The 72,089-nt window shown below is 40.1% G+C and overlaps 3 protein-coding genes across 4 annotated transcripts in view; 1 reads left to right on the plus strand and 2 right to left on the minus strand.

Annotated features, from left to right (window-relative positions):
* Positions 1–4,881: 4,881 nt before the first annotated feature.
* On the minus strand, positions 4,882–16,135 carry LOC126457053 (60S ribosomal protein L34-like). Its single transcript, XM_050093042.1, has 4 exons — positions 16,069–16,135; positions 15,867–15,940; positions 5,397–5,594; positions 4,882–5,034 (listed from the first exon to the last, which is right to left on the minus strand). The coding sequence occupies exons 2-4, from the start codon at positions 15,929–15,931 to the stop codon at positions 4,938–4,940; spliced, it is 360 nt and encodes a 119-aa protein (XP_049948999.1). The 5' UTR covers positions 15,932–15,940; positions 16,069–16,135; the 3' UTR covers positions 4,882–4,937.
* A 231-nt stretch (positions 16,136–16,366) lies between these two features.
* On the plus strand, positions 16,367–59,326 carry LOC126457054 (vesicle transport through interaction with t-SNAREs homolog 1A). The gene is made up of 5 exons (XM_050093043.1): positions 16,367–16,837; positions 16,959–17,017; positions 37,496–37,637; positions 58,487–58,698; positions 58,781–59,326. Exons 1-5 carry the CDS (start codon positions 16,750–16,752, stop codon positions 58,940–58,942), a joined length of 663 nt encoding a protein of 220 aa, XP_049949000.1. The 5' UTR covers positions 16,367–16,749; the 3' UTR covers positions 58,943–59,326.
* Positions 59,327–71,993: 12,667 nt separating this feature from the next.
* LOC126457055 (long-chain-fatty-acid--CoA ligase 1) overlaps positions 71,994–72,089 on the minus strand; it is a 632,391-nt gene continuing 632,295 nt past the window's right edge. For both annotated transcript variants that reach the window (XM_050093045.1, XM_050093046.1), the window contains one exon: positions 71,994–72,089. This exon is cut by the window's right edge and continues 1,019 nt beyond it. The gene's annotated coding sequence lies outside the window, so the exon portion shown is untranslated.

Below are 72,089 nucleotides of genomic sequence, written 5' to 3' on the forward strand. Positions count from 1 at the left end.
CTCCATCTGGCACGACAAAGAGACAAACACACAACCATTTACACGGAGTCAGTGTCACCGCTATTTCGGGGATGTCATTGGAATTATTTTATTAGCAGTGACTTCAAGTGGTCTCTGCAGCCCGAGGACTAACGACCACACTTTGTCCCTTGCCTGGCATGTTTAGTGGGCTAGAATTTTGTCTAGATATTGTGAATTCCAATAACTTCTGTATACACAGTGTGTTCCATGTAGCTTCAAGAGAATGGACAAATCAATCTCAATGCAGAGGCCTTTTCTGTAGTGTTAATTCTTTAGTTCTACCTGCTGCCACTGTCTCTTTTATGCTTTTAATGTTTATTAATAAATGAGTAGCTAAAACAAACTAGTCTCCACACACATTTCTACTACAGTGGTGAGTGGTGGCTTTGTCTACCTAACTTATAATAATGCGGCCATAGTTGATCGACATTCCTATTGGTTACTGGATCCATTTGTACATTATTTGCATGGAATCTGTTGATCACAACAAAATATCTTCAGCTGTTTCTATGGATGATCATAGCACATTTCCATCATTCAGACTACTAGATTCTAACTATCAATCAGCTTGATCAAGAAGGTCCCAACCGCATCAGTGGTTGCACAACCCAAAGTTGTATGTGAGTATCAAGAGCACGGATAATGAAAGGAAACCATAACCTGCCAATAAATTGTTGTATTAATAGTGATTTTCTCGTGTGGATACATGTGGACAAAAGGAATAGTAAAATTACCTGAGGTTTAATTACTTCAATTGCTACTGCTTGACAGGAATCACTAGAGTTCAGTAATATTTTATTAAAGCCAACTGTTCCTTGTATTAATATTGTTACACAACTCTTCCTTCAGATGTCATCACTAATGGCATGAAATCCTTTTAAAACTACATTTATCTGAGATTCAAGCCACATTTCGCAAAGTGCTACTACCGTATTTACTCGAATCTAAGCCGCACCTGAAAAATGAGACTCGGGAAAAAAAAAAAAAAAAAAAAAAAAAAAAAAAAAAAAAAAAAAAAAAAAAAAAAAAGAAAAATCCTGAATCTAAGGCGCACGTGAAATTTGAGACTCGAAATTCAAGGGGAGAGAAAAGTTTTAGGCCTCACGTCCAAATCGAAACAAAGTTGGTCCATTGTAATATGAGACACAATTAGGTAGAATGAATGACGATACAGCTACAGTAGTTTGGTTCGAGTCGTAAGCTTAACAGTCAAGCTTTACCAGGTAGCCATTGCTAAGCGTCAGGCGCTCCGTCCGTATTTATATGGGTACCCTTCCTTGTTTACGTGCTGTCTGGTTTCAATCGATTGCTTATTTTGCTTTGATCTGATACGTGCCGTTCTCTTTGTTATAGGTGTTTACGTCACTGTAAGCTGAAAATGCGTTACTGTACTGTGTCATGCATTGTTTGTTTCATTCTGATAGTGCGTGTTTACGGCCTGTCGCCGCTCGCGGCATGGCTTGCTTTTGTGCGCGCTACCGCCGCTTTTTTTTTTTAAAGGAGTGGAATCGTCTCATTAGCGAAACAATGGCAAGAGACTGCTATTTGTTGTTACTTACACTGCTGCTTTCTTTGATACTGATCAACAAGAACCAAATAATAGACTGCGTATGATAGATGTTCTGAACGAGAGTTAGGCGAAAATTTTTCTCTGTTTGAAAATCTTTGCGGCCGCTTCTTTAGTAGATCAAATTCTGCACAGAAATTAGAGTCATCTTAGATTTAAAAATCTAGTCAGTTGCCGTGCTTCATTTCTGACTATCACTATTAGGCATAAGAATAATACGAATATAAACACGACACGATATGTATATTCTCCCGCGTTTGCTGTTGCCTCACTCTCGTTTTGTAGTTTATTAGGCAGACAGGATTTAAATGAGATAGCAGCAAATACGAAACAATACATCGCATAATGTTTATCTTCGTATTATTCTTATGGTGAAGAGAATACTGCATGTGATTCACGATTCATAAAAGTTCCTATTAGCAACCATCTCTTCTCACAGGTAGGAAAAAATTCAGAACTTAGAGTTGGCCGTATTGACAAACACCCCAAACAGTCTTGCCAGTCGGATTTTGGTAGTACATTGAAATTCTGCTACATTCGAAGATGAACAATACGGAATTTGTATTTACTTCGTTGGATAATGTATGAAAATGCAGTGGTCAAAACTCGGGGCGGAGAAAAAAAAAGCTCGTTTTCCACCTCTTTTTTTTAAAAATTTATTTACTGATGCAGAGGTTTTGGCGCCAGTGCTTTGTGCCTACAAAGCATGCCTGTGCAGCGCTACATATATTCGACGGCAGAATTTAGTTGTGGCGGCACCTACCAACATTTTTCAGAACTTCCGCTTACTTTGCACTATTCTAAGCCGCAGGCGGTTTTTTGGATTACAAAACCGGAAAAAAGTGCGGCTTAGATTCGAGTAAATATTGTACTCAAATTTGACCAGAAGTAATTATTTCCTTAAGTTTCTCTATATTTGAAACAGCTGAGTGTCCATTTTTTTTATACTCGTTGGCACCCTTTCATCAGCTGAGTTTATATTTCTCTGGAAACAAATCAAGCTTGTTTGTCAAATTCACTGTTTCCTATCAACAAGTTGGTCCGACAAGCAAGCGTAGCAATAAAATTAGTCACGATGGAGTACCTTGATGCAAGTGGGAATAGCTACCAATGCAAAGAATTTAATTTCTTGCACTGACTTTAGCATTTTGTATAAAGAAAGAAAACAAGACATGACACGTGTCCAGGAAATGGCTGAAATTGATATATAAACATACCCAACAAAATCTAATGAATGCCCATTTAAATATCACTATGTGGTAACATATACCTAGTTCATTTATTTTATCACACTCCCTCTTATGCAGAAAATTTATTTTCTGCTTATCTCCCTGTGAAATATATGGCAGGGAAGGATCCAACAGCTCAACCATTTTGGTAATAGCCAGTGCTCTATCATAGTTAGCACAGTTGTGGAAACTCACCATACAATGGAACAAAACACCTCACTAAACACCCACAGAAGATCAACAAAAACACTCGACATCTTGTCAAATTGGCCATCAATCAAGATATCTTGAACACACAATATGTTTGACAAGCATATCAAACAAAGCTGCACTCTGTCACATAATCTGAGAACCAAGAGAAGTGTGACTTTACAGTGGCTTTATGATTACTAATTATTGTGGGTTTCAAATAAGTTATTCTCATAATGAGCCATGTTACTTTTTGGGTAGTATAATGGAAACTTATTGCATACTTCTACAAGGTCCACATTTTTTACTGGAAACGGATTGATGTGCTGTATTTAATATATAAGTTTGTCAGTCAGTGATGTGTTCTTGTCTTCTCTTGTAGTACTCCAACTTTGTTAGCCACTTATTTCAGCCTGATAAGTTTGAAATAAATGTGAGGTTTAGGTACAGAGGAACTCACCACAACAGCACTAGTTAACTAATGTATCCTCGGAAATAGGGGAGAAAGAGGCAGGGAAGACTTTGTAGTTGTAGACAGAGAAAGTTTTCATTACACAAATTCACAATTGCAATCAGTCTTGTTTTTAATCCAGTTTAATCCCATTGTGGTCTTCTGCATAACTTGGGCACTCTGTGTCTTCCTCTGCTTCCTTACATCAAATATTGACGGTCGCTGTTTTGTAACTTGGCGCTGTTCGAGGTAATCTCAACAGGATTTGTTCCTTTCATTATCTTTGGTGTCAAACACGGTGGTATTCATAAGTGCATCTACCTCACCCTCCCTCGAATCTTTAAATGTCAAACCTCTACTTATATATCCTAAATTAAAAACCAATAGAATTTGAAAATACGTGTTTACAGTTCTCCTGATTTTCACTACTTTTAAATAAATTCTTTATAACCACAACAATATTTCCATACCAGAAAAAAAGGAGACATAAGAGTTATAATTACAACAGTCATCATAACTGCAGTTGTGCAAGGAATGTCATAATGCCAACATCAACCCTATTTCTTCGATGGAATCTAAAGCCTAGCGAGTAAAAATGGAATCTATAGAAGTATGTCAACTAGTAGCAGTTACTTTGTCAATAACATGATTTATTCACAGAACGTACACTAACCCGTTAAACTGCCATGTCACTCATTGTCAATAAGCATACTCAGATCTATCTAGTAAGCCCTGAGATCATCACACCAGTTATATTGTAATACCAATACTTCCCTACTAGGCCACAAACAGATGCAGATGACCCCTTCGTTTTATAGGAAGCATGGTAGTCACATCATGCTGACTCCAAGTGCTATTTCACTGTGCAGGACATAGCTGTGATGTCTCCTAAAGTGTCAAACTAAGAGGCCTCTGTCTGTCAGGCACAACAGAAGAACATTATGTTAGTACTGTAAAAACCATCTACCATGTGTACCTCATGTAACATACTAATAAATATGTTTCTTACAATGAAAGACTTATCTTCAGAAGGACAAGAGAACTGCAGACTTTCCAACATCCTATGCACTTTTCATCACAAAAGGCAGACCTTAAAACTGAAGTTACAGCCTACACTCAACCTCATTGATGGCAAGAAAGTATTTCCATGTTATGCTTTCCCTTTAAAAAAAAAAAAAAAAAAGTGTGAAGGCAGCATTCTCGCCCAATCTTTAAAGATATAACAAACATCCAAACTAACAAGAGAAAACCTCAAAAATAAAAGAAAGCTTTTGTGTGCAAAATGTCATTCCTGAATAACCTTTCACCCTTCTCATATTTAAGACAAAATTCACTATTGCCACTAAGTTGAAGGAGCTATTCTGATCAATGAGCAGATCAACTCTCCACGCAAAATTGTAAGTCACGAAAGAATACAGGTATCATTACAAAAAAATCAGTTTAATAACTTTTATAGTTTATTAAATATGTCCATTGATAATTATTTATCAGCTTTCTTTGCATCTCCAGATGACTGACGAGCCTTCAGCACCTCAACGACGATCTTCTGTTCTTCAATGAGGAATGCACGAATAATTCTGGAAGGAAAAAAAGGTGCGTTCATTAAACTGACACAACATAAGAAGCAAATATCAGATACTGTGATTCAAATACAATTTGCACCACAAAAATAACCTCACTGCATTTTATAATACTGGCTTGAAAACAAAAATCATTACCAGACATTTAAATGCACAAATATGTCAAATGATGACTACATGTTACCTCTATGAAATTTATCTGTGCCAAAACCAATACTATTCCACCAAACAAAAACTTTTTAGAAAGATTCTGTTGAACAAGGCAACATAACTTGAGCATACTATGCAAAACAATGTTGACATATCTTCTCGCTGTTCAATGTACAATAAATTCCTAGTTAACAAAAAGCAATACTAACCTTTCCTTTACACATTTATGACACAAGACTCCACCATATGCCCTTTTCACAGTCTTTTTCCTGCGGCACATTCTTGATCTTTCCATTGGCCTAGCTGGAATTATGCCCCTCAGCTTGTCCTTGCATTGTCCACACCTTGGGATCTTCTTAGGTTTTTTCAAATATTGGTATACCAGCTTTCCACCAGGAGTACGGACACTGCAACAAGCAAGATATTTTATTTTACCAACTGCCCATTCATATCTAAATGAAAACAAATAATTCAACAAAGTTTACTGCGAGAGATTTTTTTTAATCAGTCCATTCCCTTCTCAAATATGATGGGAGAACTGCAGAATTGTCTAAGAACTTCATTGCATTCCACAAACAGAATAATAAATAGCAAATATTTTGTGTAGGCAGTGTTTGCCAATTGCCAGTAATGTTAGGAACTGACCATATAACACAGAACTGTAGCTACTTATTTTATTCTGACTATGCATTTCAGTCATATTCATCTGTGGGTCATCCCTGTCAAGGCGACCAGGAGGTCCCCATTTGACCACCTCCAAATCTAATGAAATTTTGTGTGGAAGTTATATATAGTGTTTGATGGTTATATACCAACTTTTAGTCCAGTATCTTTAGTGGTTGAATTTTTAGGGGCTTTTAAAGAGAGGCCACTCCTCTCCACATCACATATGAAGGTGTAAATGTGCCAAGTTTTCTAGGCTTCTGTAAAAGTTCTAGCATACATTTGGTCATTTGGTTTAATATACACAGATAACTTTTTTATGCTGAATCACACCACGGAAAAAATTGGGAATTTAGTCATACATAAATATAGATACAAGCCTGGAAAGTGGATCAAAAATTTGTCACACTATTCTGATAGCCAATGTTTGACCGACAACTGCTACTTCTCATATGAACCAATCACACCACAACTTCAGAAGGTTATTCCTACCTATGATATCTACATATGGAAAAAATTAACAATGGATGCCTAGATGAAAATATATGCATGCATCTGCAAAGTTGGCCAAAATTTTCTATATGCAAATTGTTCCAAAAAATTCCATTTGGCAGTGATGCCAAAATCCTTTTCATGCAGACATGAATTGATGGAATTTTTGAAATTCTTATACAAAGCAGCTGCAGCTGAACCATCACAAAAATAATAAACATTCTTAGTGTTTTCAATCTTTGTCTTTAAATATGCTATTAACTTTATCTGAAACACATGGACAGCAATGGTATCATGACGAAGCAGTAGCTGAGCGCACAAATGCTACCAAAATAGACAACAAATATATGTGATGTGTCCTGAATATTAACTCAATGAAATCCTTGCACAACTCCTTGAACAACAAATAAATAATTCTCAGCAAAATCCATCAATATAATTATTTTCTGCAAGATTTCTTTTTAGCTGTTTAATGTATAGTCTTTAGTGTGTTCACAAAATGTGAAGGCTTCTTAAACCAGTAATTTTCAAAATCAATGTCTCCATGAAATCTTGAACAGTTCTCTGACATGTTTCCAATGCATCTCTGTCACTATGAACCCACTGTTTGTATTCCATTGTTTTTTTCTGGGTCATAGTCTTTAAAAGTGTCTTCAAGAAAAACCTATAATTGCATTTTTCCTGGACATTACTCTCAAATGTTGCAGCATATAATATTTTGATTCCAACCTGCACATTTTGGTGCCCGCGACACACACACACACACACACACACACACACACACACACACACACACACACTGAATGTGATTCCAGAAACACCAACTATAGAATAAAATTTCGGCCTGAGCTCAGTTGATTTCCTTATTGCTTACAATAAGCAATGAACATTTCTTTCCAGTCACAAAGGAGTAGGTGTTTCTGCTTATGAATCTCTTCGCCATTTATTCTTACGCAACACAATCCTTTTTGCCTCGGCATAAACAAGAGAACTCATATTTTTAAAAAAGTGCGGACATAGCCTTCTTCGCCATTTCAGTTGAAACAGCAAATTCTTTAACAGCTTTTTCAATAGTCCAATTCCACAGGGCCAGAGTCCAAATTCGAACTTTACTGCGATTGCTTGAAGTCTGAAGCTTAAGATTAAGTTTTAGCAGCTCTGGCAAATACGTTAGTAATGCTACCTTTGGCTTACAGAACTTTGTGCTTTATGTACCCTACTGAATCCTTTTTGCTGATCTGCTGAAACTTTAATGGTGGGTCTCTGAGTGATGATAATTAAATATTAGCAACAGCACAAGCATCAACAACATCCATGTCTTCAGTGGATGGTGATTCTTGCTTATGCTGATGATTCTTTTCGGGCCATTTCATTTCAAAGTCTACACCTGGTAGAAATTTTGTGACCAGGTTTAAAAACTTCGCTAGTCACAAACTTCAGCCCATCAGACATTGGAATGGTTGCTTCTTGGTTACATGTTTTTCCTTACCAAATGGGTTGCAGCGTGTCTTCTGCAGGAATTGAAGTTTTGTCATCAACAAGACATTATGGTAAGAAACTTGGGCATCTTCAGTAAAATCAAGCCCAGGCCTATTTTGTACAAACTCTTAGTCCTTGTCACATTTCCTTAACTGATTGTAGTCGACATCTGCCATAATAGAATGGTGATGACTTATGACAATCTTCTCCATCAGATCCCCCACAGTAGCGGGTGCAATGGTCTCTTGGTTCATTTTGTACTATAGTTTATTAACTTATAGTAAGCAATTTTGAAAGGTCATGAATATCCTGATTCAGTCATTGTTTTATGTAAAAAATACAAATGAGCCTACCAAATCATATTGCTTTAGTGCTTCAATTCAGCTACAACAATGGCTATTGATTATTCAAAAACTCAGCACTCAACACTAAGATTGCACACAGTCCACAACACTTCCACTTGTGCCGCGATTTAGTTGCAGTGAGTCTGGGCGATCGCTGCGCGCTGTGTTTGTTTTGTATCAGTTTAGGCGTTACTGAATTGTTTCTGTGACAGTTATTTGTTGTGTCTTATTTAATATGTCAGAAGAAAGTACATAAAAAATTAGGAAAGTTTGATGTCATTCTAGTGGACAGGGGATTGCTGCATGAGGAAAGTGTAGAGAAATGGTTTGTCTGTTAAGAGATTACTTTGAGAGTGAAAAACTTGATGGTGGCCCACTACTCTCCGTTAGCAAGGTAGTAAATAGAAAGGCATCAGCTCTGAATATCAACAGAGACACAGTCGTAAAAATTGGGAAGGAACTGTTTGAGACAGAAAAGGAAGTTGGAGAACCATTCAAACCTGGTACTCCCAGGAAGAAACGTTCTATGGATAGGCGTGTTACGAATTTAGATTCATTCGCAGAGGATGCAATTCGTCGTTATGTTCACGATTATCATCACAGAAAGGAACATCCCACACTCTCAAAGTTATTGGTTATACTTAAAGAATCAGGGCTTTTTCAGGGTAGTCAAACATAGTTATTCACAGTTTTGCACAATGTAGGATTTGACTACGGACAATTTTGTGGTCGTACGCTATTGATGGAAAGGGAAGATATTGCTGCATGGCGATGCCGAGCTTTAAGACAAATGTTTAGCATAAGAAGTGGTTTGGCTCGATGAAACGTGCTAATTCTGATCACGTAGTTAATCAGGGGCGGACAGACAACACGATTAAAGGAGCAACGCAGATGCCGTCTGGTAAGGGGAGCTGACTGATTCTACTGCATGCAGGCACCTCACAAGGTTTTGTACCAAACTGTCTCCTTCTCTTTAAATCAAAGAAGACAGGAGATTATCATGAAGATATGAACCACATTACATTCACAAAGTGGTTCGTAGAAGCTCTTGCCCCATCTACATAAACCATCAACAATTGTTTTAGACAATGCTCCATATCATTCGGTTGTTGTTGATAAAGCACCTACCATGGCGAAGCGGAAGGAGGAAATGATTAATCAGCTTGAGCGTCTTAACATAAATATATCTCATGACCTTAAGAAGGTCGAGCTTGTGGAAAAAATAAATTTCCATAAACCGCAATTTCCAAAATATGAAATCGACGAACTGTCAAAAAAAATATGGGCATACAATCGTCAGGCTGCCACCATACCACTGCTACTTCAACCCTATAGAGTTCATATGTGCCCAAATTAAAAGGTTCCGTTGCCAGGAACAACCAAAAATTTACACTCTCTGCAGTAGAAGCACGCACTACAGAAGCTATTACTCATGTTACCACTGAAGATTGGAAGAAAGCCGTCAAACATACACACAACATTATGGAAAAAGCAGGAAAGATGAAGGTGCTTTGGAGACTTCAGTGGAAGAGATGATTATCTCTTTAAATGACAATAATGACAGTGAAACTTCAAGTGTCTGTAACAGTGACGAGAGTGATGTCAGTGGAGTTTTATCATTATCCACATAAAGATGCAGCACAAACGGATCCAGCTACACATTTGGAGTGCGTAGTTTGCACTATTAAGTACTGGTATAACAAAATCAATCCACACTAAGTTTTGAAATTTGGTGTGATTCAGCATAAAAAGTTGCCTATGTATATTAAAGACAATGACAAAACATTTGCTAGAACTATTAAAAATGTCTAGCAAACTTGGCACATTTGCACCTTCTTATGTTATGAGAAGGTGAGTAGCCTCTCTTTAAAAGCCCCTAAAAATTCAACCACTGAAGATACCGGACTGAAAGTTGGTATATAACCATCAAAGACCACACAAAACTTTCACATCAAATTTCATTACATTTGCAGATGGTTGAGGGGAGGGGGCACTTTTAAATATTGGGCCCTTTGATGTGGAATGACCCTGTATCACATAACAATTCATGAAGTGCAGTCTCATTACTATACTTTCACTGGGACTTATGACGAATCTAATGTTAAGTACACGGTCAACTGACCTTTTTGACAACCTGGATTTGTTACAGGTAGCTTCTATCAACATGCAAGCATTGTAGGTACTCTTCCTGAGCTCAAATAGGAATTTAAAAATAAATAAATAAATTGCAAATGGCCAGCATGTAGCCATATTTATATATGAATGTGAATGCAAAATAACATGTTCCACCCAACTAACACCTGGAGGGAAGATATTCTTTTATGTAAACAATACTGCAAAAATTTAGAGAAGCAATATTTGCAATAGACTGCAGAAGGATTCTACTGCCACCAACATATAATTCACATAATAATCGCGAAAACAAGTCCGGGGAAATTAGGCCATGTATGGAAGCAAACAGACAAATCATTTTTCCCCTAACTTCATTTGTGAGCGGTACAGGAAATATAATGACTAATAGTACCATAAGGTACACTCCACTATGACCAACAGGGTGGCTTGCAGAGTACGAATGTGGATGTAGATAAATAAATTACAGTATTCTTACAACATTTGATGCTCAAATTTATGAACATACTGCGAGAAATCACAACAATACCACAGCAATCAGTGTATTCTGCTGTCTGAAATGGCAGCTGACATGCCTGAACTATGCTGCTATCACATTATTAAGCAATACACAGTCGACGTGATAAAGTCCATTATAATATTAAAACTACTTCACGTTCTCTAAGAAGTGCAGTATACAACATTCTCCATTCCACGTATCACAGAAACTAATCTTTTTGTTGCTAATGAGAATAAGTGCTCTGCATATCTGTTTATCCTTGGAACACAGTATGCACTGCCTTTCATGATAAAAAATAGTGATATATGGCCTACAGCTGCCAAAATCTACAGATGGTTGCACTACAAAATTGTTGGTGCATATTTCTGGATTACATACAAGCATTTATTTACGTTCAAACTCCAAAACCCATTTAAGGTAAATGGTAACTTCCAACCGATTATCTGTATTATTTGCCCCAAAGGAAAGATTATCAGAAGTCCTCTGTATCCACCAAACACTTATCTGGCACAATCCAAATGAAGCAGCAGAACTTGGCATTGAAATGCTCTTCTGACACCAACAGCCCACCACAAGTTGAAAATAAAGTGCAAGTGACAAACAATACAAAGCGACCTTGAAACATTAGATAGTCAACATATGACACTTGACTAGCACAGAACAAAAATAATACAAAAAATGCCAACTTTTAGTTCCTATTAGGCCTCTATCAGTTATCTTGGCAATCAAAGCTGCCTCACCTATATTGCATTGTGAAAATGTAAGCAGGCAATTTGTGGAGAAACACATTTACAACATCATCCTCAGCCTCAAAAGATTCCACTAGAATACACAACAGAAAACATTCTGCAAAGAGTTGAAGCAAATTCGTAGAAGTTAAAATGTTGCTGGAAAGATTAACATCCCATAAATTATGAGGTAATGTGGATGGTGCATACTTTTGGATTGGAGAAGGAGATTTACCCTGCCATTATCAAAGAAAACTATCATAGCACTTGCCTTAAGGGATTTAAGGAAACCATTAAAACCTTACACCTATAAGGGCAGGCAATGATTTCAGGTATTGTCCTTGGCAGTGAGAATCCAGCTTCTGAACCACTTTGTACACTGCTGGGTCAACCAAGCATGAATAATATGCTACAAACCAACCAGTGGCTGCCAAATCTGTGGTAAGAACATATTTATGCAAATGCCTCCTTGCGTTTACATGTTACTCCATGCATAAGTAGCCTACTATGCATCCCCTTCTTTTCTCAGGAGCTGGTGCTGCATTTACTGTGACAAAATGCAACATAAAAAGAATAGAGGAACAGAAAAAAGTGGCAACTATTTGTTTGCAAATTTCAGGTCACAGCAAGATTTTAGATCTAGATTTTCAGCGTGGGTAACTGCAGTGATAAGGCTGACAACTTTTGTTAGCTGGCAATGAGTGAATTATATACCTGTTGATTTATTTCACACTTCAAAACAAAACATTTCAGTGACTATACTTAAGTGAGGTTCTTAACCATTGTGCGAAAGTAAATTGACTTTCAACATGCCAAATGTGCTGTATTTTATATATATACATAAAGGCTATGTAGACTAATGATGGGCTATATAAAGAATAATAACCCTGGACTCAAATTTGAGGATGTTGCAAACCCCAGAATCCACCGCAACAGATTTCATTCTCAAGTTTAGTATTTTATGCATCACCAATGTCCATTTCAATTTCTAGTCATTTGTTGAGGATCTACACATAGGCTACCTCTTCTTTTGTTCATATGTCAGGCTCTTCAACTGTTGTGCTATTAAGTTGCCACAGCATGAATACTTGTTCATAGTTTTCATTCACACACTTCATAAATTTGTAGACTACGACTCCTCCATTATCCTATTTTGAGACTTATCTTATTCTCTACAGTTATATGAACAGAGATTTTTTACCAATTACTTGAGGCTTAGGGCACCAAATCAAGACATTATTCCAATAATCTTCAGAAGCAGAGTTCCACGTGACTTCTGTGTTTGTTATCACTATAAATTTCAGCATGCTTTCTTTGGAGTCTATGTACACTGTTGCAGATAAATTGCCATAAGACATAAAATGAAACACATGTGGTCCTCAGCTACCTGTCATCTGCTTAAGAGCAGAAGAGATTGCCATCTAACCTGGGTAGCAACACACACACACACACACACACACACACACACAAATGCGTGTTTGCACTGTCGGAAAAGGCATGTGCAAAGCTGAACAGAAAAATAAGCACTTTGTTCATGCAACAGTAATACTTTTTGTGGTGGGAAGGCTGAGTTATTTGCAATATTTAATGTTTATTAATATATATATATAACTATTTTACATAGCAATCTTTCACACAGTTACCAATTGTGACACACCAATATGAAAATGTCTGTGCACCTATATTGGACACAATCTACCTGCTTGAATAAAGCTACTAAACTTTCCACTACACATGTTTATGTAGTTGAAATCACATTAGATATAAAGACTGCCATTGTGTATCACTGTAAGCCTTACATCATTGGCTCAAAATAATACGCTATCAAGGGGGATGTCAGTATTTTAGTGCTTTACTGCACACACCCAGCCAAGTTTGTTTGCTTTTTTTTCCAAGGTATATTTACAGGGTACCAAGGAAAAAAACTTTTCAATGCCGAACATTTTTTCTTTGTACTTAAAGACAGAAAAAAAATCAGCTGAAGAGTATGTGTAAAATGCCACAGAAAAGTTGGTTCAGGATCTTGATTGATCAGCATTCAAAACTAGTGATCCTGGAGAGACACCACAAATTAGTGTCCTGAAATTCAGTACATTTTTTAGAGTGAAACAGACAGAAAACAACTTAGGAAATTGAATAGTAAAACATTCAACGAGTGGACAGTATGACACTATGAATGGAATCATGGTGTAAAACCAATAGATGATAAGATAAAACAGAAGATTGCAATGTGTACAACCATCAGCTCATCCCAGAAACGAGGGAAAACTATTTTTATTTCTTTCAATATCATTGTGTAGCACACAGGATATCTGACAGTGATATTAATGATTGGCTTTGACAATGACACAGGAAATGAGTGACAAATGTTGTAAAACATATGGTAACCATAGTGTCTTATCAGTGGCAACAGGTTGTGCTACAGATCAGCTACCACATCCGAGGTTTTTGTTTCCACAAATTACCATTCAACTGCGAAATACATACCAGAAGATGACATGATAGCAATCATTTACATTACATCACTGGTCGAAGATGAGGTATCGAACATTCCTCTTGACCCGTGCAAACTATATGCAATAGTATACTCCTGGATAATGAGTGACAAACAATACAAGTGATTACGACAGCAACACCAACGAAGACTAACATTTTATTCGTAGGTGACAAATCAATACACATCTTGTTCTGAGGTGACATATATACGCAACTCTTAATTGGCAGATAAATGACCGTATGTTGCAATTACAGGGAAAAGGTAAACTATTTAGAGCACTGAAGGTCAAAAGCTTCATTCAACTTTCATGACCATCACAGTTCGGGAAAAAAATTTGGAATCAGCAGGAAACCAAATAAAATGCGGTACTAGATACTAGTTACGCAGAAAGTATGATGTAGGTATCATAAGGTATCACAATTATGTTGTGCTGTTATTAACATAGCCATCTACAAAATTGCAAACAAAATATTTACTAATAGAAGCATGTTTCAAAGCCAACAGAGAATAGCAAATTGGCATTTAAGAAAGAGCAAGTTGTTGCACTGTAGGTGATTTACAAAGGAAGGAAGTATTAATTATCACAATAGCTGAATTTAATCCACATGAAGGTGTATGGAGTTGTTCCTATGAACAGACCTGGTTATCCTCAATAGCATAGAACCTTAGGGCAATTTAAAGTCCACACAAATTTGTAACATCAAATGAACCAAATAAAATGCTGAATAGTATAGCCTGAAAGATGTAGACTGAAGAATAGCGACCTAACCCAGAGGACAAAAATGGACTTAAAACTTCAGGATTTATTGTTAACAGCAAAAGAATTTAAGAGCTAAAATGTACCAGTAACATATTTATCCAAGTATCAATTACAATGATATAGGACCCATCAGCCTAATATGAGGAAAATTTAAATAATATAAACAAACATATGAATAAACAATTGAGGAAAAACACAGTCAACCTAAATCACTGAATGAAATACCTAAGCTAGTTTTTAACAATAACGAACCTTTCACAGAACAATTTGGGCTTGTGTTACAAGGACTTCCAGTAGCACATAATGTTCTGATCATTAACAGTTATAAAAAATTACCGAACACCACTTGTATTTTGGCAAACAAATTTATAAACTATGTCTTGCAAATACTTCCACACAGAATCATAAGTTATCCATTCAGCAAAGGAAAAATGGTGATGTTACTGTATTAAGTAGTATGAAAAGCAGTTATCTGTACACGGAGATTCAAGATCCTTTCAAAACTAAGAATGTATTCCTACTTAATTATACAGCAGTATAAGACAACGAAACATCTCGTCCAGATTTTAATGGAACCTATGATTACATCATAAACGTAAGCAGTTCGAATACATTTTGAAAATCATTTGGCACCGTAATTGCTTCTTCCACAAACAATGTTTTGGGGCATTTCACTTTTACGAGGTATCCAGCAACGCAACAAAGAAAGTTTATCACCTAACATTCTATATCACCCGGTACAGCAGCATGGAGTGCCTTATCGTGTATCCTCAGGTCAGAATTCATCTATTTCCCAGTATTTTATGTATCGTGTTTTTTCACTAACAGTACAATGAAAGTAGTAGTATTCTTCGCCCATCGCCTAAATAACGGACACTGCAGTCTATAATCAGAATAAAATGATCTGACCACACGCGATTCTACTAAGTATGCTAGCAGGCATTTACGATCGCGGAAGATCCGTATAAACTACAAATGCTTTAATTAGAACTGATTTTCACATCTTGGGCAAATCTGTTTCACAACCACGTATCGGGCAAATATTCACTCTCTCTACGATATTCTAATGAAAGCGTAAGGTACTTACACACGCCTCCTGTTGCTTTTCGTGTTGTACGACAGGCGTCGCCGATACACCAGACGCTGAACCATTTTTATCACCTATGACAAAAACTAACAGTGAAGTAACAAGATTTGGTCGACTTACATACAACTAACACCAAACACTCAAAAATAAAAAGCTCGCCGTAAGGATTGTATCAGATACTCGTGACAAATTGCACACATACCCCCTAGACCTCCACCGGAAGAAGAACTGATCAAAGAGTAATCTCTAATACAGTCACCAGGGGTACCAACAGTGACTTGTGTTCGAAAAGAAAGATCCAGTCTGAAATCTTTCAAATAAGTGTACCTGAAGAAACATGTAAATTTCGGATAGCCAGGATTTAGACTTTTTTTAATGTATCAAAGGAAATTACAAGACAAAATTCGATGGACTCGAAGAACATATTAAAAATTTATTTTGGACTGTCTTTTTATGGATGATACATGTACAGGATCAGCAAATCAAATATGGGCACTCGCTGTATTTACAATATTATGTGAACTTGTCACAGATAAGAAAGAAGTTTCTGTTCAGTATCCAATTACTTGAAACAGCTGTTGAATGACAGTTCAGAACTCCAGCGCAAATGAAAATCGTTGGTATTTCGTGGAAAAGAATGCATACAAAAGTTACAAACTGATAGGCGTGTCTGTTGTAGTGTGAAGTGTTTGTAGGGAAGGTTCAATTTCTTATTTAATTATGTACAAAAAAATAGGGGTACGAATGTGGTAGTGTAGATACTGTTACGTCGGTTTAATTACGTGGCAGGACAATCGGGTTTGTGAAATGTTATAGACAAAATAGATTTGTATGGTTGTGCTATACAAATGAGACAAGTTTTGCGAAGAAAAACCTCGGGGGAATGGCGTCACTAATAGAAAGCCACGCGCAACAATATGCTGTTTTGACAGCAGATATCACAGCCAAAATAGGAAAGCTGGCAACTCATGGTGGGCTGTAGTTTCTAATTCAGTCGGGTTTCCATTTGAAATATGAATATGGAATGAACTGTGTCGAAGTGATGTAAAATTACAGCTGCACATTTAATTTTATTTCTGTTGAATGTTATAGCGGATAAAAAGAGTATTAGTCAGGAGATCGAAAGACATGTCGAAGAGGCTCAAGAGCTGGTACGTTTATTTTAATATTTAAGTGTGTACAATATCGTATTCCGCAGTATTTTTCTGGTGTGTCACGATTTGGTTCAGCCATATGTTTGATTGCATGCTTGCCCTACAATCGCCACTTTTCATCTTTTCACTTGGATTAGAAACTTTCCTGCGCATAATACTTAAGGTTGCTGTTTTATTGGCCCAACAGACAATGCGTATCACATGTTATGTAGTAGGCATATATGTCATCCAATACATAGTTTTGTTTACCGTACACATACTCCAAATTACTTGATACTGAGATGTTCATCCAATAACCATGAGGAAAACACTTGTTTCGAAATTTTGAAGAAAGCATCCCTAACTTTAATCATTTTGAATACTAAATGTACTTCCTATTCTTTCTTTGTAGTATACAGGGTGCCCGAGAAAGAATGATCAGTGGTCTGGGATATGACGCGAACAGTCATTCAAAGCAAAAAGTCTAATAAACATGGGCTCTATAATGCATACATTAAGAGCTATGAACATTTGTTCACCTTTTCTGCCGTGAAACACATCTCTTTTACTGAACAAGCACTCGTAACTGTTAAGATATGCAACTTGGGAGCTCTTGTTTGCTAGGCCTTTCGGCTTTGAATGATCATTCCAGTAGTATCCCTGAGTAGTGACCCTTATTCTTGGGACATCATGTCTTGTTTTATGGTTACAATTACAATACAAAGTAGTGTCTTTGTTGTTGATGATTGAAATATAGCAACAAAAATAGTTCTGTTTCTCTTGTTCAAAGGGCAACTAACAACAATGGTTCAAGGCAGATTGTCGAGTTTTTGCAAGACTTTGTTTACATTTATCTTTTTTTTTCATAGAGCCTATTCGATTTGAATAATGAAATGCAAGAAACTATTTCATTAGTGACTTCAGAAATACGGAAGCGTCCGATCCCGCCCGTCTGCTTTGACCCATGACGTCACAATATGGCGGAAACAACCATAAACAACGATTCCAATATGGCGCATATAAAGTCGGTACGTACACATTAGGACGAAAATACATCGAAAAACAAACACACACACTTTCCACAAAAAGCCTAATGACACTAACGGGACAAGGTCGGGAAATGGGGTGTTTTTGGGTGGGGGCAAACTAAATATAAACAAATTTAGACACCCACCCCCATACAAAACCACACGAAACGATGAAAAAAACCTACATCACAAAACTACCCAAATACCACTAAACGCAATATCTAATCGGACGCTTCCCTTGACCTATATAGCTCAACAGCAGCTCCTGATCCCATAAATTAAAATCAAACACTTCCCTTCGCCTATATAGCTCAAAAAATCTCCCAATTCCAATATCAACATACACAGCCACACATTGGGATCGAACACTTCCCTTGACCTGCGCACTGTTAATTTTATCCGTCATCAATTCCTGAACAAAAACAACCGATTAATTTTACCAAAATTACCACACGATGTACAGCGAACAACACTAAATTAACCTTCACACAAAATCGTTAACTCACAGAAACGAATTCCACTACAAACACAGCCGACACTAACAGTTCTGGATAATGAGCAAAAGCAAACTGAGCTCATTACACTACACAAACGAAAACCCTGAACATACCACCAGAGAGCACAACAAACCACAACACGACATCTACAAACACGCCACACTCACAAACCAAACTCCGCGCCATCATGACGTCACACACGACAACACCTTTACGTCACGGGTCAAAGCCGACGTGTGGGATCGGACGCTTCTGTCGACCCGTGACTTCAACTATTTTCTGTATAGCAATATTGGGGAGCAACTTTAGGAAAACGGAAGCGTCCGATTCCACCCGTCTGCTTTGACCCATGACGTCACAAATATGGCGGAAACTATCATACACTACGACTCCAGTATGGCGCCTATGACGTCATTTCGTAAACATGACAACACGAAAATCATTGAAAAACCAACACACACACATTCCACAAATAACCTAATCAAACTAACGGGACAAGTGTGTGAAATTGGGAGTTTTTGGGTTGGGCCAAAAATAAGTATAATCAAATTGACACAAACCACCATACCAAACCACACAAAACTCCCCAAATTCCACTAAACACATACTTTGGAATCGGACACTTCCCTTGACCTACATAGCTCAACAGTAACTCCTGGTACCGGAACACCCACAGCCACAACCACCCATTAGAATCGAACAGTTCCCTTCACTCCTATAGGTCAACAGCGACACCCAATGCCAAAAAAACCCACAGATACGACCACAAATTGGAATCTAAAAGTTCCCTTCAACTACATACCTGCAAACCAACACACAATACCAAATCACCAATACAACAAACCACACAACTCAGAACCACCCCACCAGCCACAACAACACACAACAAATACACTAAAATAAATAAAAACTTACCACAACGAAGTTCCGGCGCCGCAACCTAGGTCATCCACCGCAATCTCTCTCTAATCCAATAATAAAATACCTAAAAAAAAAATTACATCATCATCATCTTGGACAGTTTCCAGCCACTGGCTGGGTCTGTCGGGAACACAAGCCTCTCCATCGTGTTCTGTCTTTCCACCATTCCCCCTCTTCCACCTTCGTCCAGTTCTCTCCTCTTCTCGTCACACATTCCTTCACTCCCTTCACCCATCTATCTCTTGGTCTTCCCCTGGACCTCTTCCCCTCCAGTTGCAGATCAAACATCCTCTTTGGAATTCTTCCCTCATCCATTCTCTTCATGTGTCCATACCACTGCAGTCTTGATTTTTCTATCCTGTCCTGTACTGGTTCCTCCTTTAGTCTTTCCCTCACATACACATTTCGCAATCTGTCTCTTCTTGTTACACTCAACCTGCTCCTCTGGAACTTCATTTCACTAGCTTGTATTCTACTTTTGTCGCTTTTGTGCATTACCCACATCTCACTTCGGTATGCCAATATGGGGACAAAGTAGGTTCGGTATATAATTCCCTTGGATTTCTGCGGCACCTCCTTGCTCCAAATAAGCCTCCTAATGCATTTGAAGAACTGCCCTACTTTTCTGCACCTTTCATTTATTTCCATTGCGTTTTCCCCCTTACTTTCAATCATGCTTCCCAGGTACTTGAAGTTCTCTACCACTTGTAGTTTTTCCCCTCCACAAGTTATATCCACATTTGGCCTATTCTTCTTCCTTGTTGTGACAATTATTTCACTTTTCTTTGCAGAGAAATGCATTGCATATTGTGCTGCCGTTGCCTCCCATACATCTAACTGCTCTTGCACCTCCTTCTCGCAATTTCCCCATAACATCAGGTCATCGGCAAAAAGCACTGCTTTTATTTTATGATCTCCAATTGCATCTGATACTTGCTGTAGGATTTCACCAATAACAAAAATAAACAATAAGGGCGAAAGTGCACTTCCCTGTCGCAGCCCATTTTCCAGCTTGAACCATGCAGTACGTTCCCTCCCCACTTTCACACAACTCTCACTTCCCTCATACATTTTTCTGACTTTTTGTGTTATCTCTTCATCTATCCCTTTTGTGTTCAGCACATCCCAGAGCTTGTCCCTATAGATACTGTCATACGCCTTCTCAATATCTAAAAAGGCCATGATTAAGTCCTTCCCGTACTCATAGTGCCTTTCCTGCAGTTGCCTTACCGCAAATATGAGGTCCGTTGTTGATCTTCCTGGTCTGAAACCATACTGCTCCTCTTGCAGTCTACTTTCAATACTGCTTCTTATTCTCTTCTCCAGGATCTTTTCATAGATTTTTCCACAGTGGCATAGCAGGGTGATTCCTCTGTAGTTCTCACATCTCCTTTTATCCCCTTTCTTGAAGATCGGGACTATAATTCCTTTCTTCCAATCCTCAGGAATTCTGTTCTCCTTCCACACCACCCTCAGCACTCTGTATAGCCACTGGGTTCCTACTTCTCCTGCTGCTTGTATCATATCCACTGTTACTTCATCCCAACCTGGTGCCTTGCCCCCTTTCATCCTCTTTATGGCTTCTTCCACTTCATTCCAAGTTAGATCATCAATTTCCCCACTATTATAATCGTCTGCTGCCTTTGGCTCTCCATCGCTGTTAGTTACCCGCTTGACGGCATTCAACAGATCTTCAAAGTACTCCTTCCAAATCTTTTTGAGCTCATGCATTTCCTCCACAACTCTTCCATTATTATCCATGATCCTCAGGCACTCGCTTCTGTAGTTCCTCTTATTTCTTACCATGGTGTAAAGTACTTTTTTGTTCCCTTCACTGTCCTCTTCTAACATTCTTGTCCATTTTTCCATCCACTTCTTCTTCTCCGCCCTTACTATGGTCTGTGCCGCTTTCTTGCTTCCCTTATATTTTACCCTAGCTTCCTCTGTTCGGGTCTGGAACCATTCTCTGAAGGCTTTGTTCTTTCGAAGTACTGCCTCTTTACATATGTTGTTCCACCATGGGGTTTCCTTACTTCTCCTCTTTGTGCTAGTTCTTCCGCACACAGTCTCAGCTGCCTCAACTAGAGCCGTCTTAAAATCTCCCCATTCTTCTTCCACTGTTCTCTGATCTTCCTTTGGCAGCTTCTTTCTGATCAGTGTCTGGTACTGGGTCCTCCATTCATCCTCTTTCACCATCCATGTCTTCAACCTTTTCTCCTGTATGTCTGTTGCCCTCCTATCTTTTTTCTCTCTCAGGGTGGCTACCAACAGCCGATGGTCACTGTCTAAGGCCTCAGATGGAATGACCTTAACATCTGTGAGGCTGCTCATCATCTGCCTATCCACTAGTACATAGTCTACTGCTGAAGTTTGGGACCAGTCTCCACTGTACCAAATTATTTTGTGGCTACTTCTCTTCTTGTACCAGGAATTTGCGATCACCAGCCCATTCTTCTTGCAGAATTCCAGCAACAATTTTCCTTCTCTATTTCGGTTCCCCCAGCCCTCTGGTCCCATTATCTCCTCGAATCCTTTCCTGTCTGTGCCAACATGTGCATTGAGGTCCCCTATTATAATCTGATTACCACCATTTAGCTGCTTTTGCATGTCATCTTCAAATTCCTCCTTCTCCTTTTTTGTACACCCCACCTGTGGGGCATATGCTTGGATGATTTCAATGCTTTTTCCTTTCACTCGTACTTCGATCATTGATACCTTCCACCTCCTCCTGCAGACCCTCTCTGACCACTATTGCCACTCCATTTCTTCCCCTCTCATTCCCTATCCAGTACAGTTTACATCCTTTACTTAGTGTTTTTTCACCAACTCCTCTCCACCTAGTCTCAGCAAGTCCCAAGATGTCCAATTTCCTCCTTTCCATCATTTCTACAATTTCTTCTAACTTCCCAGTTAGAGTCCTTATGTTTAAGGTGCCCAGTCGTAAACCATCTCGTAATCCTTTTCCATTGCTTGGTCGGTTTCCTTTAAATCCGTTCCGTGATCCGAAGCATGTTCCCTTTTTGAAAGCAGTTGATTTATCCACTACTGGCTTGCTAGGCCTATCGCAGCTTCACCAGAGCCCCATTAGCCGTCACGTTTCAAGGTTCCCATAGGGCCTTCCCAGCTACCGTAGCGGTCCTGGGGCACACGAAGTCCCCCCTGTACATCACCCCTATAGGCAGTCCCCTGCTTTGTGCCGTTGCCCATCTCCCATGACTTGGACGAGGGGTTGGACTTATGGGAGATTAAATTAAAAAAAAAAAAATTACAAAATAAACAAATCGTAATCACACACTAAAACTCAACAAAAACTGCAACAAAATAGATCCTCCACAACTAAATCACAAACACACATACTCCCCCCCCCCCCCCCTCCTCACAAACACTACCAACCACTAAACCCCCACAGCCACAGCCACCCACCCACACAAACCACCGCCGGCCTGTACATATTACTGATAGCCCTTAAAAAAAAACCCGAAAAAAACAATAGCCCTCATGGTCGCTCTTCTGCCAACAGTACTCACCTAAATGAGACTGAAGGTTAGAAGAGTGCTTCTCCCCCTCACAAGAACTGTCTTTAACGGCCCCTCACATCCCCTCTATGATATTCGTACAAGCCCCCGTCTCATAATTTTTAATCTTTAAACTATGGTTCAGTACTAAATGATTGTAATCCCTCTCACCCAAACCCCTATAAGAAAAAAAATCGTCAGAAACTACAGTAGAACCTGGTTCTATAAGCTCCTCAATTACACACACTAATTCCCTCTTACCTCCCTGCGGGCTCGGGGGTAAGAATAGGGCCGCGGTATTCCTGCCTGTCACCAAGCGTGGTGGCGCGGTGGGTAGACACTGGACTCGCATTCAGGAGGACGATGGTTCAATCCCGCGTCCAGCCATCCTGATTTAGGTTTTCCGTAATTTCCCTAAATCGCTCCAGGCAAATGCCGGGATGGTTCCTTTCAAAGGGCACGGCCGACTTCCTTCCCCGTCCTTCCCTAATCCGATGAGACCGATGACCTCGTTGTCTGGTCTCCTCCTCCAAACAAAAAACAAAAATATTCCTGCCTGTCGTAAGAGGCGACTATCAACTGTTTCGGCCTTTAATGTGATGGTTCCCTAAGGGGTTTGACCCCTCTATTTCAAAATTTTCCGTTAGTGTGTACCATTTGGGGAAGGACGCCTTACGTGGTGCATTCTATATCCATCTTGCCCTAAGATCTGACACACCCGATATTGTCATGGAGTTGGACTTACACCGAGCTTCCGGCCACATCAGCTGTAGTGTGTTCCGGGTAGCATACATTCCCTCCATTGTGCACTTCCATGTTTGCCCTTGTGATATACATGGATATTCGACACCCAACATCCAGCACAGTAGCCAGCCCGTTGTGGTGGGGTCGTCATGTACCCTCTTGGTGGTAGCCCCCTGACTACACAGGAATCACACTGCTGATGCCTGAGCTGCTACCTCCCCACGTATGCCGAGGAGTAGGTGCCTATCCTTCTGGGGCATCAGGACTCCCAGCAAAGGCCATCCTGCCAGGTGTGCTTTGCTGGGGCTGGGTGGCGCCCATGGAGAGAGCCCCTGGTCGGAGTGGGTGGCATCAGGGCAGATGACCTGTAATGAAGTGTGGTATATCATCTCTCGCTGGTGGGCCTCCACCAGCAGTCTCTAAGCGATCGAGGTCTAACCTCAATGGCAAGAAATATGATCAGAGATCATTTCCCTTCCCTGGCCACTCCACGGGAGGAACGTATGGCTACAGACGGTAGTGCAGATTATTCACCCCGGTACCTCGTCTGTACGCAAGTTGATGGTGAATCATTTATGGCGACGAAGCCTCAGTTTTTTGTGGAGCATATAGAGGACAAGTTCGGGGGGGTGGAGGGCTTGTCCAAAATGCACTATGGTTCAGTTATAATCAAAACAACATCCTCTGCCCAGTCACGGAGGTTGCTCGCTTGTGACAAGTTGGGGGATGTTTCAGTTACCATCATGCCCCATAAGAGTCTAAACATGGTCCAGTGTATTATATTCCACAGAGATCTTCTTCTGCAGTCAGACGATGAACTATGCACCAACCTAGAATGACGAGGGGTCCGAGGGATAATCAGGTAGCCACCAGTGCCTTCATCTTGGTCTTTAAGAGTGATGTCTTACCCGAAAAGGTCAAGGCGATGGTTTACCGCTGTGGTGTGAAGCTATATATCCCTCCTCCGATGCGGTGTTTTAAATGCTGGAAGTTTGGGCTATGTCATCCCGATGTACTTCCGGCATCATGTGTCGAGATTGTGGATGTCCTTTGCATCCCAATACTCCATTTGCCCCGCCTCCCATCTGTGTTAACTGCAGAGAACACCATTCCCCCTGCTCGCCGGACTGCCGGGTATTCCAGAAAGAACAGAAGATCGTGGAATATAAGACCCTGAACCGCCTGACCTACACTGAGGCCAAGCAGAAATACCAGAGGCTACATCCTGTGCCAACGACGTCAACCTACGCCGCTGCTGCAACAACGGTTTTCCCATCTCCCGTGTCGTCATGTACGGTTGGCTCTATGATCAGTTAGAATCCACCGGCCCCCTTGATTGTGGGGGACACTTCACTCCCTGTTGCTCCTGCTCCAACTACTTCAGGACCAACCGCCCCCCCCCTCCCCCCCCCCCCCCCAATCGTCAGGGACATCAGTTCCCACTTCCCAGCTCGAGAAGCGTAAGACTTCTTTGGCTCCTTGTGCCAGGAAGGGGTCCCTTGTGGACCTCCCTTCGCAAGTTCCGACCAGCGGAAAAGCGGACACCCGCAAGTGGCTGAAACAACCACCGGTCGCTGGTAGTAGGGCTTCACGGTCGTCGTCCGTCCCTGAGAGTGACCCAGTGAAGCCCTCCTAGCCTGAACCACTGAAGGCACAATGCAAGAATCAGAAAAAGAAAAAGGTTCCCAAGAATCCCGACATTGTGGTGGCACCCTTCCCACCGCTTCCTACAAGCTCGGCGTCTGAGGATGTGGTAGAGATTTTGGCATCTGCTGAAGACCTGGATCTCGCCGGACCCTCAGACGCAATGGATGTCACTCGCACGGGTACTGAACCGGTGGCAGCAAGTGACCCAGCGGCGTAATCTGCCTCCCCAGTCCCTTCACACCTTTCTCAGCCATGGACAATGTCATCCTCATTCTCCAGTGGAACTGCGGCAGTTTCTTCAACCATCTTGATGAGCCCCGACAACTTCTCAGCTTTCACCCTTTTTTCTGCATTGCTCTTCAAGAAACTTGGTTTCCAGCGATGCGAACCCCCGCCCTCCGTGGCTATCGGGGTTATTATAAGAACTGGGCAGCTTATAAAAGGGTATCTGGTGGCGTCTGCATCTATGTCCTTCACTCTCTTCACAGCGAGAGTGTCCCTCTACAAACACCTTTAGAGGCTGTCGCTGTTCGGTTGTGGATGCCACAGGCTGTTATTTTCTGCAGTCTCTATCTTCCACCGGATGGTGATGTCCCGCAGCATGTCCTGGCTGTGCTGATAGCCCAATTGCCGCCACCTTTACTGTTGCTGGGCGACTTCAACGCCCATAACCCTCTGTGGGGTGGGTCAGTGGCAACAGGTCGAGACGCCACCGTTGAGCATGTATTGACACAGCTCGACCTTTCCATTTTAAATGATGGTGCCTTCACACATTTCAGTGTGGCACATGGCACGTACTCAGCCATCAACCTTTTGATCTGCAGCCCTAGCCTCTTACTGTCTGTCCAATGGAGTGTACATAATGACCTGTGTGGTAGTGGCCACTTTCCGATATTTCTGTCACTGCCACAGCATCACTCTTCTGGGCACTCTTGCAGATGGGCTATGAATAAGGCTGACTTGGACTTGTTCTCCTCCATGGCCGCTATTGCGCCTCTTTCTAATGAAGACATTGATGCGGTGGTTCACTCAGTCACCACTGGCATCGTTACTGCCGCTGAATCTGCCATTCCCCATTCTTCTGGGTCCCCTCGGCGGAGTACTGTGCCTTGGTGGTCGCCTGCGATCGCCGAGGCGATTAAAGATCGCCGGCGGGCACTCCAGTGTCACAAGCGACATCCCTCAATAGAACACATCATCGCCTTTAAACGGCTGCGTGCATGGGCCCGCCGCCTTATTCGCTAACACAAGCAGGAGTGCTGGGAACAGTATGTCTCCACCATTGGCCTCCATATCTCTCCATCACAGGTTTGGGCCAAGATTAGGTGCCTCTGTGGCTATTGGACCCCTGTTAGCATCCCTGTGCTCTCACTGATTGGAGCAGTTCGTACTGACTCCGACCACTTTGCTCTCGGTTCCGCTTCTGCGAATTACCCACTGGCCTTCCGCTCCATTAAAGAGCAGTTGGAACGTCGGAGCCTTTCATTTCACACTCGCCATCCTGAATCCTACAATGTTCCATTCAGTGAGTGGGAATTCCAAAGTGCCCTAGCCGCTTGCCCTGATACAGCTCCTGGGCCAGATGGCATCCACTGTCAGATGCTCAAACACCTTTCAGTGGACTGCCAGCGACGCCTCCTCGACCTCCTCGAGGATGAGTTTCTGGCGCAATGGCAGGAAAGCATTGTTATCCCCTTCTTGAAACCTGGCAAGAACCCATTGGAAGTGGACAGCTACCGCCCCATTAGCCTCACCAATGTTCTTTGCAAGTTGCTCGAATGCATGGTGAGCCGGCGATTGAGTTGGGTACTCGAGTCTCAGGGCCTCCTGCCTCCGTCTCAGGGTGGGTTCCATAAAGGCTGCTCTGGCGCCGACAATCTGGTGAGTCTGGAGTCAGCCATCCATATGGCCTTTGCCCGCTGTCAGCATCTCATAGCTGTCTTTTTTTGACATGCAGAAGGCATACGATATGACATGGCGCCATCAGATCCTCTCTACACTTCATGGTTGGGGTCTTTGGGGTCCGCTGCCGATTTTCCTACGAAATTTTCTGTCGCATCATACCTTCCGCCTGCAAGTCGTGGCCTCCCATAGTTCTCCCCGAGTTCAGGAGAACGGGGTACCACAGGGATCTGTCTTAAGTGTCTGCATGTTTTTAATTACAATTAACGGGCTCGCTGCGGCGGTGGGATCGTCTGTCTCAGCTTCCTTCTATGCTGACGACTTCTGCCTCTACTACAGCTCCATTGGTATTGCAGCTGATGAACATCAGCTGCAAGGCGCTATCCGCAAGGTGCAGTCTTGGGCTGTAGCGCATGGCTTCCAGTTTTCGGCTGCCAAGACCTGCGTTATGCATTTCTGCTGGCAATGCCCTGTCAATCCTGAGCCACGGCTTTATCTTGCTGGCGAACTTCTTGCTTTAGTGGAGACTCATCGGTTTTTGGGTGTGGTTTTCGATGCCTGGTTGACTTGGCTCCCACATATTCGGCAGCTTAAACAGATGTGTTGGCGGCATCTTAATGCACTGCGATGCTTGAACCACGCCAGCTGGGGTGCTGACCGATCTACCCTCTTACGGCTCTACTAGGCGTTAATCCAGTCCCGTCTGGATTATGGGAGCCTGGCTTATGGCTCAGCATCCCCTTCTGTGTTGTGGGTGCTGGACCCAATCCTTCACAGCGGGATCCGACTTGCTACTTGTGCTTTCCGGACCGGCCCTGTGAACAGCATACTTGTGGAGGAAGGTGTCCCTCTACTGCGGTTATGGCGCCAACGTTTACTGGCTGCTTATGCTGCACATGTTTGCAGCTTGCCTGGGCATCCTAATTACTGTCTCTTGTTCCCTCGGTCGGCCGTCCATCTCCCAGAACGTCGGCCCAGTCGGGTTGTACGATCGTGGTCCTGAGTCAGAGAGCTTCTCTCCAGGCTTGGGGTTTTCCCTATTCCACCTCCTTTCCGGGCCCCTCTGCATACACCCCCGTGGTGTGTGCCCCGCCCTTGCCTTCGGCTCGAATTGGCACAGGACCCGAAGGACACAATCCCTCCGGAGGCTTTCCACCGCCGCTTTCTTTCCATCCTTGCTGCGTATCAGGGCTCTGGCGTTGTTTACACTGGCGGTTTGATGGTTGCTGGTCGTGTCGGTTATGCCATCACTCTAGGGGACCATTACGACCAACGCTCATTGCCGGCTGGCTGCAGCGTTTTCACTGCTGAGCTGGTCGCCATTTTTCGTGCCCTATAGTATATCCACTCCTGCTCAGGTGAGTCCTTCGTTATCTGTAGCGGCTCCCTGAGCAGTTTACGAGCTATCAATCAGTGTTTCCCTCGTTCTCGTCTGGTGATGGCTGTCTAGGAGTCGCTCTGTGGTCTTTGTGTGGCCCCCTGGTCATGTCGGCATCCCGGGCAATGAACACGTTGATCGCCTGGCCAAAAAGGCCACCAGTAAACGAACTCTGGACATTAGCCTCCCGGAGACTGATTTGCGAGCAGTCTTACGCAGCAAAGTTTTCCCGCTTTGGGATGCTGAATGGCGCGATCATGGCGCAATTTGACCACACCCAATAAACTCCGTGCTCTCAAGAAGACGTCGGCTGTGTGGCGGTCATTCATGCGAGCCCCTCACAGGGACTCAGTTGTCCTTTGCCGGCTCCGCATTGGCCACACCCGGCTGACGCACGGATATGTACTGCACGGTGAGGACCCGCTTCTCTGTCACTGCAGGGCAGCTTTGACAGTGCTCCACATTTTGTTGGCCTGTCCCCTTTTAGCTGTGCTCAGGCAGATATTTGCGCTGCCTGATACGCTCTCTGCCCTTTTAACAGATGACACTGCCATGGCAGGCTTAGTTTTGCATTTTCTTCAGGCAGGGGGCTTTTATCACTTTATCTAAGTGTTTGTCTTTTTTTGTGTTGAGTCTGGCCTTTGGCCTACGATATTAGACTGAGTTTTAGTGTGTTTCTCACTGGTTGGCTTTTCCTTTTTTGTCTCTACGGTCGGCCAACCACTGTCACACTCTGTGTGATTTTAATTCCTTTTGTCTGGTTTCTGTCTAAGTCTTTCTTGTCCTGTGTCATCTGTCATTTTTTCCATTGTTCGTTCCTAATTATGTGTGGGTGTTTGTAGTTCTGGAAAAAGGGACCGATGACCATCGCAGTCTGATCCCTTCAATCTCACAAACCAACCAACCAAATTCCCTCTTAGACCGCCGCTCCACAACCCTAAAAACACATTCTGACCCCCCCCCCCCCCATACAACAGCCCCTTACACCCAGAGACCAACCACACAACCACAGACTTACCCCTCCCATACTCCCTTTTCCCAAACTGCGACTCGGTTCACCTCCACCACAACCCCAGGCCCACCCAACTTACCCCTGTACTTAATAAACTCAGAACATACTTCACGATAAAACAAAAACCAGTCAAGCACACTCCTCTCACTCACACCAGTTTCATGAGTGCAAAAACAGTGAGAGGAGTTATAACAAAAGTAGTACGTCAACAACACAATCTCACGCATGCCCAACCTAGTCTCCTTGAACCAGGAACCGCGACGTATGGAGCGCTATGGTTATCCCACACAACACAAAACCCCTAAACACACCAGCAGAGGGCACCACAAACAGCAATACAATGACACCTACAAACACACCACAACAGCCTTACATCACTGGTCAAAGTCGATGGGTGGTATCAGACGCTTCGGTCGACCTGCATCTTTACTATTATTCTGAAAAGTAAGAAACTGCTTGGAAAAGTTTTGCGTTTGTGAATATGGTTGGGATAAATCATGGAAAGTCGGGAGGGGGGGACACTAAATCTGCACTGTGAAACGAAAGATGTAACCAAAAAATTACAGCAGCCTGTTTTAAAGAGCCATTTAGTAAAATCAAAATTTGTTACTGGGTGATATCCAATACTGTTTTTCTCCACCAAGCGTTGTAACATGATTGAATTTCTTTTGGCATACTGTCTAAAATGTGATCAAGACATTATTACTCAAATCTGTCCCTTTTCAACAGCGGCTCTCCTGAAGTCAGTGAATGAATGAGAGAGGTGATGCTACTTGTAGAAGTATCAACTGGTCCCAAGCTTGCTGAATACGGTTCATGTCAGCATTCCATTCATTCGATTGCTTCATGTATAGCATAGTTTGCACGAAGTGAATGTGGTGGGCTTGTGCATTATTGAGTCATATGGATAGAATAGGGAATATACTTTATTCTCAGCATTTCACATGAAGAAAGTGAGTCAGAGAATATAATTCTCAGCTTGAGTAAAAGGGTGGCAGAAGTTGCTCAACGTGAAGAACATTCTCCGGATACACCAGACACCTGTGCCAATGACATTTTCAGATGTTCATCATACTAACCAAAAAGCACCTTTGTGGATCTGATTTCCCATAACATAGCTGAACTAGAAGCGGTAAAAATTAAGTGGTAATCAAGGTACCAGTGTACGTTTGTTGAGGGACCCTTGATTGCATGCGTGTGCCAGTCGTGAAACTTTCTGCACATGGACATAAATATATTAACTAAAATGGCTTTCCAGGTATCAATGTGGAGGTGATATGTAATTATAGTGACATGTTTTCTAGTATTGATGCTTCATCACATGGGTCTGTACATGATGCAAAGACGTGGAGAAACTCTGACGTATAGCAGATACTAAGAGTGAGTCAGTATACTGCTTTATTTTAGGAGACAAAGGCTGTGGCATTGTAGCATAGTTAATGCTCCCATTCCAGAAACCACAAGCACATGATGAGAAGTCCTACAATAGATTTCAGCATAGAATGAAGCTGTTTTGCAAAACTCAGTGGAGGTGGTGGTCAAATAATTAAATATCTATGATTACAGTGATGTTTCAAGTAGTTGCCATAGTGATGAGGGTGATTTTAGTGGGGTCTTTCCATTCTCACCTTTGGAAAGAAGCACAGGGGGGGGGATTCAGCTGTATGTTTGGAGTGTGCAGTTTCGAATTGTAAGCAGCTTCAGTAACATAATTATGCTGTCATACAGTTTGGAATTTGATTAAGGCGGCCTTGTCAGTAAGTAATTTCAAATGAAGTTCATCACAGGAATTCAGTCTGTGTCGCACAATTTAAATATTGCTGCAATCTGAGCTACTTTTTTTTCTGCCGCTTTTGTTCTTTCTCCAAATACCAGTTGGCACATTTCAGATAAGATTTATCACAGAACTTATCAAATTTTTTGTTAACAAGTAAGCAGATCAGAAAAATTAGTAACTGGTTGATTACAAACCTAGCAGCTGTTTCTCATAATAAAACCACATGTACGTCCACTTAATACTTAACACACACATCGGATGACCATTGGGCGTCATATTCAACAAAAATTGTCTTGTGTAAGGAAACTTGACAGTTCTGGTTTGTAGTAAGACGAAAATGAAGTGTGTAGTATTAGGAATTTGTTTGCATAGCGTGTACATCTAATTTCAGTAACAATAGAAAGTTTCCAGCATGTGAAAATTGAGTATAATCATCATAAAATTATACATTTTCGTAAACAGACCAAATATTATCTTAACAATTTGTTGCTGCGAGTACTTTGGCTATTTGAGCGAGGTGAATGAAATGTATAAGTAGGTATGTGTTCTGTGCCGGATGTGGCAACGTGACATACAGTGAGAACTTGTCCAAGATGGAGGGGAGAAAAAGAAATACCTGGTCAGAGCAATTACTTTGAATTCTTTAAAGATATGAAACTGAGAACTTTATCTGTGTGTTCTCTTGCTCTGAGAATCTTCTCCGGAAAATGTTCTCTTTATTCATATAACTCAATGTCTTGAAACATGAACCCATTGGTGAAATGTCAGCTGTAAGGTTGGATGTTTTTGGATGGTCCTGTCCCCATACTGCACACCCAGTTACCCTAAGCAGTGGTGAGACATCATATATCTATAAGTGATGTGACCCAAAAGTGGCTGAAATATGTCCCCACTGAACTCTTAGTAGTGCGTGCCTGAGACATCTTTGTACCTTGTTGCTTACACACTCTTCAGTGAAAATCATCAGATGTCAAACAATTCATGTAGTTATATATCAAAAAACAAAGATGATGTAACTTACCAAACAAAAGCATTGGTATGTTCATAGAGACACTAACAAACACAAACACACACACACAAAATTCAAGCTTTGGCAACCCACGGCCGCCCCGCCAGGAAAGAGGGAAGGAGAGGGAAAGACAAGGATGCGGGCCCCAAGGGAGAGGGCAAGGAGCCACCCCAATCCCGGGAGCGGAAAGACCCACCCCAGGGGGAAAAAGGGACAGACACACACTCGCGACCGCGCATGCGTGCATGCGCCCACACACACACACACACACACACACACACACACACACACACACACACACGAGCAGACATATGTAAAGGCAAAGAGTTTGGGCAGAGATGTCAGTCGAGGCGGAAGTACAGAGGCAAAGATGTTGTTGAATGACAGGTGAGGTATGAGCGGCAGCAACTTGAAATTAGCGGAGGTTGAGGCTTGTTGGGTAACGGGAAGAGAGGATATATTGAAGGGCAAGTTCCCATCTCCGGAGTTCTGATAGGTTGGTGTTAGTGGGAAGTATCCAGATAACTCGGACGGCATAACACTGTGCCAAGATGTGCTGGCCGTGCACCAAGGCACGTAGTTATGCTAATAAAAGATAAAGATCATACAAACTGTGTGGAACATAACACCACCTTTTTTTTAACATTTTGTGTCCCAAAACACCTATTTTGGCTCAGTAATGTTTCATTCTGTCCATGCTGTGATTAAAATGCATATTTAGTTTTGTGGAATTAAACTGTCCACCATTTTAAAAATAAGGGAGAGCAGTATTTTAAAAACTTACAGGCACACTGTTACTGTACATATGTTATTCCCAAGATCAGCTACAGGAAAGTCATGAAAGCAGCTTCGTACATCTTTAGTTATTTATTGAAGGGGTGTTGAGTCAGGCCTATTTTATAGCTGGCTGCAATTTCAATTATACACCAGTTAGGAGTATATTTCCTTGCACTTAAAGTTTCTCTTTCAATTCTCTTTTGTGAAAGACAGAGTAATCATTTCATTTTGTGAAAGTGGTGGGTGTCATTTCAGATTGCGCCACAGTTAAAGCTAATGTCACTTGTAACATTGGAAAGGCAGCAAGGGAAAGAGTCAGAATTGTGACACCAGTGAAGCTGCACTTTCACAGATTAGGGAAATTACTCATCATTGTGGATATACCATCTACAGGTGGGCAGACAGTATGGGAGAGACATTTTTCCACTCAGGAAAGCAGTTTTGTAATACTCTAATTCTTCTGCTCTGCTGTAGCTATAGAGAATAATAAAAGCCAGCTGTCCTGTCAAGTGAATGGTCACGTTAAAATTATGGTTAAGAGTGAAGTTGGGCACTCAGTAGCAAAGTGTGTCATTGAACGCAATGTGCTAGGGTTCAATATATGCTTCACAACTTGTGCCGTCCATACCGTAATATCATCTGAAGACCACTGCTTTCTTGGAGAGAAATGAGTTTGCTGTGAACGCTTCAGCAATTAACCAAACCGAGCGAGGTGACGCAGTGGCTAGCACACTGGAATCACATTTGGGAGGACGATGGTATAATCCCACATCCGGCCATCCTGATTTAGGTTTTCTGTGATTTCCCTAAATCGCTCCAGGCAAATGTTGGGATGGTTCCTTTGGAAAGGCACGGCCGACTTCCTTTCCTGTCCTTCCCTAATCCGATTAGACCGATAACCTCGCTGTCTGGTCTCCTCCCCCAAACAACCCAACCCAATTAACCAATTCTATTTCAATATTGTCTCTATCTTTATTGGATATCCAATTATTTGTTTCTGTGCACATTTCTGTCGGAAGATTTTGGAGTTTCACCATACCTTAACTTAAATAGAGGTACAGTAATGTGGATTCCTCAGATACTTCTGCCAACTGAGTGCTCGCTTTTTGTTTATAGTCTAAATTGAATCCATCTGGCGTGGCTAGCACAAATCAAGGAATTTACAGCCACAGTTAACGACAGAGCCAACTGAACCTCTGGTTTTATATCCTTCGTTTCTCTGCTGGCCAGAGGTACCTTAAACAGCTGTCGAAACAAAGTGGTACAAATTGACAGCACTCCTGACACCCATGTGTGAGGCCTGTCACCTTCAGCTTATCTACAAAATAACCAAACATTGTCTCAGGTGAAGGTGCGATAGATGAAATTGATTCTGACATGAGCAACTACATAATATTGACAGAATTTTTTCTTTTACTCACTCCCAAATGAGCTTCTTTTGTCTTGTGTATAATTCCTCGTGAAACACACAGAAGAGCATTTTGAATTTCTTATGCTCTCTTGGTACTATTTCCCTAAGTGGGACCATTGAGCACCTAAAATTCAGATTGAGGGGCTGTTGCTTCATTGGCTTAGTCAGGACATACTACTTGTCTCTTTATCAGTAGGAATTAATGCCTCAAATCTACACATTTTAGGAAGTGTGAGTTGGTTGTTCGTAAGTTTCTCACTGCTTTATGAGTGAAGCTAGCGGTTTGTGCTGCTGCTTTCAGAGCCCAGAAAGACTGAGGAATAGCGTCAGAGAACAGAAAATAGACAGTTTTTGATCTGATATGATCAAAAATACTTTCAATTGCTCTGTCAAGGCCTCTTCGACCTCTTGGATGATTGCTGTGGACAAAAAGTGAATGCAAATTTTCTCATCTTTCTTGGTGCTATTTCTCATAAGAGGAGCAGTCGTATATGTAACATTCAAACTTTCTACTACTAGCAATCATTTCTTCCCTTCTAAGGATCCTTGAACCTGATTTACATATGGGAATGTTGGTTTATATATTTGGTATAGGAAAAGATCTCATAACAAATAAAAATAAGTAGAATTTATCACCTTGTCGTTTGTTCTGTGGTTTAGAACATATTTGTTTATGATTCAAAGTCATAGCAACCAGCCAAAATCTACTGACAAAGCTGAGGTTAGTTTCCAGTAGGGACTATGTAAATAAGTAAGTTAATAGTTTGAACACAGTGACTCTTCACAACTTTGCTGTGAAAAGTGTCAAGGTGTCTAAAAATTAATGCTATAGGGAAACGAATTACATGCAGAGGAACAAAAGGAATTTAAAAATTTTGTTGGTAGTGTTTATTTTCAATACCAATTTAGCAAACTTCATTATCAGAAGTCAGATGTGCACATCACAAGCTGTCAAACAGGGTCTTAACTCCTGACGCAGATGAGAAAATTCATCCTTGTGGAAAGGCAAACAAAACTCTGCTTTAGGTGTCCCTGAAATAATGAGACTGTCTCTGACAGTAATTGTACCTGGATGTTTAGTAGGACTTCATTATTTGATTAGCCTAAGAGGTGTCATAAGAAGTGGCAGTGTCTACAAAGTATTTTTTTGGCTTCCCAATATTAACTTTTGGACTGTTAGAAGTTTATTCCAGTAAAGGGCAGTTTCCTTACAGCTGTATTGTATTATTTTGGTATTTATTTCATGTATGAACAACCAATTTCAAGAAAATATTGTTTCGTCTTTGGATACCAGTTAGGCACGCTTCATGAATCCAATGCCATAAATACTGTAAACGTCATTCCATTGAGGATGGCAAGTATGATGAGTCTGTGACACAGCCTGATAATTCGTGTCAAAATACCATATATTCTCTGCATCAAAATGATATTTTTGTTTTGATGCAGAGGGTAATGGGTGTCTGACACAAATTATCAAACTTTGTTGCAGAAATATTATAGACACCTCCCTTGATGGATTTATGTATGTATGTATTTATTTATTTATTTATTTATTTATTTGTCACTCAGTAGACCATACAGTAAAACAGTATTGTACATGTCAGACACATTCCAGAAATATATATCAGAAGAACTCAACAGTAAATGAGTGCTTAGTATTCCTGTAATTTAACATATTCACTTACTTTGTAGTAACCCTTCTTGACAAGAAATTATTTTAACTATGTTTTAAAAGATGTTCTATTCTTCAGCCTCTTTTGGCAGTGCATTATAAAGAATGATTCCAAAGTGGATCATATGTTTTTGTATATTACTTTTTCTGTATGGCGGGACACAGAGTTACAAGTATTAAACCTGTGGTAATTGCAAGTGTTTTGCTGGCCACCAAGTCTAGCTTATTCCATAAGCCACAAGGGAATGGAAGTAACTAAAAGAAGCCATTCTAGCACCATGAGCAACATTCATTCGTAAAATGTTTGTGCATCATACCTATCTAACTCATTTCAGCCCAATAACAGTTGCAGAGCTTGCTTTTGATTCATGTTTTCAAATTCAACACAATTTGTTTTCTTCACATTGCGGATCAACCTGTTCACATTGAAGTATGAATGCGAGGGCTAGAGAACTTTACCAGGTATTGTGTACAGAGATTCCTTAACATCACTCACTGTTACACTGTCATCTGTTTTATGATTAGAATGAGCTGATGTGACATTGACAGCCTGTGATCATATTTTTCAAATATGATATTAATCAATCACTTATTTACTATCCCTTTTATCCTCACTACTTCCAACTTAGCTAAGAGAATTGCATGACTGATTGTGCCGAAAGATTTCGATAGATCTAAATCAACTACTACAACACTGCTGTTGTTATCCGTGTTTAACTGTTTCATCTGTGTAAACCATTATCACTGTTTCTTTACTTCTACCTATTGTAAATAGAGTTACTGTACTTAATTTGATTAATGAAGCATGCACAACAGCTGTGTTAAGATGTACCCACGAGTCTGTAACATTATGTGTTCATATTTTGCAATGAATCGTGTAGCACCTTTTAATGGAACATAATAATTTTCGTAATAACTCAGTATTAACTGTGTGTATTTCTTTGTACTGCGTGGGTGCAAAGTTACAAATTCTATCTGCCTTCCGCATGTCTCTCCCTATCCCCTCTCCTGACTCCAGATCCCAAAATACACACACAACTAATAAATTGACAACATTTTCACATATAAACGTGTTGCTATTGTGTTTGGTAGATGCGCACACACACACACACACACACACACACACACACACACACACACACACACACACACACACATGTGAGAGAAAGAAAGAGACTGGCTTTTAAACACATGCTTTAATTGCAGCTTGAGCAGATGGAGCTGGAATCACGGGAGGCTGAACCTGCCGTTAGACCCAGGCTGAGAACGCAGCTTGACAGTTACAGAGCAGAACTCAAAAGATTGACCCAAGAGTTTACAAAAGTTCGCAACACACAATTTGAGGATGGTAAGTGGTGTTCATTGCTATCATTCATCAAATTTTATTCGTAACGCTCCCTACCCAATCCTACTCTCACCAGAAGGGTCATGTGGGAAATATAAGACTGAATTTGTCAAATTATTGTTCAGTAGCTCTTTCCTTCATAGTAATCATTCTCTCTGTACTTATCTAGTATAATTTTGTACAACAACTTAATGTAGATGTCTTAAATTACATAAAGTTCAAGACTTTTGCTACAATCCATTGTAGTTTATGAAAGGATATGGAAAGAGTATATAAGTTCAAAGAAATACAAAATGCACTAAAGTCTGGAGCCATTGGCTGTGTAGACCCAGCAGCTGATGTGCACACTTTCATTCCCTTCATATCACACAGAGAATGATGACAAGACAACTGCTGAAACGTGTAAGTACGCCATTGCTTCTGATCTAGTCTTTTACCTACAAAATGTATTTGGAGTAATCATTTTTTTCATTAGCAAAGAACAGAAAAAATTTCAGTATGAAAAAGGTTGAAAATTTGTAAAAGGATCTGCATGTGGACTGGCTCACTTTTTGTCATTCTGCACCTAAAAATCAGTGTGTTTGCAACACTGTAAGTCGAACCAGAAACTGCTAACTCACAATAGCTGCTGATTTCCCTTTGGGTTGTGAATTTTCTGATCAAGAAACTTCAGTCGCACGGGAGTAGGATTTTTGTTTTCATAGACTTGGAGGACTCTAAATCATCTGAAAAGTCAGACTGGAGTTTATAATCCAAGAAATCAAACCTATCGTCCGATTCATCCCCAACACCGCTGATCAGTTGCTCAGTTTCCTCACCAGTATAAATTTGTGTACACAATTTCTTTTCTGTTGTAACATGTCTCTTCTTGAATAACCTTCACAGTGTTGATGGTTCAGTGTTGATGGTACAGGATTATCATGATTTCACAAAAAAGAGAGGGTGGAGCAGTTCCAATGGTATGACTGTTTGTAAAAGAAAAATACATGATCCACTTCCTGGGAAAGGAACCAGTACAAAAACCAGAAGAGATTGCCAATGACAGAAGCCATTGTTACCTAAGTTGAGTAAACAGTAATAAAGCTTCCAGTGGAATTGTGTAGAAGTCTGTCCAAATAATTCTTTGAAAGCACAAAGTCATACTTTGAAAAGTGTGCCTATAATAATCTCAAGATGAACACACCGACTGCAACTAGAGACAACAATAACTTCCGATAGGTAAACCCAAACAAAGTGTGGTGCAACAAGAAGTGACTGTCAGTGCTTTGCATATTGTTAAGGGACAGCCACAAACACAGATTCTGTAATGACATGGCAGGCATGTGCGACACAGCTAGTAGCATACTGCTGTCACAGGAGTGTAACCTGCTGAACACATCAAACAAACATTGAAAGCTCTCTGTATTTGTTAGACTTAAATGTGTAACATGATGATAATCTTGTTGTAGTACTCCTTTTCCACTAGGCCAAATGCTTTAGATTCACAATCAGTTTGCATTTTCTCCAGATATTGTACTTTTGAGACAGCACTTCCAGTCAGTATCTTCAGGAGGTGAAGTTTATAGTATTAATACACACACACATACAGGACGAGTTTGTTAAATGGAGACAAATTACAGGAAATGATCTCTGAGAGGATAAGGAGCAAATAGTCATAGGGACATATGACCGGAAATTTGTTCTGTGGGAGGGACGCTCCACTTGAAAGTGGAGATAAAAGATTTTTTGACAGTGTAGGTTACAATGATTGAAAGCACATATGAGAATACATCAGGGAAGTGGGAATGTTCTGTCTACTCATGTTTTAGCTCCACACTCACGAGGGCAGTGAGCTGGAATACCATCATGTTGTAGCCATGTTATCCTTCATACCACCAAAGGCACGTGTTCCAGCAGGGGAGGCAGGGCCTTATGGAAGAAGTACAGAAATGTCTCACCAGTGAAACATTGTGGAAGGACGACTGGCTCCTCAAGGCAGTCACCAGTAATGACTGCCCCACACATCCGAGGCTGAACCTTTGCTGATGGTTTGCTGCCACCATACCATGGATGTTCTCCATATCCCACTGGGAAGGGGAGGGGGGGGGGGGGGGTTGGCAGAACATTCTATTGCCTCCTCTGACCAGGCTGGGCTGCAGCTGTATGGGCTTAGTGTTCCAGCCCAGTCTTCACCCTCCCTGCCGTTTTACTCATCTCCCCCCCACCCCACCCCCCCCCCCACCCCACCCCCCGCTTCCTCTTGTGGTCTTCCATGTGTCTGTGTCTGTGCTTCTCCTGTTCTGTCCGTGTAGCTAGTCTTCTCAAGGCAGTCTTGGAGTAGAGTACCTCTAGTAAGTGGCAGGGGCTGGGGAATGTATGTCCTCTCATTCCACTCTGCTTTCAGGGGCTTCCGGCTGCTACCTAGATGGTCCACCTTTCTTTTCTTCTTTGGCTCCCTTTCTTCTTTTAGTCCCTTATCTCATATTCACTGACATTGGTTGATAGACCTTGGGGTTTTCTTCCCCTGGGTCTTGCGTAGTAGGTGATCTCTGATCTGGAATCATATAGATCTTTCTTTCTGTCTGAGGACAGAGAGACTGATGACCTAGTAGTTTGGCCCCTTTAAGCATCCTATCAATCCAAAGGTGAGTGGACCGAGCGAGGTGGCGCAGTGGTTAGACACTGGACTCGCATTTTGGAGGATGACAGTTCAATCCCTCATCCGGTCATCCTGATTTACGTTTTCCGTGATTTCCCGAAATCACTCCAGGAAAATGCCAGGATGGTTCCTTTCAAAGGGCATGGCCGACTTCCTTCCCCATCCTTCCCTAATCCAATGAGACCAATGACCTCGCTGTGTGGTCTCCTTCCCCAAACAACCCAACCCCACAGGCGAGTGGTGTAAAGGCTGATGCTACTGGCCCTTGTAAAGATGGCCTCATCTGTGAATAGGATGGGTGACAGACAAACGAGCACTATGATAGATTGTTCAATGAGCCAGCAATGAAACTGTTGCCATAGAGGCCAGTCTGTAGGTAATACGGTCTGCATGAATTGTGAGTGATACAGTTAGTGGTAGTTACTGTGGAGAACGTTCTGATGGTCATCTGGCTTTCCCCATGCTGGCAGACAAACTGCTTGGTGCTGATACTGCAAACACTGTCAAAGATCTTTTCTCTCCACCTTCAAGTGACCATAAGTTCCTGACTGTTTTTCAGGAATCGTTTCCTGCAGTTTGCACTCCCATTTAGCAAAATCACACTTTATAAGTAAAGATGTATGTCTTGTGGGCAGTACTCTAAAATGTTGCCTCCTGAAGGTGAGTACTAGCCAGCAGTTCAGTCTTGTAAGTTTGTTGTCTTCAGTCCTGAGACTGGTTTGATGCAGCTCTCCATGCTACTCTATCCTGTGCAAGCTTCTTCATCTCCCAGTACTTACTGCAACGTACATCCTTCTGAATCTGCTTAGTGTATTCATCTGTTGGTCTCCCTCTTACAATTTTTACCCTCCACGCTGCCCTCCAATGCTAAATTTGTGATCCCTTGATGCCTCAGAACATGTCCTACCAACCGGTCCCTTCTTCTTGTCAAGTTGTGCCACAAACTCCTTTTCTCCCTAATTCTATTCAATACCTCCTCATTGGTTACGTGATCTACCCATCTAATCTTCAGCATTCTTCTGTAGCACCACATTTCGAAAGCTTCCATTCTCTTCTTGTCCAAACTATTTATCGTCCATGTTTCACTTCCATACATGGCTACACTCCATACAAATACTTTCAGAAACGACTTCCTGACACAGGGTGAATACGACCCGGGAGATCCGGGGAAAACCCGGGAATTTTTCCATCCGGGAGAAAACCGGGAAAAACCCGGGAATTGTTTAGAATTCCGGGAGTTTTTCATTGTTTTAGTTTTCAGTTAAATTTTTGTGATTTTGACTGGTAAGAACCAATACTCTAACAAAGGAATTATTGTATCCCGCTACTGCAGAATGATACTGCAGCAACAAAACATGAACGGGAGAAAAAAAACGAAAATAAAACTTAAGTTGCAAAGGAAATGCGCCATATACAACAACAAAACAGTGCTCGTACAAGCGTCTGCCAACAGTAAAGTGTGTCAAAGGCTTTAGAAACACTATGCAGTGCTTTATAACAACAAATTGCCACTGATGAGCGTGACATGACAACTGTTTAAATTAGATTCGTTTGAGCAGTTGTGGGCGGGCTCTTGCACATGCGCAGTTGAGTCGCGTATGAGTAGTACCTTCTCCCGTTTCTGGTTACGGAAGTGTGGCTGGGTGCCACTACTTAATATTGCCCCGGTTCGGAAATATCATAGATCCGGGGCTGATGCACAGAACAGTCAGAGTTGTGGTGGGGAGGTGGGTAGTGACCTGTGTTTACGTTTAGTGATTTTGTTGTTTCCTCTTCGTTTATTGCTCTCATGTTAAATGATAACAAATCTGATTTTTGTGTTCGGGAGCTATCAAATGATTCAAAATACGTTCGCATAATTATGGCAGGATAAAATATGTTAATAATTTCAGATTTTATTTCCACCTTTGACAGTCAAGCATTAATCGCCTTACAGAACAATGAAGTTATTTTTGCTGGTTTGCTAAAGAGATTTGGCTTTTATTAATCCTTTCTACTGAGGTAGTAAATTTATTTGAAATGAAGTGTTTAATTTCACACTATTGGCTAGTTTCAACTGTTCGCTTCATTTCAAGTGCACGTATGGCGCCGGCCGAAGTGGACGTGCGGTTCTGGGCACTGCAGTCTGGAACCGCGAGACCGCTACGGTCGCAGGTTCGAATCCTGCCTCGGGCATGGATGTGTGTGATGTCCTTCGGTTAGTTAGGTTTAACTAGTTCTAAGTTCTAGGGGACTAATGACCTCAGAAGTTGAGTCCCATAGTGCTCAGAGCCATTTTTTGCACGTATGGCATTATGCTATAATAAAGAACCAAACTTGAGTACTGGTACTCCAAGAAAATTTACATACGGATGTGCATTTTAAGCTGAATTATGCTCTTTAGTATGGTTCGCGAAATCCCGATGCTCTTGGAGTATCCTTTGATGTCTTGTTTCTTTTATGACATATGTAAGATCTTTTAATGTTTTACACGTACGAACATATGGGCTTCCTGCGTCATCGTGGCTGCGCAAGCGCGGTGATGCCAGTTATCTGGCGCTTTCTAGCAACTGCTGAAACGAACCTATTTCTAACAGGTGGTGGGAAAATATTGCGAATGGTGGTTTGAAAAGCGTTACATTCAAAGCAGATTTCCTTTTACGCAAGATGAATTATGTGCGAGAATGTACAATGAATTTCTTAAAACACAAAGCATTTGACTCTCATTTAAAAATCAACTCTTTGAGGACGACCATTTAGAAGTATTTCGATCCCAGAAGATGAGACATTTGCGTCATTATTAAAAATTTTACTGGCACATTTGTGTGTGTATCTTAAAGTGCAACAAGCGCAAAAAAAATCAACATTATATGTGGAAGCTTAGCTTCTCTTCCAACTTATTAATCTTAGAGACCAATATTATATGTAAATGCTATGTATATATATTTAAGCCATTAACTTTTCTTATTTGTGTATTCGCGCTACTTAAGAGTGATCTTGCTATTGGCTGACTACATCACGTGTCCTATTGCTGTCATGAGCTGGCGAGATCACGTGAATGAGCTATGATGCTTACAAAAGCGCATCGCAGTCTCAGTTTCAATGCTTCGGAAAGTGACATGCGTTATTTGGTGGAATTCAAATTTATACCTTCGTAATACGAAAATATGCAGCGTACATGTTGCTGCACATCAAAGGTCTTTCAGAATGTGTTTTTCCTCCTACGTTTCGTTTTCTAAAGTGCCGGGAAATTATACGTCGGTATATAAAACCATAAACATTCAAAGGATTGATGACTTTTACAGTGCCGAGGAAGAGTATACTGTCACTTAACATGGAAAAAGTGTGTTTTCATCCGGGAGAAAGTGTATTTTTAACCGGGAAATCCGGGAATTTTTTTTCCTTGTCCACGTATACACCCTGTCAGACACTCAAATCTGTACTCGATGTTAACTAATTTCTCTTCTTCAGAAACGCTTTCTTTGCCATTGCCAGTCTACATTTTATATCCTCTCTACTTCAACCATCATCAGTTATTTTGCTCCTGAGATAGCAAAACTCCTTTACTACTTTAAGTGTCTCATCTCTAATTCTCACAGCATCACCTGACTTAATTTGACTACATTCCATTATCCTCGTTTTGCTTTTGTTGATGTTCATCTTATATCCTCCTTTCAAGACACTGTCTATTCCGTTCAACTGCTCTTCCAAGTCATCGGCGAACCTCAAAGTTTTTATTTCTTCTCCATGGATTTTAATACCTACTCCGAACTTTTCTTTTGTTTCTTTTACTGCTTGCTCAATATACAGATCGAATAACATCGGGGAGAGGCTACAACCCTGTCTCACTCCCTACCCAACCACTGCTTCCCTTTCATACCCCTCGACTCTTATAACTGCCTTCTGGTTTCTGTACAAATTGTAAATAGCCTTTCGCTCCCTGTATTTTACCCCTGCCACCTTTAGAATTTGAAAGAGAGCATTCCAGCCAACATTGTCAAAAGCTTTCTCTAAGTCTACAAATGCTAGAAACGTAGGTTTGCCTTTCCTTAATCTATTTTCTAAGATAAGTCGTAGGGTCAGTATTGCGTCACGTGTTCCAACATTTCTATGGAATCCAAAATGATCTTCGCCGAGGTCAACTTCTACCAGTTTTTCCATTAGTCTGTAAAGAATTCTTGTTAGTATTTTGCAGCTGTGACTTATTAAACTGATAGATCGGTAATTTTCACATCTGTCAACACCTGCTTTCTTTGGGATTGAAATTATTATATTCTTCTTGAAGTCTGAGGGTATTTCGCCTGTCTCATACATCTTGCTCACCAGATGGTAGAGTTTTGTCAGGACTGGCTCTCCCGAGGCCGTCAGTAGTTCCAATGGAATGTTGTCTACTCCCGGGGACTTGTTTCGACTCAGGTCTATCAGTGCTCTGTCAAACTCTTCATGCAGTATCATATCTCCCATTTCATCTTCATCGACATCCTCTTCCATTTCCATAATATTGTCCTCAAGTACATCACCCTTGTATAGACCCTTTATATACTCCTTCCACCTTTCTGCTTTCCCTTCTTTGCTTAGAACTGGGTTTCCATCTGAGCTCTTGATATTCATACAAGTGACTCTCTTTTCTCCAAAGGTCTCTTTAATTTGCTGTAGGCAGTATCTATCTTACCCCTAGTGAGATAAGCCTCTACATCCTTACATTTGTCCTCTAGCCATCCCCGCTTAGCCATTTTGCACTACCTGTCGATCTCATTTTTGAGACGTTTGTATTCCTTTTTGCCTGCTTCATTTACTGCGTTTTTACATTTTCTCCTTTCATCAATTAAATTCAATATTTCTTCTGTTACCCAAGGATTTCTACTAGCCCTCGTCTTTTTACCTACTTGATCCTCTGCTGCCTTCACTACTTCATTCCTCAGAGGTACCCATTCTTCTTCTATTGTATTTCTTTCCCCCATTCCTGTCAGTTGTTCCCTTATGCTGTCCCTGAAACTCTGTTCATCCTCTGGTTTAGTCAGTTTATCCAGGTCCCACCTCCTTAAATTCCCACCTTTTTGCAGTTTCATATATACCAGAAGGAAATTTCTTTATCTGCCGACAGAAGAATCCACAATCTGTCGAGTCTTATGTTATTTGGATGGATAACCAGGTTCATCCCTGTAGATATCATCAGTTCTTAAGAGGAAACTAAATATAAAGTTGCTTCAGAATTTTTGAAACATGAACATATTCATACAAACTGAAAGACAAGTAGTCTTATTCCCTTATAAGACAGCAAAACAGAGGACATGAAAGTTGTTAACTGAATTGACTAACAAGTGATGTCATGCATAAATAATGATATTTCGTGATTTGATGGATTAAAAAGAATAAAAAAATGTATACTCACCAAGTGGTGGCATGAGTAACACGCACGCGTACACCCACCCACCCACACACACACACACACACAAAGGCTTAACTCATGCAACAGTTTGGAGCCAGTGGCTGCTTCTTGTGACAGAAGAATTGAAGGGGAAGGAAGTGGGTTGAAGGAAAAGGGCTGGAGAGGTTCAGGAAACAGGTTACAGTTCAGAAGTCACCCAGAACCCCAGGTCAGGGGAGACTTACCTGATGGGATGAGAAGGAAAGACTTCTCATTCCATCCAGTAAGTCTTCCCCTGACCCAGGGTTCTGGGTGACTTCTGAGCTGCAGCTCCTCCGCTTACGACTACTTGAAGTGCGGCTGTTGCTGTATCGGCAGCAACAACAAGCAGCCAGATGCCACCCGGAAAAATTTTTCTGGTGTGCCCAAGCTGCCACATCCGTGCATGCACAGAGCAATCTGAGCTGTTGTGGGGAGGGGGGTAGTCTCCACTCGACCCATGTTTAGGTTTAGTGATTTTGCTGTCTCTCTACGTTTACAGCTCTCATGTCAAATGAAAACAAAATGGATTTCTGTTGCTGGGAGCTAGCAGTGAATTAAAATACTTTCACATAATTATGGAAGGCTAAAATATGTTATTAGTTTCAGTTTTCTGATTTTATTTTATTTCTAGGTTTTTGGCAGTCGCACATTAATTGCCTGCAGAACAATAAAGTTATTTTTGTCAATTTGCCAAAGAAATTTGGCTTTCATTAATATTTTCCACAGAGGCAGTCAATTTACTTGAAATGATGATTTTCATCCGACGCTATTGGCTAGTGTCAACTGTTTGTTGAATTAAAAGTGCTCATTTTTATCTTCTGGCACACATGGCATTATGCCGTAATAAGGAACTAAATGTTAGATATTACAATACTGGTGATCCAAGATAATTTGCAGCCCAATAACCTCACTGAAAAGCTTAATATCATGTTGGGGCCTTTTTCTTTGTGAATCTCGACAAACGAATGTGCACTTTAAGCTAAATCGCGCATTTAATTATGGGTTATGAAATACTGATGCTCTTGGAGTATACCATGATGCCCTGTTTTGTTTATGATATAATGTAAGATCTCTTAATGTTATATAGGTACGAACATGTGGGTTTCCTATGTCATTGTAGCTGCACATGGTACTCTGTCAAGTGCTGGAACAAATTCTAATAGGTCACGGGAAAATACAGCGAATATTGGTTGAAAGGCATTACTTTCAAAGTAAATTTCATTTTACGCAAGATGAATTATGTTATATGTGTGAATGTGCTTTGAATTTCGTAAATCACAGAGCATTTGATTCTCATTTAAAGCTTAACGCTTTTGAGGGCCAGTCACTTAGAAGAATTAAAGTGTAAAATGCAAAAAAGATCAATATTATATTTCAAAGCTTATCTTTTCTTGTAGCTACACTACGTATATTAAATAAAACCATCAACTTTTCCTATTTGTGTGTTAGCATTCCTGAACAGTGAAGTTGGTGTTGGCTTACTACATCACGTGGCCTCAGCTCTGAATATCTGCTGTCATCAGCTGGAGGGATCTTGTGACATGAGCTATGATTGGCTTATTAAAGCACAAAGCAATCTCCATTTCAATGCTTCAGAAACTAATGTGCTGTGTTTGGTGGAATTCGAATATATATTCTTTTGTAGCATGAAAATATTTTGCTGTTCATCAAAGACCTCTCCAGAACACGTAATCCCCACCCCCACAGTTCCGAAGGAAAATATATGTCACTTAACACGGAAATAGTAGTGTATTTTCACGTGGAAAAAATGTATTTTTAACTGGGAAAAATCCGGGAATTTCTTTTCCTTGCCCACATACAGAGGAGTCCAAAAAATGTATCCACTGTTTAAAAGTCCATAACTTGCAAACTAATGGACGGAGTTGTCTCATTTTTCGTGAAAGTGTAACTTAAAGTCCAACTCAAAGATATCGCTGTAGGTGTTCGAAATGGTCACCATTAACATCCACACACAAATGGTGCTGCCGAACTGCAGCATGAACTATTGACTGCAACATGTTCAGTTGGATATTTGCACATGAATGTACGATGGATTCTCGAAGTTCATCCAATGTGCGGGGCTTTTGTTGATAAATGACATCCTTTAGTGTTCCCCACAGGTAAAAGTCCAGAGGAGTTAGGTCTGGGGAATGTGGTGGATACTCCACAGCACCTCTGTGGCCTATCCATCTTCCTGGTAGATTTTCATTGAAATACGCCCTAACACGATTTTGATAGTGGGCTGGGGCACCATCTTGTTGAAAGTAAACTCTTTCATCTCCATACAAGTCTCAGATGGCAGGTAAAATGGATGTCTGAAGCTTCTGAAGGTACACCTTATCGGTAACTGTGCCATCAAAGAAGAATGGCCCAATCAAGTGCCGGTAAGACAACCCACACCACACATTTACTCCTGGAAAATTCACGGCTTTGTCTACACGGACGTTCGGATTTTCGGCGGCCCAGTGGATGCAATTGTGGCGATTTACTGTACCATTGAGTTTGAACTGTGCCTCATCAACCACACAATCATCTCTGCAAACTCTTGATTGTTGCACACCATGTTAGTAAACCACTCACAGTACTCCATTCTACGATCTGGGTAATCCTCGATTATTGCGTGTAGCAGTCGTGGGATGTAGCACTTCCACTTTGCTGTCTTCAAAATTCGCCAAACACTTGAGCGACTCACTCCAGTTTCACGGTCGCACTGTCTCACAGACTTCTGTGGTGAGTGAGTGAACTGTTGTAACAGACGACGGGAGTCAGCTGGACTTGTTACTGTTACAGGTCATCCAGATCGTTATTTGTGTACATCTTTAACGCACCCTTCGGCTTCAAATTTGTCTCAAATGCGACGAATCGTTAAACGTGTCTGTGGCTCTGTTTGATACTCATTTCACCATTGCTGTTGAACCTCATTAATGTATTTGTACTTAAAATACCACTTCAAAACTGACTTCCTTTCATTGAATGTAAGCCTTGCGCCAGCCAGGTTTAATCGAGTAACTAGGTGCAACTAAGTAGGAAGCACTGACTATTGGGCGACTGTCATCTGACAAAACAAAACAACGCAATACTACACTTGTGTGGCGATTGCCGGAACTACAAACTATTACACTACCAAAGATGACACAACTCTGTCAGTTAGTTTGCCAGTTATGGACTTTTAAACAGTGGATACATCTTTTTGGACCCCTCTGTATATATCCTGCTCTAGCTCCTGTTCCTTATCTGAGTTTCATTTTTTCCTTAACATCATTTCCACCACTCGCATTATCTTGTGTGTGTGTGAAATATACTATTTTAAATATGGCTTTTGATGCAGTGTCAAATTCTTAGTCCCCCTGTAATTAACAGTGTGAGTTGGAGTCCAGATTGAAGGCAATCAGGGACATACCATACCCAATAAGACCATACTATATGGAACCATGAAATGGCAAGTGGAGGTACCACTTTTCCTGCGTGTGTCGACCATTGGAATTCTCGCAGTATCCCGTAGTTGGCAGAAATTGAAACACCTCAGACCCACACCTGAATGGGTTAAGAAGCTTACTGCACCATGCTGGTGCCCCCAGCACTGTCGATCAGTGAATAAATAAAACCTGAAGTACTTGACAGCCATACAAAAGTACTTTTAAAGAAGAAAACAATGAGTGAGGAAGAGATGTGTGCTGAAATGTTGCAAAACTTAGATGCAAGGAAGGCATGGTAATGAAATGATGCTGGCAAAGACAAAAACCTCCAGAAAAATAGTATATTTTATTCATTGCTAACCAATCTTCATCATAAAACAATATTGTAGGGGAAGAAAATATGATTGATTGTTAATAACTTCCTATTTTTAATGTTCTATTTTTGTGGGAAATGTAGTGTGTAACCAGATACATCATTATTAGTCATCTGTTAATTTATAAAGAAATTGCAATTTCAATTAGACGAAAAGTTGAGCATTTTGTATGCAAATTGGCTAATATTTCTCTTATCAAAGATGTCATCACCAGTAGAGTACTCACCAACTCAACAAATTATCCATTTGCTGTTGATAATAATTTTCCTTGTGGATGTATGTTGTGTGGCATTTTATAGTTTGGATTAATATGGCTCAGTCATATCTATGATGAAGTATTACTTGGTTCTTTCAATTTGACACCCGTTATTGATTTTCCTACTCGGGTGGTAAAGGATAGCAGCTCACTGATAGATAACTCCTTTATAGACCAAGATAAGTTTAACCAGATAAATGCTCAGCCTGTCGAGAATGGTCTTTCTGATCATGGTGCACAGCTAGTTACAATATATGACATAGCTCCATTCAGCAATACTAAACAGTCCTCCAAAGTAGTACGTTCAGTCAACGATTTAACAATTGCGAATTTCAGGGAAAGCCCACAGCAGTTAGACTGGGATGAGGTGTACCGTGAACCTGATGCCAATTTAAAATATAATTTATTTCATGACATTTTTGTAAATGCATTTGAAAACTGCTTCCCCAAGAAAATAGTTAAATATACTCATAAGAAACCTTGTAACAAACCATGGCTTACTAAGGGTATAAAAATATCTTGTAACCGGAAAAGGGAAATGTATCTGACAGCAAGAAAGAGTAGTGACCCAGAAACTATCAAACATTATAAAAACTACTGTGTTATATTAAGAAAAGTTATTAAAAAATCCAGGAGTATGTGTATCATGTCTGAAATCAGCAACTCTGATAATAAAATTAAAACAATTTGGAATATAATTAAACGAGAAACAGGTCAACCAAGAGCAGAGGAAGACAGTATTACCATCAAATTGAATGAAAACTTTACGAACAAAAAGTCAGAAGTTTCTTGGTTGAGCAAGATGGCCGCCGAGTAAGTGACGCCAGAAACCATTTCCAGAAAGTTAAGTGATTTAGACAGGAATATAATTTAGTTTAACGCCGACAACAAATTAAATACGTGCATTAGTGTATCGTTTAGTCTTGCTGTTAAAGGTTTGACTTTTCTTTGCGTATTTTTTCAGAAAACACGAAAAGATCGTAACTTCGCGAAGTCGCGCTTAGGCTTAAATTTTGTAAACGTGTTTATTTCTTGTGGTAATTTAACTAGTTTCTCGGTAACAAATAAGTAAACTACCGTAAATAGCGAATAACTTCATTGTTTTAATACAGATTTCAGAAAAACAGCGTAACTTTATATCAGAAACTTGCTTATATACATTTGTTTATAGGCCTAATTCTCGTAACATTTTTGGAGAATCGAAGTTAAAGTATCTCGTTTAATTGTCCTTTTTTTTCATTCCATCGAGTGAAATATATAATAAATAGCGTATACCTTCATTGTTTTAATACAGATCTCAGAAAAACAGCGGAATTTTAAATCAGAAACTTGCTTATATACATTTGTGAATAGGCTTAATTCTTGTAACGTCTTTTTTGATTTTCGGTAATTTAATTCATTTATTCTAGCTAAAGTATTATTTTTGCCATGAGTGAGAAGTGCCTGACTTGCCGTAGAATTGTTAGTTCCGGGGTTTGGTGTGATGGATGCAGTAGTTTTTTTCACTGGGGGGACTGCAGTGGCATGGGTGTTGGGAAAGTGGATCAGGCTCATCAGTGGTTATGTAGGATTTGCAGCAGAGATAGGAAGATAGTGGAACAGGAGGGGAAAATTGCTGCCCTTCAGGCTGAGCTAGATCAGGCTAGGGAAGATCTGGACAGGTTAAGGAGGGAGAAGGGCAAAGAGAGGTGGGAAGTGGCAACAGGTAGCAGAAGGAACAGGCCTAGAACTAAGTCTGACAGTTTTGTGGTGAATGACAAAAATAAGTTTGACCTGTTGCTTCAGTTAGAAACTGATGAGCCTCAAGCAGAGGTAGGTGTAGACAGGACACAACAAACTTTCAATAGGAAATTGAAAAAGAATGTAGGAAAGTCATCGAAAAGGAAGAAAGTTTTGTTGTTAGGCAGTTCTCATGCCAGAGGTGTAGGCCAACTTCTGCAGGAGGAATTAGGACCAGAATACCAGGTCACAAATTTTTTCAAACCAAGTGCTAGTCTGGATCAGGTGACAGAGGATTTAGGTTCACTCTGTAAAGGATTTACCAGGGAAGACACCGTGGTTATTGTGGGAGGGCCAGGGAACAGCATCGACAGAGATCCTGGGTACAGTATAGAGTGTGACCTGGTAAAGATTGCATCGGCATCGAGACACACCAATGTTGAATTTGTATCTGTCCTGAGACGCCATGACCGGCCTCATTTGAACTCTTCTGTTGGGAGAGTTAATTTGGAGTTGGAACGGCTGCTTGGGTCGGGTGCGGGGGCTCATATTGGTGTGGTTCCTGTTGATTATCTCAGTAGGTGGGACTATACCAGGCACGGCCTACATCTCAACAGGAAAGGGAAGGGGAAACTGGCTGGGGTAATAGCAGGAAATTTAAGGGGGGGAGGCACTGCCATGAATGGTAAAATACCAGTGGTTACAGGTGTTGGAGCAGTACCTTTTTTAGGATAGGTAAGACAGAAAGATTTCAAGTTCTACGAGAGGTTAGGATTGAAACAAATCTTCAGTTTAGGAAAGAAATTAAACAGCACAATTCTAGCACATTGGATCACCAATCACAGCTGTCAATTATAAATTTTCACCAATCACCAGAAATTTTATCTCCACCAAGTTGTATCTCAGTCCTAGGTAATTGCATTGATGAATTAAAGTCACCCAACCCAGTTGACATAATCTGCCTCTCTGAACACCATGTGACCACTGGTATAGGAACTAGGCCTACGCACAATGAGAAACTCAGACAGGAGAGTACTGCAAATGTTAGAATAAGGAAAGGTTCTCGTAAAAGTATAATTAAAAATAATGTAAGTATATTTCATCAAAATATTGGGAGTTTAAAGAATAAAGTAGATGAGCTTCTGGTTTGTTTAGAAGATTTAGAAGCTGAGAATGAAATAGATATACTATGCCTGTCTGAGCATCACATTGTTACTGATATGGATAAGGTAAATGTAAGTGGATATAAGCTCTCTGCACATGTAATGAGAGAAAATATGGAGAAAGGAGGAGTTGCCATATATGTCAAAAGTTATCATTGTGCAAAAAGTATAGAAACAAAAAAGTTTTGTGTAGAGAAACATATAGAAGCATGTGCCTGTGAGCTTAAATTAAATAAAGGCACATTTATAATTGTAACTGTATATAGGTCCCCATCAGGAAATTTTCATCTATTTCTGAAAAATTTGGACTCCTTGTTGTGCTATCTGTCAGACAGAGGGAAGCAAATTATTATTTGTGGGGACTTCAATGTAGATTCTCTTAAAGAGGGTAATAGGAAAAATGACCTTGAAGTATTACTTGGTTCTTTCAATTTGACACCCGTTATTGATTTTCCTACTCGGGTGGTAAAGGATAGCAGCTCACTGATAGATAACTTCTTTATAGACCAAGATAAGTTTAACCAGATAAATGCTCAGCCTGTCGAGAATGGTCTTTCTGATCATGGTGCACAGCTAGTTACAATATATGACACAGCTCCATTCAGCAATACTAAACAGTCCTCCAAAGTAGTACGTTCAGTCAACGATTTAACAATTGCGAATTTCAGGGAAAGCCTACAGCAGTTAGACTGGGATGAGGTGTACCGTGAACCTGATGCCAATTTAAAATATAATTTATTTCATGACATTTTTGTAAATGCATTTGAAAACTGCTTCCCCAAGAAAATAGTTAAATATACTCATAAGAAACCTTGTAACAAACCATGGCTTACTAAGGGTATAAAAATATCTTGTAACCAGAAAAGGGAAATGTATCTGACAGTAAGAAAGAGTAGTGACCCAGAAACTATCAAACATTATAAAAACTACTGTGTTATATTAAGAAAAGTTATTAAAAAATCCAGGAGTATGTGTAACATGTCTGAAATCAGCAACTCTGATAATAAAATTAAAACAATTTGGAATATTATTAAACGAGAAACAGGTCAACCAAGAGCAGAGGAAGACAGTATTACCATCAAATTGAATGAAAACTTTACGAACAAAAAGTCAGAAGTTGAAAATATTTTTAATAATCATTTTCTAAATGTTGTGGATATAGTAGGATCCAGGTGTTCATTAGAAGATGCTAGGCTGTTAATGAAAGAGGCCATACCTATGCAATTTGATGCAATTGAAATCTCACCCACTTCTCCCTCTGAAATTAGGAAAATAATAAACTTGCTTAAAAGCAAAAACTCACATGGAATTGATGGCATTTCCAGCAAAATACTAAAAGCTTGTTCTCAACAGATAAGTAAGATTCTGAGCCACCTGTGTAATAGCTCTCTGGAACAGGGCATTTTCCCTGATAGACTGAAATATGCTATTGTTATACCTTTGCATAAAAAGGGGGATAGATCTGATGTCAACAATTACCGTCCAATCTCCCTTCTAACAGCTTTATCCAAAATTTTTGAGAAAGTGATGTATTCAAGAGTAGCTTCACATATCTGTAAAAATGAAGTACTAACAAAATGTCAGTTTGGTTTCCAGAAAGGTTTTTCAACAGAAAATGCCATATATGCTTTCGCCAGTCAAATTTTGAATGATATGAATAACCGAACACCACCCATTGGGATTTTTTGTGATCTCTCAAAGGCTTTTGATTGTGTAAATCATGAAATTCTGCTAGACAAGCTCAAGTATTGTGGCATGAGTGGGACAGTGCACAAATGGTTTAATTCGTACCTAACTGGAAGAGTGCAGAAAGTTGAAATAAGTAGTTCTCATAACATGCAAAGATCAGCACATTCCTCAAACTGGGGAACTATCAAGAATGGGGTTCCACAAGGGTCAGTCTTGGGTCCTTTGTTGTTCTTATTATTTATTAATGACTTGCCATTCTATATTCATGAAGAGGCAAAGTTAGTTCTCTTTGCTGATGATACAAGTATAGTAATCACACCTGACAAACAAGAATTAACTGATGAAATTGTCAATACTGTCTTTCAGAAAATTACTAAGTGGTTCCTTGTAAACGGACTCTCACTGAATTTTGATAAGACACAGTACATACAGTTCCGTACAGTGAATGGTATGACACCATTAATAAATATAGACCTTAATCAGGAGCATATAGCTAAGGTAGAATATTCCAAATTTTTAGGTGTGTCCATTGATGAGAGATTAAATTGGAAGAAACACATTGATGATCTGCTGAAACGTTTGAGTTCAGCTACTTATGCAATAAGGGTCATTGCAAATTTTGGTGATAAACATCTTAGTAAATTAGCTTACTACGCCTATTTTCACTCATTGCTTTCATGTGGCATCATATTTTGGGGTAATTCATCACTGAGGAATAAAATATTTATTGCACAAAAGCGTGTAATCAGAATAATAGCTGGAGTCCACCCAAGATCATCCTGCAGACATTTATTTAAGGATCTAGGGATATTCACAGTAGCTTCTCAGTATATATGCTCTCTTATGAAATTTGTTATTAACAACCAAACCCAATTCAAAAGTAATAGCAGTGTGCATAACTACAATACTAGGAGAAAGGATGATCTTCACTATTCACGATTAAATCTAACTTTGGCACAGAAAGGGGTGAATTATACTGGCACTAAAGTCTTTGGTCACTTACCAAACAGTATCAAAAGTCTGACAGATAACCAACAAGTATTTAAGAAGAAATTAAAAGAATTTCTGAATGACAACTCCTTCTACTCCATAGAGGAATTTTTAGATATAAATTAAGAAAAAAATATTAAAAAAATAAAAATAAAAAATAAAGAAAAACAAAAGAAACACAAAAAAATGAAGTTGTTATATTAACTTAAGTATGTTGTTAAATTAACCTAATTATGTCATGTATTGGAAAATTCGACTCGTTCCACATCATTACGAAATATCATATTCATGATCCATGGAACTTGTATTAATCTAATCTAATCTAATCTAATCTAATCTCAATGACAAATGGCATTGCAGAAGAGTTTAAATCCTGCTGACACTGCAGAGTGCAACAGCAAAGACATGTTATGATATACTTTGAATACCACAGAGAGAATGTACAGAAGCATGACAAATGGAAATATGAGCTAAAGAAACTAAACTTCAGTTTGAGGCAAAAATGTTATCGAACAAGAACTGCCACAAATCTGGAGATAATTTAGTTAGAATTCTGTGATTGTGAATAGTACACTACGTACGAAAAGATGGCTGGTGTCAGACATGTATATTTGTTAGATGGCCTTCAGAAGGAAAGCATCAAAGATAATTTCATAGGCAATATTATCATTGTTTCAAATGATTTTATACTAGATTTTCAATATACCTTAACAGTTCTAGAGAACAGGGCAATTACAAAACCAATAAATTGACAGTAACCGTTAAGTGATATTTATTGTACCTATTCTTAAACAAACTCTACTCCCTGCATCAATTTTGCAGCTCATGGCAGAAGAGCTGTTGAGCATACACACTCTGTGGTGGTACATTTGCCAATTTTGAGACGAGGGGAATAGTGACATGCTTTATACTTTTACTGAGGTTAAAATTTACATGCAGTGGTCTGAACTTACCACCTAATTGAAATTGCTTTATAAATTGACAGTTGAAGAATAATGGATCATTTGGTTACAACCTGTATTGTCATTCTCACAAAAATGCTTTATAGATAACTGCATCATCTGCAAAAAGCCAGAGTAAGGTTACTATTTTCTGCCAGGTCATTAATACGCAACATGAACAGCAAGGACCCCTATATGCTTCTGGGGTGGGACACACCTGTATTTACTTCAGCACCTGCTGATTACTCTCCAACCAAGAAATCCTCAATCCGGGCACATGTTTCATTTTATGACCCATGAGATAATTTGGTGTGTCTACATAGAAATGCCCTATTTTCCGTTTGATCCCAGTCCAGAATTAAATGAAATAAATTTCCTTCTCAGAAATAAGTTTTATGACTTATTAAGTTAAAAGAAATAGATCAAATCAAAAGACTTCCATGTGAACCCGAAAGTTTGGAGGTATTGAAGGTTCTGCACTGCAGGGACGAACACCCTGTCCTTCATGTAGCCCCAGAGGAAAAAAACCAGTGGTGCGATGTCATGAGAATGGAGGTCAGTTCACAGCCCATCTCATCCTGTCTAGTGTCCTGGGAATTTTAGATTCAGAGTTGTCCAAAAGTCTAACAAAGAACGAAGTGGAGCACCATTTTGTTGAAACCAAGGATTTGGTTGCAGGTCTCCAACCTGGAGAAAAGCAAACATCTCCTGGTATGCCATTCCTGTGACAATCTCCTTAGAAAAAAGAACGGTCCAGTGATCCTGTTGCACATAAGGTGCCACAAAACATTCACTTTTGGGCTATCTTGCACCTTTTGCCTCATCCTGTGTGGATTGAGATGTGGAATGTGGCCTCATCGCAAAACATATTATAAAGTAAGGTTCTAATGATTCAGTTACACATTGCGCTTGCAAATTCATATTGCCATTTCTTGTCATCAGGCTTTATGGCCTGCAGAATCTGCATCTTCTATGAATATAGATACAGCTGCAGTTTGAGGACCTTATGAATGACATCTGAAGTTCCTGTGTAGTCTGAAAAATTCATTTGCATGGAGTTCATTGGAATACTTGGTGAACATCCTGAAACTTAGTCTGCAGAGACTTGCTGACCCCTGCATGCTACCAGTGTCCAGGAAACTGCCAAGCTATGCTTTCATTCTCATCCATCTATATTCTTGTAAACAGAATGAAACTGCCTTTGCACAATAACTGTATATCAAAGATCAGGATGTGCCTTTCTCCTGAACTGATGCCATTTTCACATGGATGGACAACAGTGAATCAGTAAAATAATTAGAAGCGTTTTTTGGTCCTTCTGCATCCAACAGATAAGTCAGATGTGAAACAAAGATAGATTCACTATTTTTAATTTGCCTCAAAAAATAGGCCATTTTGGCATACTTTCATCAATAAATGTGGATGCAGTACTGAGTCAGATGTGTGTCTGTAGTCAAGAAATACTGTTTCTACCTGATTGTATTGATTCGTGTCTTCTGGGCTGTCATGTATGAAAGCACAAATTCAGTTGTACATGGTGAATGTTTGTGCAACCCATGTTTGTTGGTATTTTGTTCAAAAAATCTCGTTACAATTGAGCTCAGAATTATGTTCTGCAATTCTACAATCGTTGTATCTCATTGCTCCTGTATAGTATTATTGCAGGTCACGTTTGCTGTCCCTTCTGGTAGACAGGTGTGACAGTTTTCTGTTCAGGGAATCTATGGTCGTATCAATGAGCAGTTAATCACTGTGCTTGAAAAGATAGCTGAGGAATTGAATGTAGGACAAAAGGTAAGAAAAAATGATAGTATTGCCAGTTGGAGACCATCTGTAACTAGATAAGATAGGTTTCTTCCCCCATCTGTTATGAATATATCATTTTTACTGCACTATCTTAGTGATTAGTGCTTGGTGTAGCTGATTATTTATTTGCAAATGAACACACACACACACACACACACACACACACACACACACACACACACACACACACACACAGTGGGTCAAAATTCATGAAAAGATTATGACTGTGAATAACTTTATATGTATTTATGAAAGTAGAATGTAGATTATGTTTCATTATTCTGTTAATGTAAAGACAAATAATAGTAGATAAATGAAAATTTAAACAATGATACATTTGAAAAAGGTGTTGATAAGTTTCCAAATGTTGTACTTCACTACTGTTCCTTAACTATCATAAATTTTGTAGAGATTTTCATATTCTCTTCACATACATAGCTGCTACTTATCTGTTGCCCACTTTGTTTTAAGGTCTTTACTCTCAAGATGATATTTACAGTAACAATGTCAATGTTACTGAGGAACAAAAGCGATCACTATTGGATAACTCAGAGAGACTGGAGAGAACGGGAAAGCAATTGACAACAGGCTATCGCATGATTTTGGAGACCGAAGAAATTGGTTCACAGGTTTTACAGGATCTGAATTCTCAGCGGGAAACTATACAGCGATCACGAAATAGGGTAACGATAGCGTTATGCTCTTTATTTGTGAAATGTGACTTAGTACTTTATTTTGCCTCACTATAATCTCCTTATTTTTCAGCTACGAGAAACAAATGCAGAACTTGGCCTTAGTTCAAGACTGATAAGTGGAATGTTGAGACGTTCATGGATACATCGATTTATATTGTATGGTGTTGCTGTGGTCTTTGTTGTGACAATTGTTGTCGTCATCAGTTTAGTGGTAATGAAACATACTAATTAAAATTGTATTTAATGATGGAACTTCTGAGTTTCTGAGAGCCATGTATCTAATTAATATGGTGCCAATGTAGTATTCATTGTATGGTTGTGCCATGGCAACTGTATGTTTTTAAGGTTGTAAACATTCCTGATTTTACATATTACTGTGAACTTATTTCAAGTGAAAATTAATGTATGAAAGTCTGGCAAGAAAATAGTTGACTGTTTTGAAGCAAAATCTTCAGCGAATATTTAATGGTATTTGGTAAAATTTGTGAAGAAACATCTATCAGAAATTTTGTCGTTTCTTAATTTTGCATCTTTGAGGCTTCGCTTTGGCAACCAAGAGAGGCTAGTTGTTTGGTGCAGCTACAAGAGTCCATTTACATCACCTACTGAACTTTGGCTTGTTCTGTTTTTATTTACTCAGCTAACACCACGAAGGTGTGACATCTTCACTGCATGAAATAACATTTGTTTGTGCTGTGCAAGTGTATTTGACGTTACCTGCTCACACGTAACATTATGAGACAGATGTACCTTCGGGAGTCAAAATTCCTAGTAATGCCAATACATGCATAGACAAATACAAGAAAGTATCCTAGTTTTTGGAGCTATTAATTCTTTCCTCGAGGAGGAAAAAGTGATACGTTAGAAAGGTAGGGTAGGTCACTTTGCCCCAGGACCTCATTCTGCATTTTTTACACTTTCTTGTGTGTTATTGACAGTACTAAGAATTTCACTTCCAGAAGGCAAGTACTAGCCAGCCATTCTGCTTCAAAATCTTTTGATTTTCTCAAGTGAATTTTTCCTTTTGGTGCTATTAAGTGAACAGTATGTTCCATTTGAAGAATTCTGCAGTGAGAGAATGGCGTAACACAAGAGAGAATGCACAGTTGCTTTAGCTTTCAAATTGACTTGATGTATCCCACATTCTTACTGTCAAACATATGTACTGCTGCTCTTAAACCTGGCATGCATTATTACAAGCATACTGAAATTTCAGAAAGAATTTAAGCTGGGGAGAGATGAAAGATTTGGAGACTATGAGGCAGTACCCAAAAGAAACTGAACTTTTTATTTTTTTAACTTATTTATTCACATTTTAAGAACAAACCTTCACACCCCTTCAAAGTACTCTCCACTTGCACTGATATACACTTGTCTAATCTTTCATTCCATTTTTAAAACATTGTTTAAATTCTTCTTTTGTATGATTGGCAGCACCTCTGTCATATGTTTCTTCACCACAGCAACATCAGCAAAACTCTTTCCTTTCATGTCTGTCTTCATTCCAAAGAATAAAAGAAATTGCACTGTGCAATGTCGGGTGAGTATGGGCTGTGAGGAACATGGTCAAACCATTTTTGGTCAAGAATAGTCATACGGACAGAACGGTGTGAGCAGGGGCATTGTCCCGATGGAAAAATCAGTTACCCAACTGCCACAAATAGGGCTGCTTTCGCCGCACACTGTTGTGAATTCTTTTCAAAACTTCCTAATAGAAGGCCTGGTTAGCTTTATAACCCTGTGGAAGAAATTCTGAATGGATTACTCTTGTCACATCAGAAAAACAAATTAGTATTGTCTTAATGTTTGATTTCACCCTACGAGCTTTCTAGGAGTGAGGTGCCTTTGATGTCTTCAACTGGCTTAATTATTGCTTTAATTCAGGACCATAAGCATAGCACAAAGTTTTGTCACCTCTGATAATTTCTGGGGGGGGGGAGTTTGGATCATATCGGGACTCTTCTTTCAAAGCACAACATGCTTCCATGTGACCTTGTTTTTATTCAACAGTCAGCAGTCGTGGCATGAATATGGCAGCCACGCTTTCATTCTCAAATTTCCTATCACAGTTCGCTGCACTGAACTTTAAGTCACTCCGTACAGCTCCACAACTAATATAGTGGTTTGTCGTCAATCTTCATTGATGATTACATGTATGTTTTCTACATTTTCACGTGTTCGGGCCATGGAAGGATGATCAGAACATGGTGCGTCATCAGTTGACATTTCACCAACTCTCAGACATTTGAGTTTTCTCCATAACATCGTCCTTGTATTTCACTGCTGCATGCTACTCGTGAAAATCAGCCATTGCAAAAACAACAGTGTCACAAGATAGTTGGCACTGTAAACTTTGCTGAAACCAGTCCTGACCTCCTTCAGTGACAAAGCACTTGGCTTAGTGGAAGGTTCACTCTGTGCCTCCTAGTGGAAAAATGCGATACTACAAAAGCTCTGTCTACCAAAAATTTGGTTTGGTTTCTTTTGGGTGGCCCCTCATATAATTCTGAATTTAACATTTTTTTATGTTTTCAGGCTTCAGTTTCAGCAAATTCATGTAGCTTAGAATAACTGGAGAGAGAGAGAGAGAGAGAGAGAGAGAGAGAGAGAGAGAGAGAGAGAGAAGCTTAGGAACAGCCACACTAGTGAAGGAAGGTAGGCTGGAGCATTGATTCTAAAAAAAAGCCACTTAGTACTGCAGTAAGAGGATGGTCATCTAATGATAATGTATGGAAGAAATGATTTGTGCAAAGAAGTTGCAACATGTAAAACAATATTAGAGACTAATGCAACATAAATAAGGTGTGCATCTAAGAAACCTAAGGAAATTTTAAAGCAAAAGGGTAAACAGACTGATGAAAATGTAAATTTGCTTGCATGAAGAACATAGGAATTTATGTACATAAATACAGATAATTTGTAGACCATAGAAATGGTTCTCAGGTGAGATGTCTGATGCTTTGAAAGCCTCACAGTATTTCATCATCACAGCTGACCGACATTTCAAGGTGCTACACACACGTTGCTGAGGAGTGACTGATGCCTCCTATTTTTGCTGGTTAAAATGTCACCCTTAAATGTGAGAGAGGAGGGAAGCATTTTAGTTACCACTGACACTGAGTGACCAAAAAAAGGATATACACTTTCTCTAGTTCTGACTATAGTTGGTTGGTATAATAGTGAATTCTCCGTCATACCACCAGAGAAACTTAATAGGTTGGGCCTCCACCATTCATAGGTACAAAGCCGAGTGAAACTAGAAAATTTCAATCACAGTTATAAAAGTTCCCATAACAACTTCGCTGCTTCATATGATGAGACACACAACTTTGATATCCTCTTGGGGGGAGGGGGGGGGTTGCTTCAGAAAGTCCTGGAATCTTGCATTGCTGTTGTACTAATTTTTAAATAAATCACAGAGTATAACACTTTCCTTGTCATATATTGTGACTGATTATCAAGTACATAGGTGGAATATACATTTGCCATCTGACAGCCTCCGAAAGACAATAATGCAGACTGACTGCGTGGCTCATGCACCATTTCCTTTTGTATAAAGCAAAACGGTCAAATACATTAAACAGTTGTTTATTTGGTTCATTCAGACAGTTCTTGCCACCATTTCATTTCTGAGAGCTCTTTCAGCAAACAGAAACGTGAAAAAAATTGTCAAAATAGCTTTTTTGAAGTTCAGAAGATTGCAGAAGAGAGATCATTTTCAGTACAACTACCGCTTTGGGAAGAGCACATGATCCACTGTTTGAATACAGTTCTCACTGGTTTCTGGTTAATGAATTGTTTTAAATAATGGTGTCCATAATATTGAATTGTTTGCTCATCAGTGCTCAGACTATTGGAAAAAAAAGCTTGACATTTCATGAAATTCTTATTCAGAAAATCTATCAAGGGACAAATTTTGAAAAGTTAATCCCTCTTGTCACCTGTATTTCTGTTCAGATGTATGTTATTGTTGAAATGAAGGTGGCACTTGATTTCCAAATAACTGTTGCTGTTTCTACACTGCCGTGCACACCTTATATCAGAATACTCATATTCATTCCAACATAACTACTCCTGGGGAAGAGCAAGGCATCCAGGGAAGAGCAGTATACCTAATAGCTTTTTATGCCTTCGTTGGATAACTTACTGGACTCGAATTTCGAAGGAAGACAGTTCAAACCCACATCCAGCCACCCTGATTTAGGTTTTCTGTGATTTTCCTAAATCACTTCAGGCAAATGCTGGGATGGCTTCTTGAAAGTGCACTGCCAGTTTCCTTCCCCATCCTTCCCCAATCCGAGCTTATGCTCCATCTCTAATGACCTCAATGTCAACGGGACATGAAACACTTATCTCCCCCTCCTCTCATTGGTTAACTCAAATGTGTGATTATTGTTCTGCGTAGGATTCAGACACTTTCACTGGCATTCAAGTTCAGTACTTTTTCATAAAAAAAATTAATCAAAGCACTCGACTGCAGACTTCCCTTTTAATGCTGCTACCAAACAGCATTTGCACTGTTCAATTCCTGCTAGACAGGAATAGGTATATACCCTCCTTAATAAGTACTCAATATTCATATTCCACTTTAAATTCTTATCCATATTTAGTCCTTGAAATTTGAAACAATCAGGTAAGTTGAGGCAGTGTTCTAAGCTATTAAGTCACATTTTCCCAGTATTTTCATTTAAAATAAATGTATCATCAATAAATAAGTATGGAGCGGAGCAGAAATAGATGGGTAAATTATTAGCATGAAACAGAATTTTTCTACCTTCATTGTCACGTTTGTTGCAAATCTTGCTGCTGTTTATTTACATTCTTGGTCACTAAGTTGCTCCATGTGTTCCTGCAGTGAAATAGTATTGCTTCAATTACTGTTTCAGTATACTAGGGGAAAAATGGGACAGCATCTCTTGTGGATATTAATGGTAGGCGCTTGAATCCATATAGAAAAATTGTACTGTAGAAATGAGGAAACAGCAATGGCAAAAAAATGGAGCTTTAAAAATATAGAATTAGCATCGCAGTGGAAACTATACACATGACATTCAGTCTCCGTGTGTCTGAACAGCAGTGTACATCAAACTGAACAGTAGACTTATGGCAATAAAGGAAGTGGATATCTATCTGCCCTTTCCTGCATCAAGAGCTGATTAATACAGTTAATGTAACGTCAAAAACTAGTAATCCTAAAGATACACCTACACTTATTCAGAACAAAATATTTGACGCATTTGCAAAATGCCCAACAATGGAGTATTACATTCAGAAAACATATCTACATCCAACAAAGAAAGGAATTATGGATCCTCAAAAATTTCACTGGAATTGTTCCTTGAGAAAAAGAAATTTAAGGAAGAGAACATTGTCAGTACTTCTTGTAAATCGCTTTATTGTGCTCTGTTACTGAATGTTTGAAGGTTGATCTTTTAAAAAAATACTATTATCTTAAAATAAGGAGGTAACTCTGTTACATTAATCTGAACAGACAGCAGTGAACTTAAGATATGACCATGTGGAATCAATTAAAGATTATCTGATTTTCTACATTACTTTTATGAAATTTAGAAGAATTAATTTGTGAAACCATCATCACCATTAACTTTTATGTGACATTTTGGATTGGCGTAAGCCGATATCAATAAGTAGTCTGAGAATCCAATTCCCCCCATGCAAATCCTGTAACACAGAACATTTTTATTCTGTTGTTTTGTCATCTTGTCAAAGAACTGAATTTAATTCTTAAGTAACTTCAAACCCCAGGGTTTTTTAATTTTTTTCACTACTAGCATAGTACGAAACCTGTTTTATTTCTAGCCTTAGTTTTTTGATCCTTATATCTATAATTGTAAGACTGTCTGTGGTTTCCTTTGTTATCTATTTATCACAATTAATATCCAGCAGAACTTTACCAGTGACACCATTCACTTCTGAATTGTGGTCAACTGACCCATTCATATTACTTACTGATGTAACATATTCTTAAAAGGAGCAAGGTCCTCTATTACAGAAAATGAACCAAGATTATCTAAAGGAACATTTACAGAAATTTAGGTTTTAAATTTGTGAAGTAAAATACATTACCTTTTCTATGTAGAATATCATATTAGAGAGGGTATCAAGGGAATATATATTATACAGCATATAATCCTGGTGATGTGAGATCATTTATTTTCAAATCTTAGTCACATACACAATGAACTAAAGCCAAGAACTCTGTGCATAGGTACGTGGCCAGATATTTTGGAGCAATACAGAAAATGGTTCCAAATTTATGCTGCCACAGTTGGCTTTCCTTACGTCATGTTTCAAGGCTCTGCAGTGAGCACTTTGATCTTACATGTTGTGTATGACCTGAAGCACTGGTTTCTTTTTAATCAAATCACAATACAGCAAATTCTTAGCTCAAATGTTAACTGATTAATTTCTACCAGAGGAGCAGCTTATTGATGCTCAACGGTGTGGTTATCGACAATTTCTACCAGAGTAGTTTCTCAAGATGTGTGAAGCAATTATTGCAAGAAACCCAGCCTTTGTGTTCCTACATAAGCTTGTCACTGCTCTGTCAAGTGCCCAACAAAGTGTGGATGACTGGCTTGCTCTCAGTTCATTCAGATTCTAACAGCTAAACAATCCAGAATGCACCAATTCACTCACAAATTCAGTCCTGGACAACTACATGCTAACAATAGTATTTTTGACTATGGCCTCCTTGTGAGTTTCAGAATGTGTACCTTTGCTGACAGCATATCACAGGTCATTTATTAGTATATGAGCAGGACTACTGACAGTGGACGATTTGAGCATGGAAAAAAGTTGTGTGTAAAGATGGATCATGCTGCATGTTGGCGTGAACAAACCACAGCATACAGTTTCATCTGAAAGTGCCAAGCAAAGTATGCCTTGTACAGGCAGGGTCAGTTGAAGCTGACGGTGATCTCTTACTATGGAGAATGTGGCTCAAAGGAAAAACAGAACAATCTCCTAGGCGATCTCAATAAGAAACACTGGCGATCTAAAGCAATACGCCACATTGACACTGTTGAATGTTACCAGAGTAATTTGATGATGAATCTATGGGAAAGAAATTATTCCCTTGCCCTCGCAGTTACTAGCTTGAATCACCACCGCTCACATAAGGGTATATAGTAGTGCACAGCTTCATCCATGTCTGTGCAGAGGACGACTAGAGATAGAGTGTGTGTGTGTGTGTGTGTGTGTGTGTGTGTGTGTGTGTGTGTCTTACAAACAGCCAAAGCACAGTAGGAAAAGTACTGTTCAACAAATTAAGTTGCTTTGGACTAAATTTAGTAGGATTACACAGTCTCATAAGTTGGCTGTATGAATTACACTTCCTTCACCTACAGTGCATGCAGAATGAGATGCACTGCCACGTAGATGTAGGGGCATCAAACTAATGACATTCGAAGTTCACTCTCTAAGAGCAGTGAGAAACTGCGGCAGCAATCTGTATGAACAAATTCATTTAAATGTACCTTCTCCACTTGGCTACTATATTGTGAGTGTGTGAGTGTGTGTGTGTGTGTGTGTGTCAGATGCATTAATTTTTATTATTTTATATATAGCTGTTATTTTTACAGCAACTGTAGTGTATATACTGAAGGAAAAAAAATTCTGGACATCAAGGAGGAGTTGCGCAACAGAAATTAAAGTAGGTAGACATGTTTCCACATTTGAAAGATGATTTCTATTACAATTTTGTGCCAGTTGCATAAGAGTGATGCTAGTAGCACCACTATCAGGATGCAAGTCAAGTTTGTTTTAAATAAACGTTAAAACAATCGTGAGCATTTGTTACCTCATTAGTTACCTCTGAGATTGGACATGGTGAGTAGATGTTAGTCAAGAATGGCTTTAAGGTAACGAAGACACCTTTATCAGCACCTCACTGAAGTTAAATGAGTTTGTGTAATAAGGCTATGAGAAGCTGGTGGTGCTCTACGATTTTGCAGAAAAGCTTGGCAGCCACTGTACATTACTGCTGGCAGCATTGGCCACAAGAATGAAAGGTCACATGGCTTTACAAAGAGGGAAGACCATCATGTTCAGTGAATGGCTCTGGTACATCATATTGCATCTGCAGCAGCAATTTGAGCAGCAGTTGGCACCGCAGCGACACAAAGAACTGTTACAAATTAGTTACTTCAAGGACAGCTCTGAGCTAGATGCCTAATAGCATACATACCACTGACCCCCCATGAACCATGGACCTTGCCGTTGGTGGGGAGGCTTGCGTGCCTCAGCGATACAGTTGGCCGTACCGTAGGTGCAACCACAACGGAGGGGTATCTGTTGAGAGGCCAGACAAACATGTGGTTCCTGAAGAGGGGCAGCAGCCTTTTCAGTAGTTGCAGGGGCAACAGTCTGGATGATTGACTGATCTGGCCTTGCAACACTAACCAAAACGGCCTTGCTGTGCTGGTACTGCGAACGGCTGAAAGCAAGGGGAAACTACAGCCGTAATTTTTCCCGAGGACATGCAGCTTTACTGTATGATTAAATGATGATGGCGTCCTCTTGGGTAAAATATTCCGGAGGTAAAATAGTCCCCCATTCGGATCTCCGGGCGGGGACTACTCAAGAGGACGTCGTTATCAGGAGAAAGAAAACTGGCTTTCTACGGATCGGAGCGTGGAATGTCAGATCCTTTAATCGGGCAGGTAGGTTAGAAAATTTAAAAAGGGAAATGGATAGGTTAAAGCTAGATATAGTGGGAATTAGTGAAGTTCGGTGGCAGGAGGAACAAGACTTTTGGTCAGGTGATTACAGGGTTATAAACTCAAAATCAAATAGGGGTAATGCAGGAGTAGGTTTAATAATGAATAAAAAAATAGGGTTAGCTACTACAAACAGCATAGTGAACGCATTATTGTGGCAAAGATAGACACAAAGCCCATGCCTACTACAGTAGTACAAGTTTATATGCCAACTAGCTCTGCAGATGATGAAGAAATTGACGGAATGTATGACGAGATCAAAGAAATTATTCAGGTAGTGAAGGGAGACAAAAATTTAATAGTCATGGGTGACTGGAATTAGTCAGTAGGAAAAGGGAGAGAAGGAAACATAGTAGGTGAATATGGATTGGGGGGAAGAAATGAAAGAGGAAGCCGCCTTGTAGAATTTTGCACAGAGCATAACTTAATCATAGCTAACACTTGGTTCAAGAATCATGAAAGAAGGTTGTATACCTGGAAGAATCCTGGAGATACTAAAAGGTATCAGATAGATTATATAATGGTAAGACAGAGATTTAGGGACCAGGTTTTAAATTGTAAGACATTTCCAGGGGCAGAGGTGGATTCTGACCACAATCTATTGGTTATGAACTGCAGATTGAAACTGAAGAAACTGCAAAAAGGCGGGAATTTAAGGAGATGGGACCTGGATAAACTGAAAGAACCAGAGGTTGTACAGAGTTTCAGGGAGAGCATAAGGGAACAATTGACAGGAATGGGGGAAAGAAGTACAGTAGAAGAAGAATGGGTAGCTCTGAGGGATGAAGTAGTGAAGGCAACAGAGGATCAAGTAGGTAAAAAGATGAGGGCTAATAGAAATCCTTGGGTAACAGGAGAAATATTGAATTTAATTGATGAAAGGGGAAAATATAAAAATGCAGTAAATGAAGCAGGCAAAAAGGAATACAAACGTCTCAAAAATGAGATCGACAGGAAGTGCAAAATGGCTAAGCAGGGATGGCTAGAGGACAAATGTAAGGATGTAGAGGCTTGTCTCACTAGGGGTAAGATAGATACTGCCTACACGAAAATTAAAGACACCATTGGAGAGAAGAGAACCACTTGTATGAATATCAAGAGCTCAGATGGCAACCCAGTTCTAAGCAAAGAAGGGAAGGCAGCAAGGTGGAAGGAGTATATAGAGGGTTTATACAAGGGCGATGTACTTGAGGACAATATTATGGAAATGGAAGAGGATGTAGATGAAGATGAAATGGGAGATATGATACTGCGTGAAGAGTTTGACAGAGCACTGAAAGACCTGAGTCGAAACAAGGCCCCCGGAGTAGACAACATTCCTTTAGAACTACTGATGGCCTTGGGAGAGCCAGTCATGACAAAACTCTACCATCTGGTGAGCAAGATGTATGAGACAGGTGAAATACCCACAGACTTCAAGAAGAATATAATAATTCCAATCCCAAAGAAAGCAGGTGTTGACAGACGTGAAAATTACCGAAATATCAGTTTAATAAGTCACAGCTGCAAACTACTAACGCGAATTCTTTACAGACGAATGGAAAAACTGGTAGAAGCGGACCTCGGGGAAGATCAGTTTGGATTCCGTAGAAATGTTGGAACACGTGAGGCAATACTAACCTTACGACTTATCTTAGAAGAAAGATTAAGAAAAGGCAAACCTACGTTTCTAGCGTTTGTAGACTTAGAGAAAGCTTTTGACAACGTTAACTGGAATACTCTCTTTCAAATTCTGAAGATGGCAGGGGTAAAATACAGGGAGCGAAAGGCTATTTACAATTTGTACAGAAACCAGATGGCAGTTATAAGAGTCGAGGGGCATGAAAGGGAAGCAGTGGTTGGAAAAGGAGTGAGACAGGGTTGTAGATTCTCCCTGATGTTATTCAATCGCGTATATTGAGCAAGCAGTAAAGGAAACAAAAGAAAAATTTGGAGTAGGTATTAAAATCCATGGAGAAGAAATAAAAACTTTGAGGTTCGCCGATGACATTGTAATTCTGTCAGAGACAGCAAAGGACTTGGAAGAGCAGTTGAACGGAATGGACAGTGTCTTGAAAGGAGGATATAAGATGAACATCAACAAAAGCAAAACGAGGATAATGGAATGTAGTCAAATTAAATCGGGTGATACTGAGGGGATTAGATTAGGAAATGAGACACTTAAAGTAGTAAAGGAGTTTTGCTATTTAGGGAGTAGAATAACTGATGCTGTTCGAAGTAGAGAGGATATAAAATGTAGACTGGCAATGGCAAGGAAATCGTTTCTGAAGAAGAGAAATTTGTTAACATCGAGTATAGATTTAAGTGTCAGGAAGTCGTTTCTGAAAGTATTTGTATGGAGTGTAGCCATGTATGGAAGTGAAACATGGACGATAACCAGTTTGGAGAAGAAGAGAATAGAAGCTTTCGAAATGTGGTGCTACAGAAGAATGCTGAAGATAAGGTGGGTAGATCACGTAACTAATGAGGAGGTATTGAATAGGATTGGGGAGAAGAGAAGTTTGTGGCACAACTTGACTAGAAGAAGGGATCGGTTGATAGGACATGTTTTGAGGCATCAAGGGATCACAAATTTAGCATTGGAGGGCAGCGTGGAGGGTAAAAATCGTAGAGGGAGACCAAGAGATGAATACACTAAGCAGATTCAGAAGGATGTAGGTTGCAGTAGGTACTGGGAGATGAAGAAGCTTGCACAGGATAGAGTAGCATGGAGAGCTGCATCAAACCAGTCTCAGGACTGAAGACAACAACAACAACAACAACAACAACAACAACAACAGCCACTGACCCCAAACCACCACCATTTGCAACATCAGTGGTGTCAGGGGAGAGTTCATTGGAGGGCAGGGTGGAGGCCTGTTGCGTTTCCTGATGAAAACTGGTTCTGCCTTGTGCCAGTAATGGCTGTGTGTTGTTTAGGAGCAGGCCAGTTGAGGGTCTGCTACCAACCTGTCTGTGTGCTAGACACACTGGACCTACACCTGGAATTATGGTCCAAGTTGCAGTTCATAAGAAAGCAGGAACACTCATGGTTATCCCATGCACCCTGACTGCGAAGTTGTACATCAATCTGGTGGTTCAACCTGTCTTGATGTCATTCATGAACAGCATTCCAGGGAGTGTTTCCCCATCAGGTTACTGCTCTCCCACAAACCACCTTTGTAATCCAACATGCTGTACAGAGTGTTGACATTTTGCCTTGGCCTGCTCGATCACCAGATCTGTCTGCAATCGAGCACATATGGGACACAGTTGGGATGACAACTCCAGCATCATCCATAAACAGCTTTTAACTGTCCCTACATTGACCAACCAAGTTCAACAGTCACGGGACTCCATCCCACAAACTGACATCCAGCACCTGTACAACACAAAGCATGCACATTTGCAAGCTTACATCCAACACTGGCAGTTACACTAGTTATTAGTGTACCAGCATTTCACATTCACAATGGCTTATTTTGTACTTACATTACCTGTGGTCTTACCGTGTTACTCACTCACATATGTATCCAAGAGAAATGTATTTCCAGAATTTCATTACTGCGGTTTTATTATTTTTTGATGTTGCAATATTTTTTTTTTCAGTCAGTGTATTTCAGAATAAAATTGAGTCATCAGTTACACAGATCTTTTTACTTCAGTGTACAAATTCCGACAAATTAATTTGTCACCTTCACAAACGTACTATTGGTTTAGCAGATGTCAATATCTTCCTCATAGTTATAAGTTCCCTGCTGTTGGCACAATAGCTTGACATGTACACAGATGTGATTCATGTACTGTAAATTTATCAATCTGTAGTTATAAAAATCACATAGAATATATGCAGTTTTGGACACATCGTGGGATTAAGCTTCTGTGAAGAAGATATTGACATCTGCTAAACCAATACTAAGCTTCTGAAGACGACAAAATGATGTGTTTACACTTGTAAAGAGAAATAAAAATATCTGTGCAACTGATGACTTAATTTTATTCTGAAAGATGTAGTAATGGTTATTAGTAATGCTCATTATCTGGTTGTAATATTGTAGACCTACTTGGCTGATCAGCCTCACTATCAGTTTTTTCATGAAAGCCACTTTTACCAACTAGTTCTCCTTGCCTGAGAATCACAGTCCTTCAGTTAATCAGCCATTTCAACAACTTTTTTGCAAAATCTATCTCTCTCTCTCTCTCTCTCTCTCTCTCTCTCTCTCTCTCTCTCTCTCTCTCTCTCTCTGTGTGTGTGTGTGTGTGTGTGTGTGTGTGTGTGTGTGTGTGTGTGTGTGTCACACACAACCAGAAGTACTTGGGTGTAGCTTTCAGTTTTTATTTTCTCTGATATCACATGTGGAAAGATGCACAGTATTACAAGGTAAGTATTCTGTGTTGCTGGGTCAGCAGTAGATTAGCAGCCAGCTGATGCAACATAAAAAGCTTGAAAACAAATATTTCAATATCTTGAGCATCAAGTATCTTTGTGATGTTGAAACCATTTTATGGATTTTATTAAAAACAGTTGAATTAAACGTAATAAAGGATTTTACTAAGAGAAAATCACAAACTATGGAATTTTATTTGAAGTTGCACTGATCTGACTTGGTGTAATTTTTTTGACAATCATATATTGTGTTAAGTATTAGAAAGGCACAT

This window comes from Schistocerca serialis, chromosome 2, assembly GCF_023864345.2.
Source record: "Schistocerca serialis cubense isolate TAMUIC-IGC-003099 chromosome 2, iqSchSeri2.2, whole genome shotgun sequence".
NCBI classification, from domain to species: domain Eukaryota; kingdom Metazoa; phylum Arthropoda; class Insecta; order Orthoptera; family Acrididae; genus Schistocerca; species Schistocerca serialis.

Excerpts from the sequence above, each read along its gene's own strand:
- LOC126457053 (XM_050093042.1), bottom strand. The coding sequence starts at position 15,931 with ATGGTTCAGCGTCTGGTGTATCGGCGACGCCTGTCGTACAACACGAAA. Across the intron at positions 5,595-15,866 it reads AAAAGCAACAGGAGGCGTGT|TGTCCGTACTCCTGGTGGAA; the intron begins GTAAGTACCTTA and ends TGCTTGTTGCAG. Across the intron at positions 5,035-5,396 it reads CATAAATGTGTAAAGGAAAG|AATTATTCGTGCATTCCTCA; the intron begins GTTAGTATTGCT and ends TTTTCCTTCCAG.
- LOC126457054 (XM_050093043.1), top strand. The coding sequence starts at position 16,750 with ATGGCGTCACTAATAGAAAGCCACGCGCAACAATATGCTGTTTTGACA. Across the intron at positions 16,838-16,958 it reads AGGAAAGCTGGCAACTCATG|CGGATAAAAAGAGTATTAGT; the intron begins GTGGGCTGTAGT and ends TGAATGTTATAG. Across the intron at positions 58,699-58,780 it reads TACAGCGATCACGAAATAGG|CTACGAGAAACAAATGCAGA; the intron begins GTAACGATAGCG and ends CTTATTTTTCAG.